General features: G+C 45.6%; 1 protein-coding gene across 1 annotated transcript; it reads left to right on the forward strand.

Annotated features, from left to right (window-relative positions):
* Nucleotides 1-4,610: 4,610 nt before the first annotated feature.
* On the forward strand, nt 4,611-59,386 carry PGM2L1 (phosphoglucomutase 2 like 1). The gene is made up of 14 exons (XM_014607447.3): nt 4,611-4,793; nt 25,256-25,423; nt 34,020-34,126; nt 36,226-36,310; nt 37,224-37,307; nt 40,134-40,327; nt 41,813-42,002; nt 42,173-42,270; nt 43,057-43,237; nt 45,255-45,348; nt 48,141-48,270; nt 49,481-49,670; nt 50,480-50,613; nt 53,981-59,386. The coding sequence occupies exons 1-14, from the start codon at nt 4,680-4,682 to the stop codon at nt 54,081-54,083; spliced, it is 1,872 nt and encodes a 623-aa protein (XP_014462933.1). The 5' UTR covers nt 4,611-4,679; the 3' UTR covers nt 54,084-59,386.
* Nucleotides 59,387-71,782: the final 12,396 nt, after the last annotated feature.

Below are 71,782 nucleotides of genomic sequence, written 5' to 3' on the forward strand. Positions count from 1 at the left end.
TTTTCAGATCATTATAACAGGCAGCTGTGTTACCAAGGGAACTATGAGGGAAAAATCAAGGAAGAAAGGTGGTGGAGATTACCATGAATAAAAACCAAGGGTTTTTCTGCAGATTAGGTTTGGTGGTAGCAGGCTCCTTAACTTTAGCTTTAGTGTATTTAATACACTTCAGTTGAGTCCCCTCTTAGACATCTCCTCTCAACGACAGTCCCAAGTATTTTAAGCTCTCCAAAGAGGACAGTTCTTTCTGGCTGTTGATTGCTCTCATCACCTTTCTCTGAATGTCCATGGTGTAACCAAAATGTCTGGTGCCGGCATGACAAGGTTGCTGGCCTGGCTCACTGCCTGGCTCTGACCTCCTCACCCTTGTTTCCATACTCTCTGGGTCCTTTGCCCTCAACAGTTATCTCTCCTGCCACGACTTGATGTTATAATTTCATAGGGAGGCTGCTCCCAGCAGGCAGATGCAGGTTTTGGGGAAGGTCCTTGCCTGGACCCAGGCCCTTCCCAGCTTGGCTCACTTTTAATCTGTTTGGGTCCTGCTGCCTGGGATCTAGTGCACCAGGACCCTCTGTTCTCAGGCTCCAGCTCTAGCCCCTCATGGGCTCTGGACCACTTGGCCCTTAAGTACCACCACTGCGGGGCCAGGAGTTACACTCTCCAGTCTTTGCTATCAGATATGCAGTCCTCTGACATGCCACAATTTTCCCTCTGAACATATCTGGACTCAACACCCTGGGGTCCTGGGCCCCAGGAGTGCTCTGAGCTGGGTGTCCCTGCTGCACCCCAGTGGCCTCCAGTGTCCCTTGCAGACACCCCAGTCTGCACATACATCAAAAGCATGAGCATCTGCTCCCTGAAACATAAAGCTCACATAATACAAGCTCCCTCACTGGGGTTATTCTTAACCCACGGTAGCGCCAATGTGAACAGTTCGAGGGACTTCTCTTGTGTTGCCTTATCTTTAGGCCCTACTCTTATCTTTAGGCCCTACCCTTATCTTTAGGCCCTACCTTTATCTTTAGGCCCATAACAGGCTACCTGTTATGTCAATTTTGATGAAACAATAGAACAGAAAGTGTCAAGGGTGTTAACAAGCCCCCGTTGTTGCACATTATTAAATAGTTACATAAGCTTCATGATTTCAAGGATGAAGATCTTGGCTTGCTTAGTTCCATGACACATAATTGCCATTAAAAATCATATTAGCCCTGCATTAAAGATAAAGAAACAGAAAAATGAAGATGGGTTGAAGAAAGGAAGGTAGCTGCAAGATCTGAAATATAAAGTGAAGCTTTTACTTTAAGAAGAGCCATCACAGAAGGGGTGAGCAAGCACACAGATTCTTCTTCTTGATTCTTCTTGCTGATTCTTCTTGAAAGCTGCTAGAGACATGCTCAGTGCATGCTTTTGTTAGCCACGCTGAGACCTGGGAAACTTGTACCACTGCTGGACTATTTAACACCTTGTTTTTAGCTGCTTTATTTTTTTTTAATTAATTTGTATCCACAGACAAATTAACCAAAACTAATTCCAAATCTAAGAGTCCAAAGCCATAAGTGGCCCTACTACTGGCAAACATCCTTCATCCGCACCTGAGGCTTCAGATGCTTTCAAAACCTTCGGCAGGAATCCTACTTTGTATGCCCCTGAATTTTGCTGGCCCTTAGCCATAAGGCCCTAAGAGCAAGCAAGGGAGGGGATTCCCATTTCCATAAACTGGGCTTAAAGCCTCTGCACCTCGGCGGGTACTGAACCATGCCGGAAAAGCAGTTCTCCCAGGTAGCCCTTCAGGATACTGCCTTCTTGGACACAGGTACACGGTATTTTCCCTGCCAGGTTAAGAAGCCATTACACTTGTCCTGAGTCTTATAGTCACAAGCTCACAGCTGGACTGGCAAAGATGTATGGATCCCTCTCTTTTGGGTGGCCTATAATACCCATACTAGACATGGGTCTTCAGAAACAGGGGGATAAGGATCCAACAGTATCAAGCTGGATCCTGGGATCCAAGGAGATGAGGCATGTGGCAGCCACAGCTATAAAGCTTGCTCATGCCTTTCTAGCTGTTCTCCTGGCATCAGTGTCTAATTACTTTGTTCATCATTTGGGACTAATTGGCAGTGCACCAAGTTTGCTCCATCTATTTCTGGTCTCTTCTTGTTTACCAGACATATTCTTACCACAGCCCTTGGGTGGTATCAGCAGACCTTTTTGTTTTGACTGAGTTCAGCCTTTTATTTTTGCCTTCTGCTGGCTTCTACAATTTTGTCACAGGCTAAATTGAACTTTTATGACACTGAACTGATTAAAGCGTAGGCCTTTGCTCAACAGCCACTAAATAATAGGTATGAAATAACACCCTTTGGCTTGAATGAGAATTATTTATTGGCCACCTCCAGAAAACAGGGCTTTGGAAAATGCACCAGAAATCCTTGAAAAGGAATAGAGATCCACATTTTTCATGTGAAGGAAAGCTCCCTCCTACAACTTAATCTTTTAAATGATCTCTTTTGTTATCCTGCTCCACATTGTTTAAACCCTTATTTACTTCAGTCTGTCTCCTCTTGTATCAGTTGTCTCTGACATCTCCTCCGTGCAGCTGTTCTTATCTCTTCCTCCACCCAGCATCCCTTTGTTGCCTCTCCTTTTTCCCTCTCTGCTCCCCTCATCCTCACTCCCCACCATTTACAGATGAATTTTTCATGCCTACAAACGTGATCTCTCCACTGTTTCCCATCTCTCTGGAGTGCAATGGGTCCCTAGGGGTCCCCAGGCTTGCATTACCAGTATGGGCTTTTCTAGCCCCGCACAGGTCATAAGCAGCAACCCTGCTTGCCTCCCCCTTCAGCATCAATTGTCTGGAGAGATTCTGAAATGATCGCATCTCTCTGCATTGCCTCCTATCACTATGGCAACCTAAGTGAGGATGTGCTGCAGGGATGCGATCGCTGCAGTGACTTTGCCAGGCTTGGGCAGGACATGTGAGCTCCACCAGGCCAGCAAATTCAACCAGGGGAGGGAAATGTTGGCTCCGGTTACAATTTTGTGCCTAACTGAGGCACGATTGGAAACCCGGCTGAACAGAAGGTGGGACCGGCTGCTTGTCCCCACTCCAGCAGATGCATTATTATGTGCTTTGGATCCGAGAGAGGTTGTAGGGCAGCGATTCCCAGCCACCGAGATGCACCGAGATCCTTTTAAGGGTGCCACAAGGTGCCACGCGCTGTTACCTGCACCAACATTTTACAAGATAAACCCAGAGATTTCGAACAGGACAGCTTTTACAATCTTTGTTTTCTCCAATGCCCGATGAACAGTGTTTGCGCCCAAAAGCTTGCAATGAAAGAATTGTTTTTTTGCAAAAATCTTGTTGCTCTAATAAAAGAGATCATCTCTACTACGAGTCCTGATTGCGATTTCAAATAGGTATCCATAACGCCGAAATAAATGGTGGCTGGTCGCTGATGTCAACTGCTGGTCGATGATGTCAACTGTGGGGTTGCTGATGTCAACTGCTGGTCGATGACGTCAACTGCGGGGTCGCTGATGCCAACTGCCGGTTGCTGATGTCAACTGCCAGTCAATGATGTCAACTGCGGGGTCAGTGATGTCAACTGCGGGGTCGCTGATGCCAATTGCCGGTTGCTGATGTCAACTGCTAGTCAATGATGTCAACTGTGGGGTCAGTGATGTCAACTGCGGGGTTGCTGATGCCAACTGCCGGTTGCTGATATCAACTGCTGGTCAATGATGTCAACTGCGGGGTCAGTGATGTCAACTGCAGGGTCAGTGATGTCAACTGCGGGGTTGCTGATGCCAACTGCCGGTTGCTGATGTCAACTGCGGGGTCAGTGATGTCAACTGCGGGGTCAGTGATGTCAACTGCCGGTTGCTGATATCAACTGCCGGTCAGTGATGTCAACTGCGGGGTCAGTGATGCCAACTGCCGGTTGCTGATGTCAACTGCCGGTCAATGATGTCAACTGCGGGGTTAATGACGTCAATTGCGAGGTTGCTGATATCAACTGCTGGTTGCTGATGTCAACTGCCGGTCAGTGATGTCAACTGTGGGGTTGGTGATGTCAATTGCGGGGTTGCTGATGTCAACTGCCGGTCAGAGATGTCAACTGTGGGGTTGGTGATGTCAATTGCGGGGTTGCTGATGTCAACTGCCAGTCGCTGATGTTAACTGCGTGGTCACTGATGCTAACTGCAGGGTCAATGATGTCAACTGCTGGTCGATGATGTCAACTGTGGGGTCGCCATTGGCACGACTAGGAGCATGCAAGAGGCCTTGCATAGGAGAAGAGCGTGAGGCGCCGGACGCACGGCTCTCCCTGAGGAGAAGGACCCCTGCCCCCTCCACAGCCCTGAGGAGAACCCCCCCCACCCCCAGCCCCATCTCCACGCAAGGGCTCCTGGGAGTTGGAGTCGCCCCCGCTACCCTAGCGCACCAGCCGAGTGGGACTCCATTTCCCGTCGGCCTCCGCGAGACGCCGGAAGGGGAGGGCGGGGCCAGGAGCCCGAGCGCCGCGCCATTGGCTGCGGAGGGGAGCGGGCGGAGCCTGATAGGGCGGCGGGCGCGGCGGGGGCGGGGCGGCGGCGACGGCGGCGGCGGGGCCCGTTACTCGCCCCCATGGCGGCGGGGCCGTTGGTGTGAGGGGAGCGCGGCCGCCATGGGCGAGTGCGGGGCCGGCGGCGACGTCAACTCCAACGTGCTGCTCGCGGCCCGCAGCACCGGCGACTCGCAGCTGGACCGCGCCGTGCGCCAGTGGCTCAGCTGGGACAAGGTGCGCGCCCCGCCCCGCCCCCCCCCCCTGCGTCCCGGGGTCTGTACGGGTACATCTGGGGGGAGGGGGCTGCAGGGAATCGATATTGGGGGAGGGGGCTGTATGGAGAGATGGGGGGGGTCTGTATGGGTAGATCTTGGGGGGGGGAGGGGGATGTATGGATAGATGTTGGGGGAGGGGTCTCTATGCATAGGTCTGGGGGGAGGGGTCTGTATGGGTAGATCTGGGGGGAGGGGGATGTACAGATGGATCTGGGGGGGAGGGGTCTCTACACAGTTGTGGGGGGGTCTGTATGTATAGATGTGGGGGGGAGGGGTCTGTACGGGTCGATCTGGGGGAGGGGTTTGTACGGATAGATCTGGTGGGGAGGGTCTGTATAGCTAGATCCGGGGTGGGGGTTGCGGTGCGTCTATATGGACAGATACAGCTGTCTGTGTCTGGAGAGATCGGTAGAGTGACGTCTGCATCTAAAGAGATCTATCGATATAGTTAGGTATCGATAGCTATGTCCATAGAGAGAGAGAGAGAGAGATCCAGTAGGCAGCCGTTGATCTTTTTGGATCGTGGCGTATGCGTGAGAGGTCACCCAGGCGGTCGACGCCTTTGCCTAGGCAGGAAGATGGAGGAGGGGAGGCTGCTCACACCCTCCGTCCCCTCTTCACGCGGGATCCCAGGACAGGACTGAGTCCATATGGCTGTCGTGATGTGCAGGTCCAGGCGTCACACCCAGGTCTCCCACATGGCAGGCGGGAGTCCAGCCCAATACCACAACAGTGAGAGTGAGAGGTCTGTCTATATAGATATCCATAGCTATTTATCTCTCTCTTTATCTGTAGAGAGACCTCTTTATATAGATACCGACGTGTATACCTAGAGATTCATCTCTCTATACATATATCAGTATCTACATACACATATAGACATCCATCTATGTAGCTATTCAACTACGTCTATGTATATAGAGAGATCTCTCTATATAGATATCTATATCAAGTGAGAGATATGTCTATCAATCTACAGATGGCAGATCTGTATGTACCGTGGTTAGTTTATAAGGTGCAGTCCTATCTGACCTTCTCCTGCTTTGTGTTGTTTTTTTTGCCAGTGAGCCCCGGAGCAGGTGCCCTGATGGCTCCTTTTTTCCCCTCCTTCCATCTGATACTCCCCTTTGCAGGGGCCATTTTGCAGATGAGAGACCGAGTGAGGGTCCCTGCAGAAGAAAAATAGAGGAAGGGGTGGTAACTGGTTTTCGAAAACCAGCTGGCTACCATCTGGTTAAAACAAGACAGGACGGCAGTGTTATTTGTAGGCATCTGAGTCTGGGAGGAAAGGAGTGAAGCATGTGCAAGTCTTGGTAAACAGTATGTTGTAATCTTGATTGTGCTATTATGTGCCAATTATACAGCAGTATGATGGGGGAAGTGAGGAATGCACTGACCAGCAGACGAACTGCTGAATGTATTGCCTTTTTTTTGTGGAGGAGAGAACAAATAATTATCAGAGAGAATCGTTCTGGCCCGAATTGCCAAAGAACCACTGTAAGAAATGCTCCTTCATATCACGATTTGCGTGTTCCAAGAGTAGGCATCCGATCTTAAAGGCAAACATTTTGAAAAGGGGAAATGCATTTGAAAGCAGGTCTTCTCTATCGCTACGTGCATGTTGGAAAGATTAGCCATCTGTAGGAATAGTGTTTTCACTTGCATCTTGATGTCCTAAAAATAATAAAAGCTGCATAATACTTCAAAGCAGAAACTTGCCACTAGCTGGGGCTATTAAGAAATTTCTCTGCAGGATACATCATTATATGCATCATGGCATTTGGATAGGGTAATTGAAGGCATCCCGCGTTCGCTTTAGTCACAGATAGGAGGCCAGATGGACCGTTAATTTGTTCTGATGTATCCGTTCCTTTGTGAGGGCTTGATCCTTCACAGACTTGTCTCCCACTGAGGACCAAATTGCTTACGCACATTTTTTGCAGAATTGGGCCTCTCTTGGATTTCAGAATCCTAAATGAGCAATTCAGACGTCACCAGGGTTTGTCAAGAGAACATTTTGTGTAGTATTAAATGCAGCCACCTGAAACATGGCATCTGCTTCATAGCGTTCACATGCCTATTTACCTGTCTATTTAAGATAGGAAGTAAAGAATCCCTTCTGTTGAAATAATTTGGGTTTAAAGGTGAAATGCAATTAACCACGGTTCCAAAAGATGTTTTACTTTGAATCGTACGAAGCCCATATAATTTTTCCTCATCTAGACTTTTTTATATTTAAGACTAATGACTAAACACATGGACTTCAGAGAGTTTCATCTTCTAGCAAGCAGCTTTTTAAACATAACTGTACCATAACTAGATAGGAGAAGGGCTACATAATTCAATAACTTTTTATAAAACATTAAGAGTAAGAGTGAATCTTAGCCCACAGTCATGAATCTAGCATTGGAGATTGTCTAGCTACTTTTTTCATTAAAAGGACTTTCCTGGCTAAATGTATACTTATAAATTCCTGACCTGTGTTAGTAATAATACCTTACTTTATTAACATATATTTTAATACTTTTACACTGACAGTTATTAAAGCTAACCTTTTTTAATTTCTCATTTGAGGAGACTGGGATAGTCAGTACCATTCTGTTCCCACCTGCCACAGTTAGTTTCACTTTGCTAATTCTGAAATACCCAGGCGACTGCACTTTGGGATGTAAATGCATGGCAATTTTAAAATCCAAACATTAGGTCCGTCTTGTTAAGCTCAACCATTTCTAGTAAAGCCAGTGGGAGTTAATAGTGCATGTGAAGTGATGTAATTATGGTGATCCAAGAAATGTCTGAGATTCAAGGGGTTCTTTGTGGTATCTTTTATTAGACCAACTGTTATATTTGGGAGAGAAACTGGACAAACTTTTGAGCACATAATGCCCTTCCTCAGGCCTGTCCAAAGGCTTGTTCAACCTCTCTCCCAACTATACAGTTGGGCCAATAAAAGATGTCACAAAAACTGCTTGCCTCTTGCACAATGGGTATTTATGGCATTCTTGCAGAAATGAAATTAAAATTATTGAAATGGGTGAGAGTGGTGGCTGGAAGGGAAGCAATGAAATAATTTCTGGCAATACTAGCATTCCTTTGACATCTCACTGAATGCTTTTAACAAAATATGAAGGGAGTTTCTCCATGATTACCGATCTAGCTATTCTCAAAACATGCTACGTAAAAGAACACGGCCACAAACTGAAGGTGAATAGATTTAGATTGGACATAAGGAAGAAATTCTTTACAGTGAGGTTGCCAAAATATGGACTGGGCTCCCAAGGGAGGTGGTGCTCTCCCCTACCTTGGAGGTGTTCAAGAAGAGATTGGACAGGCATCTGGCTGGGGTTACCTAACCCCAGCGCTCTTTCCTGCCTGGAGCAGGAGGTCAGACCCAGTAATCTGCCAGGTCCCTTCCGATCCTAGAAATGTATGAAATCTATGAGAAACATTGAAGATTAGACTTTATAAATGATAAATAAATAATAGATTTTACTTGAAAATATTTTTTGATAAGATTTGCAATAGAATTCAAACTAAAGATGTTCCAGTAACGTTTAGAGAACCGAATTTAACTTACTACATTAAAAAACAAACGATCAAAAAACCCCCCTGGATCTTCATGTTTGTGGGATTTTTTTTTTTTTGCTTGTGATTTAAACTCCTGCAATTGTGATGGTTTTCCACTGGCTCTGGCATTTGATCAAAGAAAAACCTGTACTGTGTCCGCATGCCAGGGAAGCTTTTGTTCTCTAATGCTGTTGGAAAGGATTATTTGCCATCTCTGTTTTTTGAAAAAACAGTTTCTCAGGGTGCTGCGTAACACACAGCTGCAGTCTTTTTGGATGGTTATCCAAACAATATTAATACTAGGGCTTCTAAATTTGCTGGTGACTGCATCTAATTCTTTTTGTACATCAACAGATACTCTGGTTATGTCCTTCAGGAACGATAAGCTATAATTTGTGCTGCTGCTTCCCCTACCCCACTTTTGGGGGTACTGTGCTTTCCCGAAAGCAGCATCAAATGCAGACTTATGCACAAAAGAAATTTTGACTAACACAAGTTGTTACTCCATACTTTGCTTTTATCTTCCCTTTTTCTTTCTCTCCTTTTCTTCTCTTCTTTTATAATTTTTCCTTTTATTGCCATATGTCGAATTTTACTTTTTCCGGAAAAAAATGTTTTTAAATGTATACACTAGGGCAGAATCCCTTTCCATTATATTAATTCTTATCTCTAGACAGAGTAGTGGACTAAAACTTCTAGTCTTTTGTGCTGTGACCATGTCTCCCTCTCCGTGGTCCCATCTTTGTCCTTTCATCTTTGTCTTTCACTTTACTGTTCTTCCCCTTCCCTGCCAAGAGTGAGTTTAGGCACATATAGCGAACTGTCACTGGCAGGTGCGTTTTGAGCAAGACGTCTCCTTCATGGGGCTTATTGTAGGATTGGGGTCTCAGTTGTGAATCAGTAGGCTATTTATTTTCATTCTGTGGTTTTCTAGTGCAAAATGCTGCATTTGTTTCTTAGGCCCCCTCTATACGTGCAGGTAAAGAAAGGCATGATTGCATCTAATGTGTGATCCATACCATTGTGCCTCCTGCCTTGCCACATGTGCATGGCAGGAGGCATGACTGTGGGGTCATGCTTTAGATCCAATCGCACCTTATTGCTCGTATAATGCTTCCCCTGCATCGGCAAGAAGCAGGCTCCCAGCCGCAGAGGCCGTGGGCCGCTGGGACCAAGAGTCCCGCAGCTGACTGGGTTCTCAGTGCTGGCTGCACCACATGCACAGTTGGGACCGAGTGCCCCATTAGGTACAGGACTCTTGGTCCTGGCTGCCCATGAGGTGCATCCAGGACCAAGAGCCCCATCAGCAGTGGGTATTCTTGGTCCTGGCTGTGCTCCTATGCAGCCAGGACCAAGAGCCCCGTCAGCTATGGGACTCTTGGCCCCTGCAACCATGGGGTGCTTCTAGCTGCGGGCGTGCATGGAGCATCCCCATACCATTGTGGCTGGGAGACTACATTGGCTGCAATCTCGCAGCCCAGGGCATGCATTGTGCTCCCCAGCACTTGGGAGATCATAGTAGCTGCCATCTCTCCACAGACTGCCCACACATGCAAATTAAAGCTGTGTAGAAACCAGCTATAAAGTTATTACATATTTTCAAGCAATTACTTTATAGCTAGTTGGACCTTTTTAAGGTGGGATAGCTAATTGGCACATGTAGGCAGTCTAAATTTATTGCGTCATGAACCAGGCAATTGCACTATAAATATAACGTGTAGAGAGGGCCTCAGAGATGCATAAGGCCCCTTTTGGATCATTTATGTGGTTCTTGTCACCAAAGGACCTGGTCATATATTATGTAGAGCTGGAGGCTTTCAAGGATGATTCAGCAAGATCACAGCTTCGCATCTGTTGGAATTTTCCAGGTTCAGTAGTACAGCTCACTAAGGATTTGCAGCAACTTCATAAAAACACGTTGGCCTAAAGGGAGGCATCATATAACTCTGGTTGGAAAGTTGTAGTAGTTAGGGTGAGCACAGAACCTCCCTGAGCTGTTAAATTTTCAACCAGCATCTAAAAATAAATGCTTTTGCTCTCCTTGGCAAGCTGCAGGTTGGTTGCTAATGAGTCCCTGCAGTGTGGTGGGAACATCTGATTCTTTCATCAGGCTCTCTGGACCTTTATCTCTTGATTGCATGCAATAGAAAGTCATAAGGGTTGATAAGTAGGGGATCTTCAAAGCAGGAATACAGATATCATCCTGCACCTGAGAGAATTAAGTGCTCTGCAGTATCAAGATTGCAAAGCAAGTCCCTGAACAACACACAGGAAATTCACTGGGGTCCTGATTCTGCAGTAATTCTGGATGTGCAGACTTCTGCAAAGACTCCCAGTCACTTCAGGGGGCTGCATGCTGGTGCAGGAGTGTGCCTACATAATGCTCACTGCTGTGATCCATGGTGTTCTTGCTTATTCAACAGATACAAAACAGGTGAGCACTTGTCGTGCATTGCATATTATTTCCATATTCTTTCCTGCTATAAAATTCTGTTGGCAGATGCAATTAAAATGGGTGCAATGACATGCTGATTGTCTAAAGACTGATAGTAGGGCTTGCTATACAGACTTGTTCCTAGAAAGCATTTCAAGCGGGCTTCTCAAAAGACAAAATACCACCGATTATAATTATGTCTAGAAGCCAGAGACAAAACGTGTAAGTGCCTTCAAAATATATCGTCATAGTTTAAAAGAAGTTTATAAATAAAGGCAAAGCGCAAAAGGAAATCAAATGAAAAGAGCAAAACTGGAAGACTGGAAATAGCTGACCCAGGTAGATTTTAGGGCAGCAAAAATACCTTTGCAAATAAGGCAACAGGGAATATGCAGACCAGAGGTAATGCAATATTTTGGAAACTAATCTGTGTTAGCAGTCAGTCCTGAAAATTAACAAAATTATGTTTATATTGGTAGATGCTATGTTTCGAGTCAGAACCATGCAAAGGTTTGAAGAGTACATTGCCATACTGTATTGTATGCTGCAGTCTATAAGTCTAGGGACAAATGTCTCCTTGTCTAAGACAAGCATGCGTAATATTTGCTTTATTTCTGAGAAAAAAAGTGACTAATTTTAATTGATACATAATAACTGAGTCCATAATTACCCCTTGATGAAAACTTGCTAATATACTTGGTTCTAGGGGATTGTGGCTGCATCCACACAAGATGCTGACTACACAGTCTTTTAGTACTTGCATACCCAAGTACAGGCAGTCCTCAGACTTAGGATAATTGGTTCCTGAAAACCGCGTCTTAAGTTGAAACGTTGTAACTCGGAACCAGTTTTCTCTTAAGAAGCAATGTTATAAATGGGGGGCTGGTTCCTGAACCAAGGCCCGATACCCTATTTTCACCAAAAATACTCCACAATTTTGTACTTGATCAATTATAGACGAGTAATATAGCTACATTAAAATATTTATATTGTAAATAGCAATCATATTGATTTGGAAGGACTTCTTTGAGGTGACTTTGCTGGACTTTTTGAAGGGCTCTTGGCTGGAGTCTTCTCAGGAGTCTTGGCTGCAAGTTTTTCTGGAGCCTTGTCTGCTTTCTTAAAGAAAGTGTCCAAGCAAGTTTGGACAGATGTTCTCCAGGGAGATGGGCAGTGCAGTGAACTTGTTCACTGACATGGCATTGCATCAGATCAAGCGTTGTAAGTTGAAACTGGTGTTGTAAAGTTGAAACAGGGTGTCAATTTATAAATGGTGTAAGTGAGAAACATTGTAATTCGAAACGTTGTAAGTTGAGGACTGCCTGTACTAAATGACTGCGCAGTAATCGGCCCCGCACGGCTCCTTGGTGACATTGCGCAGTAGCTTGTTACTACTTGCAGTAAGCGTCTTGTGTAGACATGGCCACTGTGATCGAAGGTGAAGTGCTATCTTTGTTCTCAGAATTAAATTCAAAAGGCTGAATAGTAGCAGAAATTGAAATCTTGTATAGAATTCTATACTTGTCCAGTTGTATTGTGTTGCATGAAATGGTTTTTGAAAGTCGACCAAAATCAAAGATTAAAGACTAAAAACAGTCCAAACATTGGCCTACTGATTGCACCCAAAGACTGTATCAATATCCAGTGTGGTAACCCAGGGGAGTAGGGGGCCGCATGAAGAAAAATTGGTATGGTGGAAATGTTCAGCAGCGAGGTTGAAATGTCTGAGAGGATAGACTGTTCTGCCTGTTGTTCTTTTTTTGGGAGTCCTGAATTTGTCACTGAAGCCATGAATAAACTTTATGGCCACAGCCGCTATTGTAACTGCCTATTGTGTCCCACAGATTGGTCATGACCCTGTTGAGCCTTCATCAGCTTGATCTTCCTTCCCTGGTTTCATTAGCCAAGACTATACTTTTTGCAAAACTACAGTTACACGTACGACCAGAGAGGCAGCTAAAGGCAGTATCATAATTGGCCTGATGCTGGTACAGGTCCGTCAGGTCTTCAGGTGGCTGCCACGATGATTTGCTATGCCAGTCTGTCTCCAGCAATGAGGTGCTGAGTGCCAGCGCCAAAGACGGGCTGTATTTGCACTCTCTCTCAACTCTTCTCCGTTTCAACTCCATAACAAAGACAGCAACAACTGTTTCAGGGAATCTTGTCTAGCTTCTAAGGATATTTTTCTTTCTTTTTTGTATCTTTTAATAAAACCTTTTTAATGGTGATTGTTTGCCATGAAACTAAGCAGACCAAGGTGTCTGTAAGCAAAACTGTGGACCATGTTGACTTGTTTGACAGTTTTACACTGACAGGGACTTTCTCACCATTGCCTCTCTCTCCCTTAATTGTCTAAGACAGTGGTGATCTAACTTTTGCCCCCACAGTCCAGATGAGGGGTGATGGGATAGCACAGGGCCTGATCCTGGCATGAGGGCCAATACATCATTCAGGCTATCTCCACTTGGCCTGCATACGTGGATCAGACTGCGTGGCCTTGGCTTGCCCCTGCATCACAGATTGGGCACAGTGGCCTCATGCTGCCTCTGCCCAGCTCCTGGGATCGGGCCCCAGGGCCTCCAGTGTTGGGATTGGGCCGTGGGGCTCCATGTACTGTCCTAGACTGGGATTGCACCCTGTGCCACCAGCACTGGGCCCCATGCTGCTCTGCATGCCAGATCCATGTACAGAGTTGCACTTTCTGGCCCATGGGCCTCCACACAAGCCCAGAAATTTGGCAGCAGGGGAGCAGAGCCACTACTCCCCCACTGCCCAACTTTAGGACCTGGGAGGAACCCTGTGGGTTGGGTGAGACAGTGCTGATGGCTGGTTCTGGCCTGTGGGTTGGGGATTGAGCACCCCGGTTTAAAACAACCATTTCCATTTTTTTAAAACTTTAAATATTTTTCCTCTTAGTCTAAATTTGAGTTGCCTCTTTAAAGATTGCTGTTCTTTTTTCAGGGGAAGGAAAAAAGAAGCAAAACCTATGTCAGTTGGGTAATTATGAAATGTTGCATTTATGAGACTAGATGACTAAACTCTGTAGCTAGGGACAGAAGTTACACACAAACCAGTTTAAGTGATCAGAAACTAGTTAAAACCTGTAATAGATGTACAGTGCACATAAACCAGTTTCAAAATGGCTGAAACTGGTTTAAGATAAACCTGGTTGAATGTAGTATCAGATTTAACTGATTTAGGTCAGACCGGTTTATGTAACTTCTGTCTCAGACCCCTTCCTGGTTCAAGTTAAATCACAGTCCCCCAGCATCCTGTGCTGGGCTGTGCTGTCTGCTCACTGCCCCTCCCAGGCAAACTCCTGCTTGGGCCTGGGGCCAGGGAAGGGGGGCTGAACCACCCCAAGTGTGGAGCTGCCATGCCCTGCTTGCTTACTGGTGGCAGTGACTGGACTATAAATCCCAGAGGCATCTAGAAGCAGGAAGAGAAAGTGATTAGCAACCCTGTAGAGTCCTGCTAGTGTGATTCTGGACTGCAAATCCCAGAGATCTTGGGGGGCAGCAGAAAGAGGAAGTGAACACACAGCCCATGCTGGCTACATGCCAGAGACCCGTGCTTTACCGGCCCCCAGCTTCTGGCTTGAGCCACTGCAGGTATGTGGCTGCGTTTCTTGAATCAAAAGTGAATGTGTGTTCATTTGCGTATTGATTCAACCTCTGCATCTTAGACTAACCTGCAAAGACTGAATCATTTCAACCTCAGGCTTTTTGACTGTCTGTACTTACTAGGCATATACGTGTCCCAAGCTATCATGTACCTACAATGGGGCTTTGTGACCACTTACAGTGGGCAAGTTAAAGAGCACAGGGTGAGAGACATAGGAGAGCAAACAAAATGAAACTGGAGAAAGTCCTAGGAACATTTACTCACTGGATATCACAAATCTCTGTAGCAAACAAAGGTCTTTAGTATAGTTCTTAAATTGTATGTTTATAAATACAAGGGTAAATCTTTTCTGTTTAACATTACCTAGCTACTTACTGTATTGGTGGAAATGCTGGCATATTGATAACTGAAAAATAAACAGATGCTTCTATTTTTATTGGGGCAATGGAATATGAAACTCAAGAACTTTGTATAAGTGTCCTTACCAGCATAATGCTTTATGTATTAGATGACTTAACTGTGCAGCATGAATGCCAGGTTCCCTGCTGTTCCAGAGGGTTTTTTTAAACATATACTGCAGAATGGAATTATTTTGTGTCTTGGGGGATGATCCTTGTTCCATTTGGAAATGGTAAAAAAAACATCCATAGGTCTGCCCCAAGTGTGGATCTGGCTCCTGCACCTGTAGTTGTGAAATTTCCTGCAAAGTCACTCTTTGCTATAGAGTTATGCTCCCAGAATGAACTTTGAATAATAAATAATCTTCCAGCTCATGTAGTTGGGATAAAACCAAATATGGTCAGTGATCTGAAGTGTCTGCAGAAAGCTAGGAACAATATTTGGGAGAGGTATGAACTACCTTGTTAGAATTAGTTTGGACACCTGATCGTGGCAGTTAACGTGCAATTTAATATGATCAGTAGTGAAATAGCAGAAACACCCAGCTAATGTGGCAGGCCACAATTCCCCAGCTGCCTCTTCTTTCTCAGGTGCCAAAAGCTCTCCCCCACCCACAACTGCCTGCCAAAAACTTACAGCTTTCCGTCATTTTTTTGCAGTCCATTTCTATCTTTAGAATGGTATTGTGCAGCATGTTGAAAGTGAAATTTAGTTTTGTGGTACTCCATCTTTAACAGAGCTGTGGGACTGAGATTAAACTGAATGCTGCCGTTTTGGCATTGAATTGAAGATGTCGTGCACTTTGCTGCTGGGGATTGTCACAAGTTCCTGGAATCTGGTAGAACAGGTGACTCTGAGGGTTTCGTCGGTGGGCACACAACCCTGATGTGTATGTTAGGCAAAGGATGCAGTTTATGCCTCTGCTCGTTCTGGTGTAACTCAACCAAATCATTTTGTATTGCAAAAAGAAATGTGCTCATCTGCTTCCCTTGAGTCCGAGTCTTATTGCACCATGATGTATTGGAGTGCCCAGTCTATAGACCAAACACTGTGCTCAGTTTTTTGCAGAGTTATAACAGCCAGTGTATTCCTCCCCTGGGATAAACTCTGGATGTGCAAGGTGGTCAAAAGCATTCACAAGAACACACAAACAGTGCGTGGTTCCCATCTCTAAGGTCTTTCAAATATAGACACAGCTCTGAACCATCCTCACTCAGCCACTTGCATCATTTGGTACATTTTCCTATAAAATGCTAACTTTTGCATGCTCCCAAGTTTAGAATAAAGCTCAAAACAAAGTGCCTATTTAAGGAGATAATCCCACAGCCTAACTCACGCAGTCAAGCAGCATATCTATCAATTATGTAAAGCATTGTTTCCTTCACTGAGTTGATGGTAAAGGATTTTCTGAACATGCTTATTGGAGTCTACTTGAAATTGGATCTTGAGCATTGCTTGGTCAGCAGGGTGAAACAGAAGGTCAGTTATCAATGTGCATACCTCAGAGTGTCTTCTGATTTAAGCTCGAAACCCGTGAAGCGTCTTGATGTTAATAGACCTGCATAACCTTTGAAAGGGATCTACTTCTGTGAAATCTAAGAACGGTTTCCCTTGTTTTAGTTTCCGACTTCCATTCCCTGCAAATGTATTTACAAGACCAGCACACAGGCTCCATGGGAAGTTTAAAAGAAATCACCTTTTTCTGTGGAGACTTTGATGCGAAGTGCAGTATTAATTTACAGACAAATCGATGTGTTGCATTTTGCCATAGAAATGTTGATTCAAGGCTGCATATTTCTGGTGGCGCTTACTTGTGGTTTATGAAGCTCCCCTAACAATTTTGTCTTACTTTTATTTCCCCCAAAAGGATTTTTCCTTTCCCATCTTGTTTTCCATTCAGCTTCCAAAGAATATCCCCAAAATATTTTTGTTCCCTATCTCTTAGGTTGTTTGAAACCTTTGGTCTGATTGAAAAATCTGCAAAGAAAAGTTGCCTATACCTGGGATATCTTAAGTTCACAAGGATGGTGCACAGATCCCATTGCAAGAATGCTTCATCTTTCGCAGAGATTTTTTTTTTTCTCTTCTAGTTAGATCAGGCATGCACAAAATGTGGCCTTGGGGCCAGATGTGGCCCGCTAGGCCATTCTATCAGGCCCGTGGGGCCCCTAAAAAATTTAGAAAATTAATATTAATCAGTCCTCGATGGTTTGCCGAAACTCAGTAAGCGGCCTTCTGCCCAAAATAATTGCCCGCCCCTGAGTTAGATAGTGGTGAGCAGGCTGCCCTCTCTTATTGTGCATGGTAGGGTATTGCCTTTGAACAAAAAAAGCCTTTTTTACCCCATCTGGCTTCTGACTGTGACTGAATAGCATGGGCTGGTACCTATAAAAGTGTATGCTTTTTGAACGAGTTAGCCTCTAAGGTGCTACCCCGGCCTGCCTTCTGCTTGAAACTGTAATAAAGGGTTTCAGGAAAGGTAGAAATATAGTAGAAAATCAGAAATAATTCAAACTAGTTCTACATTTCCAAGACAATGAGAATTCCTTTATTTTGTATTCTAGGCCTTTGTGTTGTGAGTAATGGGGCACTGTGTCACAGCAATGGTGATGACTCTTAGGAGGAGGCACTTCATTGTACATCTGTGTTTTACTGTAATTACTCTGACCTTCAGTTTTTAAACTAATCGAGTTTGGTATTAACGTCATTTCTCTGTCTGCATCTCCCTTATTTCCCATAGCCTGGAGAGCATGATTCTGTGCGCTTGCTCCAGCTCTTAGGTTAGCTGTATGAAAGGTCTTATCTAATTTTAAAATAATGCATTTAAAAATAAATCTTCTTGTAGAAGGATTGTAATTAGTGAAGGGTTGGAGCTCATCTGAGTCTCTTTCAGCTGTGTGTGTAGTCTGAGTTCATGCTTACTTGGATTCTCGTCACATAAATGGAGTGATGCATAGTTTTACTAATCTTCCTTTGCTCTCTCTCTGTCTTGCTGTCACTATATAAATTTGGTGTAATGGTATGACGACCTTTTAGCTGTGGGCTTTTAATGCTGAATGTGGAATCCATATCAATATCTGTTGATAGCTGGGATTTTTTCCTCCTCTTCCTCTCTTTTAATTCATAACTTCAAAAAATATACTTTACTTTTTTTTGGAAATGCTGATTTATTGAGTAAGGCCCTAATAGGCTAGATTCTAACTGGGACATTTTTGGCTAGCTGTCTGTCTTGGTTATGCATGAATTATATAGATCTCAGTAAACACTTGGCCCATGTTCTGTTTATTGGTAAAATATGCATTAATGTTGTGACTTAGTTATACAACTTCATTACTCTTGCAGGATGTCCTGCTCTAAACTCACAGTAGTTGTAACTATTGCTAGTGTCAGCAGTGTCATGGAGAACAGGTTACCTGTGGCCACATGCTCAGATAAACTGCTATATTTGTGAGCTATTTTAAAAAAGGCAATATTAAATTGCATGTTACATTTTTTTTTTTTTTTCTTTTTACCATTCAGAGGTTATGTCCCAGTGATTGAACCATTTCATTAGGTCACCCTTCAGGATCTGCATTGCTTTATGTTCCTTTCTAATAAAGGAAGATTTGGTTTTGACTGGAGAAAAGCAACGTTATGCCATTTTTATCTTTCTGGAGAAACATCCTTTCTGCAGAGTATGTTGGTTTTCAGTGCTGGACGCAAAGCTGTGTCGGGCCGGGCTGGCCTGGGAGCTGGCTGACCTCTTTATGGTAAATGTCAGTGGTGTTCACCCTCATCTTTCACATTCCAGTTGCCTTTTTTTAACCTCCATTTAGGACCCTGCTTTAAGCTCCATGCTCTAGGCAATGGGATTTTATATTCAGCGTATGCATATTGTTGAGTTCTTTGGCTGTAATCAAAATTATTTTTTTGTAACTATGCACTAATTGCATTACAGTTGGATTTGCCTTGTAGATGAGCCAGTCTTAAGTTTTGGCTTCTGCTTAACCCAGCAAGCTGGCAAAAGGTTATCGTTCTACAACACCCAGTTTAGGGTGTTCTCTGCTCCGCGGCTTCACAGGGTATAAAGACTTCATATGCTTTCAGTATAAAAGCATGGACCTTTTTTTGCCTCGAGCTGATTTTTTGCTGATTCACAGAAACTTAGTGAATATGTCTTGAATGAACTTCAAGGCACTTTGTAACATGGAAGTATCCTTCAAGGACTGTATGGATCAAGCATGTGATATTGAAAGTTTGGACAACTTTTATTAAGGGCTGTTCCTTCTTTCCCCCCCCCCCCCCCCCAAGGTAAACTTGGGTCACTCTGTTGTGTGCACAGTTAAAGTAATTGTATGTAATCGAAAAACCCTATAAGTGAAATGACAAGGTTAGAGTAGTTTGTTCACTATTAGAATCAGAAGCACTTTGTACTATAAATGTGGATGTACATAAACAGAGATTAGAGCAGTAGAGTGATGAGAGACTAGTGGTAATTAGTAATGATGATACATGATTGTGTTCTTGCCAACCCTCAAAAGACAGACATGATTTGAGGCAGCTTTTGAAGTCTGAAGAGACAAGCTTTTTTCTCTCCTTTCATTGCAAACAGAAAATGAATAAGAAGACAGTCAAGCCCCTTCTTCATTAAGTTCCAAATTAGTACAACTGACTATAAAGTGAGGAAATAAGCATTGAACTTTAGGTAAAATTGACTTGTATTTGCCCACTGCAAGGCTGTATTAATATAGTACCTTTGATATGGCCTTACAGTGCCACAGAAGTAAGTAAAACAGCTGGAGTTTTAAGGGGCTGACCTCTGATTTTTGCCTGGGTCAGTGCTGAAACACTTAGTATAGGGGTGGGCAACATCCGGCCCACAGGCCAGATCAGGCCTGCAGCAGACTCTTTCCCAGCAGCCCCAGGCTCCCAGCCAGACTCCAGGGAGACCCCAGGAGTGCGGGGCTGGGCTGAGCCAGGCCAGTGCTTTCAGCTTTCTGTCTGTCCTTACTCTCATGTCACGCTATTAAACCAAGGGGACAATGAATTAGCGTTATAATAAGACCTGCTCATCCAACCCTTCCTTCAGGCTATTTCCCCAAAAGCTTTGTTTTGGCTCTCTCTGTGCCCTGCTGATGTAGGAGTGGAAACTACCAGCTGATGCGGTAAAGGAGGGTGATCATGGATTTTGCTCTTGCTGCAGCTGTATAACCATTTGGTGAGGCTGGAATATGATCCACACACATTGATATTTTTTGCTGGCAAGAAGCCGGCAGTGTGTGAGAGGAGCCTGTTCTTTGCCTGGTGGATCATCAGTCTGCCTGAGCATGGTCCACTGAATCAAGTATCTGGATGGACGGGGCTTGGCTGTACCCTCTTAACTGCAGCTTTACTGCCAGAGGGCACAAGGAGTTTTGTGTCTCTTTCTCTCTGTCTCTCTAAAGGTTTCTCTTCCCATCCTACCTTTTCCTATAACTAAAATAAATAGTTCACAGTGTACCACCTGCACTGTGTTGCTTCAGCATTTTTGCTTTCTACAGCTTTTTGCCTGAAAAATGCCCTAGCCATGCAGTCCTCTCCCTTGTTAGACTCGAGGCTTACTTGGAAAAGACCAGCTTTTAGTTTTCATTTGTTTTTTTAATTACAAAAAAATAATAGAACAATTCTTCTCTCTTAAAGGGCTCAGGAAGACCACAACAGGGAAGAATAATTTTAACACTCGGAATTTGTATTTGAAAGCTCTGGATTTATCTTGTGAGTCATGAGTTGGTGTTTGCACCCATAACTGAACGGCACCCTGCAACACCCTTGAAAGGATCTCATGGTATCGTTTGTTGAGAATCACTGCCCTAGCCATTCTGCCAGGCTGTTTTTCAAGTCATTGGGTTGTAGAAAAGCAGAGCTGGAAGGGTTGTCCAGTCGCGCCCCCTGCATAAAGAAGGATCATCCATATCCAAACCGTCCTATACAGACCTGTTGTCTAACCTCTTAGCAAAACTGCAGTCAACCATGTTACAACCCCAAGACATAACACCCTAACCTATCACAGGTAAAGAGGAGGACCCTGTGTGCTAGATGGTGCACGTGGGGCTGGGCTGAAGTGGCATGGGGCCCAATGATGCACTGACCCCACAAGAGACCTAGCCTGCAGACCAGCCCCGCACCAATCATCCGGTCCACAGGGCCAACACATTGAGCACCACTGGATTAGTCAACCAAAATAGGTCCCTACCAGCCCCATTTTTTTTTTCTCATTCTACACAGCCTGGTCAAATGGCATGGATGAAACATGTTTCTACATCCCTTAATTTTTACATCTGCAGGATGAGAGCTTTCTGTCTGCATAATTTCCAAGGTATGCAGGGCAAAATAATTAATGTATGGGAAAAAATCAATTGTATACGCTGCTTTATATTCCAGAGATACATAATTCCAACCTCTTTCATATGCTCGAGGCAGTGAAGTGTCTCTAGCTGAAAGTTGTCTCTGCTTGCATACATAATGGATGTTCATAGACACGAGCTTTTCCAATAATGCTAGTTATCACAGCTGTACAAACAAACATGCACCATTTGTTCTTGAAAAGTTATTCAATGTGCAAGGTAAATATGAGTGGCCTGATTTCTGGATTCATTTTAGCTGACTGGGAGGTGCAGATGCATGAAATGCCTTTCAAATTTAGATCAAGAACTATTTGTTTAGCAAGCCTTGGTCTAAATGTGGGCCTATTTATTACATATAAGCACATAAATAAATGCACTTTTCAAGAGAGTTGGAGAAGCACAACAACTTGGTTTAGCTGAAAAATTAGCTACTAAATTGTCCTAAATTTTCTTGGACTTGCCACTACCATCTCCAATGTTTGGCATTAAAGAGTTGATGAATAAAATAAATCTTTCACGATTGCTTCTTTCCCTTTGAGAGATCAGCTCAGTCACCTTTCTCAACAAGATGGAATATCTTGGCATTTGCAGACTTCCTCCAGATCAGAAAGATATGAACATATGTCTTGGCTGCATCTAGCTTCATGCTTAGTCTCAAATGCACAGCTTCTGGAGTTGTGGATCTGGATCAGGGTGTACTTGCAGTTTCTTACAGACACGGGCAAATTACAGGCTTGAAAGCAAGCAAAGCCTGGACAACTTCAGATTAATTATCTTTATAAGACAAACTGCCAAACAGTCACATTTATCTCCGTCATGCTACCAAGGGCATACAGCAGGCACTTGCAGAATTGTAAACATTCAAAGTTAATCAATCAGGTGGACTGATGGCATTGATTAAAAGGGGAAAAAATATTGGGGAAAAAAACAGCTTTAGAAAATAAAGCCAGGGTTAGAATACAAAGAGCACTGAAGGCAGGTAAAAAATGTAGAACAAAGAGCACTGTAGGCAGGTAAAAAATGTAGAACGGCAGTTCCTGCTGTGGGAGGGCAGACTGATTGGAAATGAGCCAAGTACAGTAGGTTGTTGTGGAAGATAAAAATAACTGATGGACTTCAGAGCTTGTCTATTTTGAAGGCTTTACAAATACAGAACGAGCATGAGGAAATGTAGTACTACACATCTGTTTTAGCTTAGATGACAAGGTGAAATTCATCCCTGTGGCTAATTACACGGAGAGGTCAGTGTTGGTTCAGGGATGAATTTGGCTTAAGATGCTCATGTTCTTCCCACTGAATGCCATCAACTACTTACAGTGGTCCTGGATTCTGTCTGCCAGTACTAGTACTACCTTTCTTGCCGGTAGTACAAGCAGAGCAAACAATATGATAGTCACAAAATTGCAGGTAAGTTGCCCTATTCATAAATTATCTCTATTCAGTAAAAAATTAGATAAAGAAGTCTAGGGAAGTGAGTGCAGAGGGCACAGGGCAAGTTGCAAGTACAAGTGATGTGAAGAGACTGAAAGAAGGTGTTTGGGGCAGACAGTCATTTGGGACTGAGCAGAGATGGTCCAGTCAAAGCTGGGCAGTTCTCTTTGTCCTAACAGATCCCTGTTTTGGCTGGTCTGATCATTTGGCTACTCTTTGTCTATAGACAGGCATACATTTCAACCTTTTTTAAAAGGGAGGAGGAATGCAGCTGAATATTTCATCAGCTCTTGCAGTCAGCAATACATCAGACTGCAATACATCAGGTGTTGCACTGTTAGCAATACAAATGCTCATATAAGCAATGCAAGTGGGCTAAATCACTGCAATTTTAACCCTAAATGAAACGGGGATAAAGTTGCAACAGTTCTTCCACACTTGTGTTACTACAGAAGCGTGCTTAAAACTTGCATTGTACCAGCTTATATTGGTATCATTCACTAGGATTTCCAGGCTACTCCATTATTTTTAAAAATTATTATTGTTCTTTGCTTTGTTTTGACACTAACACGTTTTCTTGGGTTGGGATCTTATATTATCTTGTCCCCAGACCACTGCATCTACTTTTAATGTGCATTTTACTGATTTTAGTCTAACGTTATTCCAAACAGAAAAATATAGAACTGATAAACATACAGAATACAAGTGTTCTGGCTAGTGAAGTCACTCACTAAGTGCCTATTTCATGATGGGCCAATGTGTTCGCTCTATTGGCTAATTAAGTGCAGTCTGCTGACAAGGGATTGTGTCTAGTTTAAAAGACTAAGGTCTTAATTAAAGCACCTGGGACCTATCTAAATAGCTTTAAATCTGTTTCTTATCTTAATAGTTACCTCCAGTAGCCTATTCTGGGGGGAAAGGCACTACCCTCTATGCTTATTACTGTGAACGTTTGGTAGTTTTTAAACATTTGAAGATATGGCATACAAGGAACGAGACTCAGCGCAACAACTCCATAAGGCTTTTTGCTGTTAGTGCAGTGTTATGCTCGGGATTTTAAATGCACAAGTCAGAAATATTCATGTATGCTTCCATTGTTTGAAGGCGGTGAATTTTTTTGGAGAATAGAGGGAATTGTCACTGTAATCAATAAACACGTGGGTAACTATTTCAGAAATAACATTTTGAGAAAAGGTGGTACCATTGCATTTTTCCCCCATATCTAAAAATTGTGTGCTGTATAATGAAAATGACCATAGATCCCATAGTCTTTTGCTTTCCTTTCCTTTATATTAGCCATAGTGTTGGGCAGACATAGCTTTTTGTCAGGCACTTATATAAATGACAGGTGATCTCGAGACCATATTTATCATTCCCATGAAACTTCTGAACTGGGCTATAGCGGTTGCATTGTCTTAAGAGGCTCCTACTGGAGTGGGACCCATTTTTCCCTGGTAGGACACAGCTTTTGCAGCATGCAACATTCAGCAATGCAGCGGTTTCTTGGGATCATCTGGACATTATGAAAGATATTTCCTAAATCAGCATGTTCATTTCCCCCCCCCATTCCTGGTAATTTTGAAGCCTTTGGGGGGTAAATTTGTAGAAGAACCCGAACTGCTCCATGAGCGGAGTCATCCCAGCAAGGAGGGAGCTTAGGGAAGTTTGTGACCCTTTATCCAATATGTGACTGACGCTGTGGAAGGTGTTAAGGACACATGACCACAAGCTGGCTCGTTATGCTGTTCCCTGGTTAACATCAGAAATGTTTTCTGCAGGAACCAAAGGCCCTGGAGGGTAGTAAAAAGAAATCCCCAACATTTTAGCAATGCAGGCAACGCGTTCTCTTTCTTTGTGGAGGTTTCATGTACGTGGACCCTCTTTCGCCACAGGAGGAAGCTCAGAGACTGCTCTAGCCTGTTTGGAGAGGCCTAGAAGGCAAAGGATATGAAATATCAAAATGACAGTCCTAGCCTTTGGTGTGGTGGTAGGGATAATAGCTTTTGCTGCTTAACCCTTCAGCTTGTGTGATTTAAAGCATGACTAAACCAAGTTTTAAAAACAAAACGAAAATGCCCGAAATGAGAGTAAGGAATAATTTTGCATTAGTTCTAGGCAATTAATAGCATAGCGGGTATATTTTCCAACCACATCTTTAGGTGACCAACTCCCATCGACTACCAGACTCTGAACATTTTTCTTGTTTGGTCTCTACATTTCCAATTTGCATAACCACAATTTATGAGAAGTTATACTGTATAGTGGTGGTAGGCGAGACAAATTCCTTGAGATACCATCTACTCTAAGGGAACCTGGTGATAGGCCATGCTGTTGGAAAGGAATATTTTTCTGAAATATATTCTGCCTTTGTAATCGAGTCGTGTATAAGTAAGGGTATTTGAGTAGAGGAAGTGTGCTAGAAATGGCAAAGCTACCGCAAGAAAATATTATAAAACAGCATTAGTTATGTATGCAGACTTCCTGCTATTACCTGTACAGATGTTAAATAAAATTCTTGCCCTAACTTCATGGAGGCAGTAATGCATGGCTCTGCTTTTCCTCTGGTGGTAACAAAACTGAGACTTTTCACTTTCTCTTTTACAGAACCCAAAAACAAAAGAGCAGATAGAAATCCTGTTACAGAATGGGAAGGATAAAGAGCTGCGGGATCGTCTCTGTTGCAGGCTGACATTTGGGACTGCTGGCCTTCGCTCTGCTATGGGAGCAGGCTTTTGCTACATTAATGACCTTACAGTGATCCAGTCAACACAGGTAACTGCTGGGTAGCAGCAACCAGGCAGACTTCATTGTTTCATAATCATCATTCTCATCCTTTAAAATGATGCCTTTGGCTCTGAAATTCAAACATATTTACAAGTTACATAAGAATGGTTTCACTTGTCTCTTTAAAATAACTTCCTGAACGCCCTGTGGTGACCATTCAACAGCAACATGCTGCAACAGTACAAAATGTTTTGGGGCAGGAAGTGAAATGTATTTATTCAGTTAAACCTGCACAGAGGAATGTAATGACCTGAACTGGATTTCGGCCCACAGTTGAAGCCAGAGAGCTGATGCCTTTAGACTGTTAATTTCAGGGCATTCGTGTCATTGTAAAAATCTTTCCTTGTTTTATCAGAGCAACCAAATGATCAAGGAGCTAAAAGGAGCGACTTATGGGGAGCAGTTACAAGACGTAAATATGGCTTTGCCCTAAAGACTGTTGAGGGATCTGAACACTAGCAAGAAAGACTGTCCAAGTTGATATAATTTGGTGTATAAAGAGAGATTAGGAAAAAGCTAGGGTGAATTTCTGAACCAAGAGATGTCTTAGCTTTTGGATTAGGCTTCCTTGAAATGGTTGAGCCTGAAATGAAGTATATGAAGAAAGTACTTTCAGGGAGATGGACTGGATAACAACATACATCTCATTCATCTCTGGCATTGGTAATGAAAGTAAGATTCATTTTCAGTGTACTGTGTTTTACTGAATGTTACTGCTTTGATTCAGAGATGTTGATATGCTGTTTGGGCGTGTACAGAGATAACTTCACCTACCATAAATCCAACAGCTTGCCTCAAAGTAGTTTTCTGTGTGGGGCCAGCTGTTATCTCCAAAAATGTTCTTAGAGCTTTTTTTTAAAATCAAGCCCCGGAGCCTTTTGCACGGTATTTCTTGGAAAGTTAGAAGTTTTAGTGTTGAAACCTGAGAAACATTTTTTCACTTCATTGATCATAAACATCTCACCAGTGTCCATTTGGACATGAACCTTATTTGTCAGACTTTGGCTTGAAAATTTTACCCGCAGAGGTCTTTCATATTGCCTCTTTGAGGGAGCACAGTGTCGACTAACAAATCTGATATGGTACCACACAAATATCTGGGCCAGTCAGTTTGTTGTGGACAAATATATAACCTTCTGCCTGCCTGCTTTCCGCTCTCTGTTGGGGTTTGGAAGTGGGCAGAGGATTGAAAATAACAACGTTCATGCTCTCCTACCCCTTCAGAAAGCGGTGAGGGAGGCGGGAAGTTTAGTGCTTTCTTCTCGTTACAAGCAGAAATCTGGAAATACGGAGTTGTAGCATATGAGCACATACACAGATAGTCCAAAAAAGTAGTTGTTAATTACTGTTAGTAATAAGTAACTAGTACTAGTACATTACTAGTAGTTACTAATAGTAAGTTACTACTAGTAAGCTGACTATTTTGCAGTAGCAGAAGGCTACTTTTATTAGGCAGACCTTTGCTTCTATGCAGCACTTTATTTAGTACATTTATATACTGTCTTGTCAGTGAATGTTCAGTTTTTCGGCTCGTTAAATGACTCTGCAGAACAGGTTTCGGTGGATTTGTTATTAACCAAAATTACTCCATGCACTTTCTTGAAGGGCGTGGAGGGATTGGATGAGGGACGACTGTGGGTCATTTAAAAACAAAATCAAGGTTTGTAGTTTTACTTTGAGTGCCTTTTTTTTCTTTGACAAAAGTATCTGTTGGACTGTTAATTCTCAAAAGCAAGTTGATAAAATACTTACTCTTACTGAAATTATAGAATGGATCAGTTCCAAACATGAGCGCAACGTGTGCTTTAGTGTGGTGAACTCGGGTCTGGTTATGTAAAGTGGGAATCTGGTTCTTGACATTGACCTTGTCATTCAAGAGCCTTCTGCAAGTCACTTCTCCCTTTTACTTGCTTTTTTTAAGTCTCTAAAATGTAGGTGATAAAACAATGGTATTATTTGGCTTAATCAGCTTGTATGACGCTGATAGAGTGCATAATGGGCATGTCCTACGTATGCAATTAATGCACAGCAATAAACTCCAGTATGTATTATGCCAGAGTTTATTGATCCCAGGTGCCACATGCGAACGTGTGCTTAGGACAGGCAGCATGTTGAGCTGGGTCGGTGCAGTCCTGGCTGGCACAGGGCCCCAGGGTGTCAGCCTCCCAGCCCTGGACTGCTCTGAGCCGACTCGGTGTGCTGCAGAGGAGCTGGCTGGGGCACAGGGGTGCTTCAGTGCAGGCTCAGCCTGCTGCATAGCCCCGCACTGAAGCACCCTCGTGCCCTAGCCAGACCCATCAGCATCTACATGTGTGGTGCTGCGGTAGAATAGTGCTTGCATTTATAAGTACTAACCTACTACGGAGTTAATTAGTTTACCTTGCCCTAATAGCATTGCACTTGTAGATGCTGAGACATTTACTGCAGAGCAAATTAAGCAAGTCTGCAGTAAATGTCTTCTGTAGACGTGCCCGCAGTGCTTTATTTTCACGCCTACATGGAAGTCGTTGCAATTTGGTGGCTCAAGACTAACACAGCAAGAATTCTAGCACTTGGGGTAACTCTCCATTGCTGAGTAACAGAAGATAAACATTCATTATATCATTTTATCCAACTCTGTATTGAATGCTTGTGGGAGACCTGGGCAGAATCTCCTAAAATCACTGTAGTGAAAACAAACTTGAGCCAGCGTTTTTAGCTTTTTCTTGAAAAGTCATGTAATATTTAATTTGTCTTATTAATGTGCTGCTAAACAAGATTTAAAGAGTATTCGGTTGAAAGCCCTTCTGAAGATTGATGCACTATAGCAGGGGGGTACGTGTACCCCCGGGGGTACTTGAGAAGGCCCTAGGGGGTCCATGTGGGCAGGCAGAGATGGAGCACTGCCACGCACCATCCCATGCAGGCACCGCCCTCCCAGGTGGACACGAGGGGCAGGGGAAGCTCACATATGGTGACTGCCACCACTCCGCATGCGGCTTCCCCCCCATCCCCCTCACTCCATGTCTGGCTCTGCCCCCCTCCACTCCACATCCAGCTGCTGGGGGTGCTCTGTGTTCGGCCTCCAGGGCTACACTGACCCAAAAAGGTCGAAAACCCCTGCACTATAGAGTGAAATGTTGCACCTTCCCTTCCCTAGTACAGTGACACTAACAGGAATGCAGTGCTTTGAGCTGGTGCTGTAGAGATCTCGGCTAGCATCAATCATCTTTGCTAAATTGCTGTCAGTAGAGCGATGACACTATACCAGCTGGGGCTCTGTACCTAGGATTTTATTTAGCTTCTTTCTGTTGCACGTGTATCTGCAGAATAAAGAGATAACTTCTCCCTCCTGTCCCCCCTTCCCCCCAGAAAAGGAAATGGAGGCAAATGGAGATTAAAGGACAGGGGAAGCATAGTAAATATGTCAAGAGAGTATCACCTACTTGTCTGCGAGAGTGTTTCTATATAGAGCAAATTCCACTTGGGCTTTAATGTCTGATTTTATTCATAGAATCATAGACCATGAGGGTTGAAGGGACCTCAGGAGGACACATCTAGTCTAACCCCCTGCTCCAAGCAGGACCATCCCCAACTACATCATCCCAGACAAGGCTTTGTCTAGCTTGGTCTTCAAAACTTTCAAGGATGGAGGTGCCACCACCTCTCTGGGTAGCCTGCTCCAGTGCTTCACCACCCTCCTCTTGAGAGAGTTGTTCCTAACATCCGACCTAAACATCCCTTGCTGCAACTGGAGCCCATTGCTCCTTGTTCTGTCAAGGACAGAATTGGTATGATGCCATCCACCTAAAAGGAGTTTCAGGTCTCAGTGAGAGGTGTTTGCATAAAAGAAGCATGGCTAGAGGGTAAAGCACTCTTCCTTGTGTTTCCTGAAGTCTGTATCTCTGTCCCACTGTGATAGGACTTGATATTTGTCACTGATGATGTGCTGGAAAAGTACATTCTGACCGAAGGAGCAGAACAGGGTCAGAGTATATTACTTGAGCTATAAAATCGAGGAAAAATTGTCGTATATGCTTGAAAAGCTTGGCGTTGTAGCTTGCTTGCAAGGGAAGGGTGCTACTGCATAGCCTTTTTCTTGTTTGCTTGGTGGGTCAGAAGGCAGGACCTTTTATAGGCCTGTCATTTTAATAACTAGCATGCTCTTTTTTCTTACTTTTATTCCAATATGACTCTTGATTACCGTTTCGACCCGCAGCGCTAGAAACCACTCCTTTATACCATGTGAAAGCTGCATGCAGTCCCAGCTTTCCAGTGTCATAGGGCATTAGTGTTTAACTCCAGTTGTCTGTGACAATCCTGGGTAAGCTTTTTGAGAGAATTATCCTGGCGCATGTCCATGAAGGGCAGCAGGGGAGGTTAGGCTTAGGGGCAATCAACACAGGTTCATTCGAGGCAGGTCCTGTCAGACCAACCTGGTGGCCTTCTATGACCAGGTCACCAAATCCTTAGACGCAGGGTTAGCAGTGGACATAGTCTATTTCTGGACTTCAGGAAAGTCTTTGACAGCGTCTCTCACCCCATTCTTATTAAAAAACTGGGGGACTGTGGTGTCGACACCTACACAGTCAGATGGGTCACTTACTGGCTGGAGGGCTGCACCTAGCGAGTGGTGGTGGACAGGCCATTTTCAACCTGGAGGGCTGTGGGCAGTGGGGTCCCCCAGGGCTTGGTCCTCGGACCCGCACTGTTCAACATCTTCATCAGCAACTTGGACAGGGGGTAAAAAGCACCCTGTTCAAATTTACTGATGACACTAAGATGTGGGGGGATGTGGGCATGCTGGAAGGGAGGAACAGGCTGCAATTGGACCTAGACAGGTTACAGGGGTGGGCGGATGAGAACAGGATGGGTTTCAACACTGACAAGTGCAAGGTGCTGCACCTGGGGAGGAAGAACCAGCAGCAGACTTACAGGCTGGGGAACCCCCTTCTCGCCAGTGCAGAGGCAGAAAAGGATCTTGGAGACACTATTGATGTCAAAATGAACATGGGCCGACAGTGTGGGGACGCGGCCAGGAAGGCCAACCGTACCTTGTCATGCATCCACAGATGCATCTCGAGCAGGTCCAAGGAGGTGATCTTCCCCCTCTACGCGGCACTGGTCAGGCCGCAGTTGGAGTACTGCGTCCAGTTCTGGGCACCGCACTTCAGGAGGGATGCGGACAGCATCGATAGGATCCAGAGGAGGCCACCCACATGGTCAGGGGGCAGCACGGCAGGCCGTACGAGGAGAGGCTACGGGACCTGAACCTGTTCAACTTCCACAAGAGGAGGCTGAGGGAGGATCTGGTGGCTGTCTACAAACTTACCAGGGGGGACCAGCAGGCATTGGGGGAGTCCCTGTTCCCCCGAGCACTACTGGGGGTAACAAGGAACAATGGCCATAAGTTGACGGAGAGTAGATTCAGGCTAGACATCAGGAGGCGCGACTTCACTGTCAGGGCGGCTAGGATCTGGAACCAACTTCCAAGAGAAGTGGTGCTGGCTCCTACCCTGCGGGTCTTTAAGAGAAGGTTACATGAACACCTTCCCAGGGTCGTTTGACCCCAGTGCTCTTTCCTGCCATGGCAGGGGGTCAGACTTGATGATCTGTCAAGGTCCCTTCTGACCCTACCAACTATGAAACTACTAGGACAAATTGGCTCCTGTGATCTTGTTGAAATGAAGTGTGAAAGAAGCCAACCCATTTCAGAAGATTCAAACAGAATAACCTGAAACAGTGAGGTTGAGAATACTGTGTTCAATGAGCCTAAGTGCTTTCCAGGATCTGAAAACATTTTTTTTTACACATTGCTCACTGTGTTTTAATCGCTCTTGACTGTGTCTACACAAGACACTGACCACGCAGTTGTTACTGTGTACGCAGGTACCAAATGACTGCTCAGTCACCAGTGTTGCGCAGTAGCATCCCCAAATGGCTTCTTGATGATGCTGACTGCACATCGGATCACACTGTACGTCGTACAACGGTACTGTGCAGTAATAACAAGCTACTGTGCAGTCAGCATCTCGTGTAGACGCGGCCTTGTGAAGCTCTTTGCACAGCGTCAGCCCACGCAGCGCCTGAACAATGGTAATTAGTCTGGTCTAGCCCTCCATCATCAGCGCTGGTGTTGTTATACAAGTGATAGGAACAGTAGAAAGATTCAAGGACAAAGACTAGTGCCTTTAAGGTCTAAGTAAACGTCTTGTTAAGGCAAGGGAAGTTAAATAATAGCTGCTTGACTCTTTGACCCGTACAAGCTGTTATTGTGGAGCTGTTCACGCTCAGAAGGCCTGAAACTTGCATGCTGCCTTTGTGTTTTGAGTCCGCCGAAAGCGTGAGTGAGCTCGGATTGGCTGTCGGGAAGGGAGAAGTTTAATTTTTCTTGGCAGGAAGTGAGAAGCGTTGTTTTGGTCACCAGGGGATTGACCTGCGTTTGCCCAGTATCATGGGTTTTGTAGGAACGAAGTCATTGATATTTCTTCTGGAAAGAATCCATGTTGTGGCTGTTTATCAGAGGTGTAGCCTGCTGCGAAAAAGCAGCCTCTGGGAACCAGATTAAGACTTCTTTCTGCAGCAAAAAACCTTTCTGCCTTAGTCTCTGTGTTGAAGACTTCAGTCTTCCTGCTTCAGGATTTTAATCACATTAGAAATAAGGCTTGGTGGGAGCATTTTAATGAGTAACCTTGTCTTGCTAAATTGCGTTTATCCACTGTGGGAATAAAGCAGTTTCTTTAAATGGTGTTTGAGGTCGTTCAAATCTGTTTCCTTTAAATACACCTTAAGTATAGTGGGTTTCAGTACACGTCGTTCTTGCGGTTATCTGGAGGTCACGCAAGAGCAGGAGATGTGCTAGACACCCCAAATTACTGTTGACCGTCTCAGAGATTGGGGCGGGGGGAGCCCAGAACTTCTTCCTGAAATGAAGTATTTTCAGTTAGCTGAGTCAGTATGAATATGTGGTTAGCATGTTGCTGAAATGCAGAGCGACAAAGCACTGTGGCCGATAGGAACCATAGCAAAGCATATTGTGTGTGTGGCTAAACATTTGAAGAACTTGATATTTAGCAAACTGCTTGCAGGGACAGTTACCATCTGCATGGCTCTTAGGCCCCTAATGTGGATTGAAGCCTTTACACACTGCCATAATACAGTTGAAGGGATTTTTTTCTCTCTCTCTCTCTCTCTCTCTCTCTCTCTCTCTCTCTCTTTTTTTTTTTTTTTTTTCTGTTGCACTCTCTCCTGTTCTCTTCCCGTCCATGAAATCCTTTCTCTGCTCATGGAGGGTCAAAAAGAACTGATGGAGGGAGTGAGCAACCAGGTGATGCCTAGGGGAATGGAAAAGTAAGCAAGGCACAGGAAATAAATACAATCATTTGTTTGCAAATGTCTAGTTGGTCTAATACAACATAACTTCTCGTTCACGAGTTTTGATTGCAGGGCATAAGAAGGTCTTCTGCCTTCTTGAAGGACGGAAGCATCAGAAATGGTGCATGCTGTAGCCCGGCAGACCTGCTGGAAATGTACATTAGTTTCCTGACTTTCCTGTCCCAATATAGAATGCTGCAGCAACATGAAAAAACGCGGTAGCATTAAAATAACACAGAGTACGAGCTTTTCTGTTCATTGTGATAAACTGGTACAGATAGGAACTCACGGTAGTAATGAAGATGGTGATAAAAATGAAATATGCTGAGTTTGAAGACTTCAGTATAGAAGTAATGGCCAAACTTGAAGGTAATAAGATGTATTATGGGAGAACCTAGATGGAGGTATCTAAGCAGGGAAGTCACATCCAGCAGAAATGTCAATTTTACAGCCTTTAAATACCCAATGAAGCAAAGGTTTCTGTCCAAGAAGGGAGCAGGCTGGAGATGGAGTGATCAGTGGCCTTGAAAGTCCATGTTACTTCTGAATAGCGAACTTTCCTTAAATGTATGATGGAGACTTAGCACCTGTCTCTTCTCCAGAGGAAGAGTCATTACTCTGTTACATGTATTGTAGCTGGAAGCAGTGTTGAAAGGACGATTTATTTCAGGTCGGAAGTGAGAAGTAGTATGTCTCCTGTTCAGCAGATTGTGCTATGAAAGCCTGAGTTGAGTGAGCTCTTTATTTAACAAATGGAGTTTGTTTTTTATGATTTGCGTTATGGCATATTTGAAGGGTGGGTTGAAAACAATGTTCTCATCCTCCAGATCGCACTCAAAAGATTTACCAGCAGTAACTTTGCATTCATGCTTTTTAGCCACCGAAGTCATAGTATTATTTCTTCCTGCCGACTAGATTCTTGTGAGTATTTGCAACTGAGAACACTCTAGGAATAGAAAGAAATGCAAAACTCTAAAACTCTTGGTTCAGAGATGATTCCTATTATTATTTTATTAAGAAGGATCATTATATTTGATTAATTATATTAATTAATATGTATTGGGAATAAAAATGCGCTTATACTGTGAATAACCCCGAAACATTGTTTGAACAGATATTTATGCGTGGTTTATCCAACTCTAGCAAAGTTGGAGCATCTTATTTCTACTGTTGTGGCATTTGTGTGCACTTTAAAGTGCCTAACTGCATGGTTTCTCTTCTTTTTCTGCAGGGGATATACAAATATCTCGAGAGGTGTTTTTCAGACTTCAAGCAGAGAGGCTTTGTTGTTGGATACGATACACGAGGTCAGGTGACCAGCAACTGCAGCAGTAAGAAGTATGAGTATTGATTACATTTAAAAGACTAGCAATTCAGTTGTGGTTGAGACGTTTCTTTTAATTTTTTTCCAGACAAATGAGGATATAGCTATAGATCAGGAATTGAGCATACTGCTTATTTTGATTTCAGTATTGCCGATGATTGCCCATCACAAACCAGCGGCCCCTTATGCAAGTTGCTACTTTGTGCGAGAGGATTGGAGTGTGAACGCAAATTCAGACTGCCATGCCCATCGCTTGAGTAATGAAAGTCGGTTGCGAATGTGGCTGGATAGAATATTAGTACAGGCAGTCCTCGACTTGCAATGCTTCGAGTTACAACGTTTCACACTTACAACGTTTATAAATTGACACCTGTTTCAACTTTGAGGTCAGTTTTGACTTACAACGCTTGATCCGGTGTGACACTATGCTAGCGAACAAGTTTGTTATGTTACCCATCTCCCTGGAGAACATCTGTCCAAACTTCCTTGGACGCTTTCTTTAAGAAAGCAGACAAGGCTCCAGAAAAACCTGCAGCCAAGACTCCTGAGAGTAACTCCAGCCAAGAACCCTTCAAAAAGTCCAACCAAGAGCCCTTCAAAAAGTCCAGCAAAGTCACCTCAAAGAAGTCCTTCCAAATCAATATGATTGCTGTTTACAATATAAATACATCAGTGTAGCTATGCTACTCATCTATAATTGATCCAATACAAAATTGTGGAGTATTTTTGGTGAAAATAGGGTGTCAGGCCTCAGTTCAGGAACCAGTCTCCCATTTATAACATTGTTTCTCATGAGAAAATTGGTTCTGAGTTGCAACGTTTTGACTTAAGACGCGGTTTTCAGGAACCAATTGTGTTGTAAGTCCAAGGACTGCCTGTATAAAAATTATGACGTGATTTTGACCATACTACCATTCTTACTTAAATTGCCACTCAAGGAAGCAAATCCTCTGTTAGCACACAACAGCTAAATATTTTAGTACCTCTCGCACTGTACGTTATCCACCCGATACATGAACAGAGTAAACTTATATTGCAGAATCTTGAAGCCATATACCCTGTTTGTTTGCTGAATAGTCCAATTCTGTGAATTTCCCAGTAAGTTTTAATTACCAAGCTGCATATATTTCTTTGGCTATAAATATTTGGTCTGAAGCTGTAGCTTCCATTTCAGTTTAATTTAAGGGGTTTTTGGATTAAAGGTCTCCTCTAACCCAAAGCGAAAGATTATTTTGACTGTTCTCTGTACTGATTGTAAAGCAAATGACATGATGTGAGTATCCAGCCCTTGCAGCTGTTTTGAGACAGATTGCAAGAAGACTGCACGCTGTCTTGTTAAAGTATTATTGATCTGCTTTATGAGAATCTTCTAAAACTGCTGAACAAGACTATGTAAACCGCCAGGTTTGCTCTGTTCAATGCCTACATGTGTTTTTTATCGTCTTAAAATCTTTTCTTGTAGGAGTTTAGCATTTTTAAAAGGGAAAATGTATCCAGAAGCTCAACTCTGTGTTTTTCCAATTAGCAGTAGTTCGTAGTTAATCAGGTGATTTGACCTTTTGTCTTTGTACTATTAAACTAAAATCAGTCAGTCTTCATGGAGGCACTTCAGTATAACAGAATAGGGAAATTGCTCCCTCGGAGCCTAAGTTGTAATTATAGGCATGCATAATAAGTGAAAGTGGTAAGCAATGGAAGGTAATGGAATAAAAGTGAAATGGAGATGATATTACTATCGAATGGGGGCTTAGGTTTGTTAGGTGGGTTTCTTCAAAGTGTTGCTATTTGCTTTATGTTCCACAGATTGAATCAAAGCTAAACATGTGGATAGTTCTGTTTTAATGAATGTTGTGTTTATACATTGTAACAGGCACTAATGAATAAAGAAGAATTAGAGACTTGCATCCCTGGAAAACAGTTCTGTCCATAGCAAGATGATCTAAATTAAACCTACATTTATATTGTAGCAATTTCCTTAATCATAAGTCTCCTGTTTTGGAGAGAAGCAGGAAAAGAATGTCTTTGAAGTTCAGCTTTTGAAGAGTATTGTGGGGAATAAGGTTAACTGATTTTTTTTTTTTTTTTTTTTTGTGTGTGTGTTCCTTTTTAATAGACTTGCAAAACTCACCGCAGCAGTCCTGCTTGCTAAAGATGTTCCAGTGTACTTGTTTTCAACTTATGTCCCTACACCTTTTGTGGTAAGTTTTGTTCAATCATACAGCTGGTGTTTTTCAGACATTTAGACCTTCCACATTAAATAAAAGTATTTATTCTTATCAGAAAGCTGGAATTTAAATGGCACAATAGAGGACATTTGGAAAGCTCGGTTCCTTAGGAAGACTTTAAAAATCATAGGGCTCAATCCTTCTCTCTATCTAGTATTTAAAAACCAAAGTACATTTCTTAATTTTTTCTCTGGAGTATCTACATAAATTATATTGCTGAGAGCAAAATTTGGTCTGTAGTAAGTACTAAGCGACCTGTATTCCATCTGTGGTTTTTGCCTTGCAAATAATTACAAATATAGGTAGTCCTGGTCAGTTCAGAAGGAATATGCACGTGGAAACATTTGAAGGATTAGGCTTCTCTGCATTCTGGATGGTGATTTTTTTTAAAATTTTTTTTTTTTCTCCAGCTATATAACTTTAAATCGATTTCTAATTGTAGTTGTTAGTAGGTGTTTCTTCGCAGTCTTTCATGGATACAGTATGGATATAGATTCCTTGATAGCTGCTCCATTATTTTTAAGTCCTCTAATATATGCACAATTTAAGTGGAGGGTTTTCTTTTTCGTAAGCCATTGAAGAGCTGTATGCCTGGGAATACTTTTTAAAAAATCTCTTTTAGCTATTCTGGAAATACGGTAACATGCCCATAATCCAGTGGAGTAGTAATATTCAGAACATTTTTGCTTCAAAGTCATTGCCATAACAGAACACAAAAAGGGTTCTGTGTGTTCTCATGTGGCATCTTTGAATTCAGTTGGTGAAATTTAAGAACGCACATTAATTCCCTCTCTAACTAGATGAGATATTACTATTTTGACACCTTAATTGTACTTATGTCGGCACCATAGTAGTTGAGTAAATTTATATTGCTGTTTTCTTTCAGCCCTATGCTGTTCAGCAGCTCAAAGCTGTTGCTGGCGTAATGATTACAGCATCCCATAACCGTAAAGAAGATAATGGATATAAGGTAAGCTTTGGGCACTTATTTGGTAACTTTTGTCAGATAAGCTAGATCCTTGGTAAATATATTTATCACCCAGATGCTCAGCATTTGGCCCTTTATAAAAGCTAATTTTTACAGACGTACTCCAGAAGCAGCCATTTGTATATCTAGAAGGGAGGAGAAAGTAACATTTAAATAAAACTTTCTGTCCTGCTGGCTTCTGGATTGTACCTACAATTTAGTCTTTTTAAGAATAAAAACAAAGAAGTTATGAAGTCCACTGGGTGTCTGGAGTACAGTCCATTTACTGATACCATTCATTAAGAGACTAGTCAATAGCTGAAGTAATTCTGAGACCCCAATTTAAAGAACATTTGTTTCCCAAGCTGGTAGCCTAAGGCTGAATTTAGGGAGATTTTTCTACTTTTTATAGAGAGCTTTTGGTTTCCGAATCTATATTTATGAGTGCATAAAAAGGGTACTTGTTTAAAACCAAGCCTGCAATTGGAGTTGCACTGAACCAAACTATGCTCTGCATAAAACCAGAGGGCTTCATTTGTCATTTTTTGCTAACTTGAAGCCCTGTAACCTGCCACAATATCAAATGTGGATATTAAGCTGGCTCGTTGGTCTAGGGGTATGACCCTTGCTTAGGGTGCAAGAGGGCCCGAGTTCAAATACAGAGTAGGGGGTTGGACTTGAAGATTGACTTAGGTTCCTTCTGACCCTGCTTCTATGAATCTACGTTCTATTAATTTCCTCTTTTGTAATTCTTTATAGGCACTTGTCCAGTGTGAGAGTTGGAACCAAACTAAACATTTAAAAATAAGCTTTCTAAAAAGAACATCTCTGATGTTTGAGAGGTGGTACTCTTTCACTGTAGAACTGTTTAAAAGTAGTGTGAACTTTGCATATGAAATTGATGTTTTCTAGGGCTATCAAGTAATCTCTGTTAATATATGCGATTAATATGTTAAGTGGTTCTTGCATTTAATTTTTTAACTCATTAATTGCACACGTGGTTTTGGAGTCTGCACTGGGGCTCTGCTCTGTCGCCGTCATTGCTGCCTCCAGGTCTCGCAGCGGGGCAGCAGTGACAGTGCAGAGGACTGCAGGGCAGCCTGTGCATGGACTCCAAGCTGCTGTAGCAGGAAGTGGGGGGGGGGGGGGGGGACACAGACAGACACATGAGCAGCCACAGTACGCACACGGCCAGGAACGCATTCAGGTGGCACGTAGAGCAGTGCCCTGCCAGTAAGTCTGTGGAGGGGAAGGGGAGAGGGGAGGGGTGGGGGGGCGCAGATTGAGGCCCCCATGGTGAGTGAGGGAGTGGGGCTGGGGCAGGGGCTGGGGTGAATGGGGCACCGCGGTGGGTCATGGGACTGAGCCACAGGCAGCTTGTCTGGGGGGGGCGTAGCTCTCTGCCACTATGTGCACCCCTGGGGGAGGCATGGGGGGATATGCGCCCTGCTGCCTTTTCCCCCCGTGCTGCACCCTCCCTATACCTCTGGATGAATTGCCTGTGGCTCTGCACAACCCTCCTCGGCTCCGGGGTCCCATTCACCCCTGCCCTTGCCTCACTCTCTCCCTCACTGTGTGGACCTCCTTTCCGCTCCACCCCTGCCCCTTCCCTCCCCCATCCCTGCTTCATCCCCTCCTGCTGCTGCCCCTCACTCCTGATCCACAGTCCCCCATATCCTATCAGGGCATGTTAGGGGTCCTCCCTTCCCAGGCTCCAGACCCCTCTACAGGGACACCCTCCCCCTGGGCTCCAAACCCCATGCGCAAACCCACAGCCCCTCATACATTCACAGATCCTCTCCCCACACCCACTCCCCAACCATACAAAGTATCTGCATTATTTTGCATAATTTTGTTTTTCTGCACATAATTTTGAGTTTTTAAGCTGTGTGATCAAAATCAGGATCAATTACAGCTAATTTTTTAATTGCACAACTAATGGCCAGCAAATTTTTAAATCTTTTTCACAGCCCTAATTGTCCCCAGTGCTGCATTTGAATTACCGGAGATGAAACTTTTTTTGCCTCTTTTTTGGAAGATGCAACTGTTTCAGGACACATGCTTTGTGTCTTTCTACTTTAGGGTATAGACAGTTGTGGGAGTGTCAAATATCAATCTATGCTGTTGCATATATACATAAATTGCATTGCTGCTGTAGCAATACAAGTGTAGCAAAACTGTGCAATGTTAACTTTTCCGATTTTAAAGGCGGGTTAAAGTTTACAGCAGTTTAGCCAACTTGTACTACAGGAACATGCAGACAGAGTTTGTGTTGTAACAGCTGATGTTTGCACCTGAGCAGCAACTCTTAGTACTCTTTTAAAGCAGTTAAAAGGTACATTTGTCCATGGTCTTAGAGTATGTTCAGGATTTGACTTTAGATGAAAATGATTCTCCCATTAGAAATAATTGCAAACGGTGAGTTATAGCTTGACCTGTTGCTTGTGTAGTTTGCTCTCATTCACTTCAGAAATCAAAAAGTATTTTTTTAAAGGAAACCACATTTTTATATTGGCTGGCCAGTTTGTGGGTGGATTTTAAATTCAGTATTTTCCAATATGAGTGCCATAAAATTTCAGTTAGAGATGGTAGAGCTCAGCAACTCTGAAATTGGAGTGCCACCTCACTGTGAAAATACATGCCTAAAGTTATTTAACTGAACAATTTATCCCAAATCATCCCAAAAGGATTCTTGAACTGAAACAGTCTGGTAGTGGGCTTTGCTGTGAGTTCTCTTTAATCCTGTAGTCATATGGATTTATAAGTTCATTAATTTAAGATGCTGTTCTAAGTGTCAGGAATGTTTGTGTTGTTTTTCCTTTCTACCAGGTGTATTGGGAAAATGGAGCCCAGATCACAGCGCCTCATGATAAGGAAATTCTGAAATGTATAGAAGAATGTGTTGAGCCATGGAACGGTTCTTGGAATGAGAATCTAGTAGACACTAGCCCTCTGAGACAAGATCCTCTGGAGAAGATTTGTGACAATTACATGGAGGATCTGAAGAAGATCTGTTTTCACAGGTAGGACATGAGGAGAGAGAGCTGTTAACCCTGTGGTACAATGTGGGGTTTAACAAGTCAAAGCAGAACAGGATCTGGCCAGTGGTGAGATGTATGCCAAACTGAAAAATAAAGACAAGGACAGTCAACCTTGTTTGAGAATACAGAACGGAGTAAACTAAGGATGCTTAACCCCTGGCACATAAGCCATATCTGGCCTCTGTTGCCATGTAATCTGGTCCATGGGGACCAGCCCCTGTGTACTAGATCAGGTATGCAGGGCAGCATAGGGCTCAATCTTGATGCTTCGGGCCTGGCAGAGGTCATGTGGGTCCCTAAAGCCTGATCCCTTTGCTGGCAAGGTTCGGCCCAGCCCACGAATCGGCCCTACACCTCTCATCTGACCTGTAGGGCCAAAAGGTTGAACATCACTGAATTAGACTACTAGGGGTCACAGATTCACAGAAGTTTAGGGCTGGAAGGGACCTCACGAGATCATCGGGTCCAGTCCCCTGCTCTGGGCAGGAAAGACTGCTGGGGTCAAATAACCCCAGCAAGGTGTGCATTCAGTCTCCTCTTGCAAATCTCCAGGGTAGGTGCCTGCACCAGCCCCTTTCTCTTACCTTTACTGCTAACGATTATATAAGATTTTATGCCTGATTTGTGGCTTTATCTTTACCTTGTATCAGATGATTTAAGTCTTACCTCTGCTTTCACCATTCATAGCAGCCATAACTGACTTTTGCTAGGAGCATAGCTTCCTGTCTGTGGTTTATATGCATTGCTAGTGGCAAGAAGGCTTTTGGCACATTTCCTTCTGTTTTTCTTCCTTTTCCGCTGTCCTGCCTGCCAGCCATCTCTTCTGTCTCACCTTTCTCTTGCACTGTTAGAAATGCATCCCACTAGATGGTTGAATCCAAACCTTATCGTGCCACGCACCTCAGATACAGTCTCCTGTAATTGCACACTGTACTGTCAGGTTTGCTCACTGTCATGCACCCATGGTACTAACCCACGTGGGAGATGAACCTTAATAATCAAGTGAATACATTACAATTAAGACTTTCACGCATGCGGAGCTTCAGAAAAGATGCAGAACCAGGGGTGGGTGGAGGAGCAGTTAAGATGGGAGTTTGTGTGGAGCACAGCGAAGAAACTTGGAGGAGCTGAGTGAAGGAACGTAGGTGGGGTTGAGGTGAGCTAAAGCCTTCCAAGGTGGAGAGGAGGGGAAAGCTTGGTTTGCAAAAAGATGTGTCCCATTCTTGGGCACTTTCAGCTAGCTGAGCAGTAAAGCCAAGACAGTGGTTTTCAGAGGAAGGAAATCTTTTAGCCAGCAATTTTTAATGAATACCCAAAGCCATTTTTGTTTCAGACCTAACTTAGATATCGACAGAAAATGAAGCTATTAGTTGGATATTAGCTGCATTGTCATGACTTTTGTGATATTTCAGCACTTCTGTGACGTGATCTCTTCAGTAATAATTGAATGTTAGCTTTCCTTTTCAGGGAGCTGAATGCAAAGACCAGCTTGAAGTTTGTGCACACATCTTTTCATGGAGTTGGGCATGACTACGTACAATTGGCTTTTAAAGCATTTGGTTTTAAGCCTCCCATTCCAGTACCTGAACAGAAGGATCCAGATCCAGACTTTTCTACTGTCAAATGTCCAAATCCTGAAGAAGGAGAATCTGTGCTGGTATCTGTCATGAATTCTGTCATTTTCCGCCCTTCCCTGGGCTTTCACTTTTCTTGTTGCGATAGAGTAATAGTTATGCCTGGGTAACTGAATTTATCTGAGCTCATAGATCGGAGGGACTGAAATATAATTTGGCCATCGGTATGTAATACCTAACTGGTCTTTTTCAGGAGTTGTCTCTGAAGCTTGCAGAGAGTGAGAATGCCAGGGTGGTAGTGGCCACGGATCCCGATGCAGACAGATTGGCAGTGGCAGAGCTACAAGAGAAGTAAGTAAAACGACCTTTCCTTCGGAAGAAAGGTGGAGGAGGAGAGGTTTTCTGCTCCATTTTTAAGGGATAATTCGTTTTGCTGCTTTAGTCCTTTATGCCTAACATCATGACATTTGCTGTTTGGAAACTTTTACCCGGAAAAGTCTTCATCCACAGCCATAGTTGTAACTGATCTTGCTTAAAATGCATCATTTAGTTTAATACTTTCAGGAAAGATTTGGTCAAATACCCCCATTTTAGTGACATTTTACTGCAATGCTCATCCATTTTGAGAAGCTATTGTAAATCCTAGCACCTTCTTTAATGACCTTATTTACTCCCTTTTTTAAATTCTTGCCAACCCTTCTGAGCCATTGCAGCTATGGGAGAGTGAGCTAGAAGCCCCTACGAATTCAGCAGAATTGTTAATCGGGTAGCAATCGCTAGGCCAAATCCTGACTGGATACTATTGCAGTTCCATTGAAGATAGATGTGAGATGATAGATAACTGATGCTGGTGCGGGCTGCAGATTATTAGTGGGAAATGAACCAGAAAGAACACAGATTGTTTGAAGGGGTTGGCAACACAGTAACAACCATCTCCTTGAAAATGGACCACATTTGTCCAGGAAATCTGTCAGGCAAGGTAATGATGGAGCCCTCTAATGTTATGTTTCATAGAGCTGCTTTTTCCAGGTCGAACACCATGTTAGATTGCCCATTTTTCTTGTGATTGCAGAATACTCGCAGTCTATGATTCTCATCTGAAAGGACTGTTTGATTCTGTTTCCCCGCTGTTTGCAGTGGTCGCTGGAAGGTGTTCACTGGCAATGAGCTGGCAGCTCTGTTTGGATGGTGGATGTTCTTCTGTTGGAGAGAGAACAGTTCCAAGGACGCTGATGTGAAGAACGTTTACATGTTAGCAACCACCGTGTCCTCAAAAATTCTCAAGGCGATTGCACTTAAGGAAGGTTTTCACTTTGAAGTAAGTGATTTTTGGGTGGCTTGTGGTCTTCTGCTCTACACTGACTTATAGCTATTGATATAAAACTGAAATCTGCAGCCGGCCTATCTCTGCTTCCAAAAAGTTGACAGGCAACTCGGTTTTCATTGCTGTTTTTTGATTATTTTATCTGATATATTGGCTTAAGACTGCTGCTTTGTACCTATTAGAGTTTGTTGGCCTGTCTAACAGACTAGCATCTGCATTGCCTACCCATCCATGTAGGTGAGAATACTGTAATAATGTCAGGCTGTGGAGAGATGAGGGAGGTGTCTCAAAGCACCAGGCTAACTTTTTGGCCCATTATCATAAGAGTAATCTAGCATTTCAGGTTTTTACTTTGTGCAAGGGAATGAGAGAACGTCTGGCATTTCCGGAGTGGTTGCTACAAAAGCTTGATTTTTTAGTCAGATTTGTGACAAGAAAACTTGTAAGTATTCAAATCAATTTTAAAATCACTCCTTATACTGTGACTTTTTCTAACTAGATTTTTGTTTTGAAGTTTCATAACTTAATTGGGAAAAGCCAGATTGTAACCATTTTATACTTTTTCATGAAGAGCGTAATAAAAACAGAAGCGGGGCTCTTTCAGAGGAGACACTTATCCTGTGTAACTCACATTTCCAGAATTACAGGACTATCAGCATGTGATACAAGGACAGACAAAACATGTACTCCTTACTGCTCAGCTTGTGGAAAAGATGCTTAGGAGGGGACATGATAGCTGTCTTCAGATATCTGAAGGTTGCCTTAAGGAAGAGGGGAAAACACCTTTTTTTCTTGCTGTAGAGAATAGGACACGGACCAGTGGCTTGAAGCTTCTGCAAAGTAGGCTTAGCTTGGATATCAGGAACAACTTCTTTACTGTTAGGGCAGTGGACACTCTGATTCTCTGATTGGATTCAGGTTTTGTTTAATGTGGCTGCTCCAGTTGCATCCATATGTAAAGTCTTATAAAAGTTTTCTACCAATTTTGTCAAACAATGAGGAATTAGAAAAAATGGGGAGGGAGGAAAGCTAAATAAAATGGAAGCCTATTGTAGTGCTAATCAAATTGAGTTTTGTTAATCTCTAGTGAAAATATTGGGGTATTTCCCTAAATACTGACTACCCACCCCAATAGAAAATGGCTATTTACATTTTTAAAATAAATTAATTTCTTTAATTTTCTCCTTTTAATAAATATTTAAAGTCTTGGAACTTGGGATATTTTAATCTGATATGAAGCCTTTATTTTCATTTTGAATCTGTCCTCATAGCATTCCCTTTTTGTAGGAAGAGAGTCACTTTTTTTGCCGGCTAGGATTGCTGTTATGTCTATCAGTTTGTTCATCTGTTAATATAGCACTGCTTTCCAGTGTCTTACACGGAGATACCAGCTTTCTGCTGTGCATGTTTCCCAGATCCTGTTTCCTCTGGCTCTTTGAGTGTCAAACCCTTTTTACTCCTAGGTTTACTATTCATATTCCTTTGTGGGTATTTTTATTTGTTTGTTTTGCAAACCAGTTTCACAAAATCCTACCTTGGATTCATAATCTCTAAATTGAATGTTGACCTCAAGTAGACATTGCCGTGGCTTCATTACTCATTTGATTTGTACTTTCCTGTGTTTAAATCTGGTAAATTGACACAAACAGCTTGGAATAGGGTTGTTTTTTTATTGATTTCACTGTAAAGTCTTAAACTAGCATTATTTTTAACTTTCTTTGATTTAGTAGTAGTCTTTGGTGCTATTGATCTTGAAACCCGTAATGCATTGTTTTATCTTCGGAGGTTTTCTAACTTTCCTGCCCTGGTACTTATGGCTTCTGTTCAAGAAAGCTTTCTGGAATGCAAGTCCAAACTCTTGGTAGAGGCGATATCTTTTATTAAATTAACTCGATATACGCAAAGAAAAGTGCTACATTTGCTGCTTACACGGTTTCCCTTTGTCTATGACTACTGTGCTGATAAAAGGAAGAAGTGGTTTCATGTGAGGTGGCCTCCCTTTATGTTTCAGGAAACACTACCTGGTTTTAAATGGATTGGAAGCAGAGTGAAAGATCTCCTAGACAATGGAAAAGAAGTTCTTTTTTCATTTGAAGAGTCTATTGGTAGGTACAACAGTGCATGCTGTGTTATCACATTAAACAACAGTGTTCTTAGATGTCTTGGCTCGAAGCGGTATCCAACAAGATCTTCCCCCCCCTCATTCTTTCTGCTATTCTGTTTGCTAGCGTGGAAGTTTTGCCTTCAAAACGGTGCAACCAGGTACTAGTGTAATAAATGCGGAGGGGCACACTTCAGATCTGGTTGAGTCACAGACTCTGTCACTGCTAAACTTTTGACCAGGTAACTAGAAACCCTGTCAAAAGTGAGTTGTCTTGGAGGCCCAAAATTGAACTAAAACTATCTTGGAGGCCATGGCTGAGGTTACTGGACCCCAGCGCTCTTTCCTGCCCAGAGCAGGGGGTCGGACTCGATGACCTAATAGGTCCCTTCCGACCCTAGAAATCTGTGAAATCTGTCTATAATGTCTACTCCTCAACTCACTTGATAACAATTGTAATGGATCTTGGAATAACGAACGTCCTATTTTCTTCTTACAGAACTATTCACTGACTTTGTGTTCAATTTAATTGAGCATTAACAGTTACAAGATGTTTTTAGATTTACTGTTATATTACATGGTCCACTTTAAAGCCTTTTTTTCCCTTGAATTTGTAGGCATCTGATAGTTGATTTGTCATCACAGAGCAAACTGTACCAGTAGAACATAAGCCAGCTCTCCTTTCTAATTAGACCCGCACTGACACTTTCTTGTGTTAGGTTCCTTTCCCCAGTCCAGAGCTCTCTTGGTCAGGCACCTAGGAACCTCCGTACTGGATCTGGCTAGCGGGCAGTCAAATCAGTCGCATATCTTCTGTCTGGCAGCAGCCAGTACTAAACGTTTTAGAGCAATATGATGTGAGGAACCTGAGCACATACAATTGTGCAGTAACTGCTTTATGGGGAGAAAAGGAGGTGCGTGTGTGCGTGTGCATGTGCTCTGACCAGCCCATCATTTAATGTTTGGCAGCTTTTAAAGCAAAGAGAATCGTAACTAGGATTTTCAAAAAATTCTAGGGGAATATTTCTCCCGTAAAATGTTTCTAGCATACCTAAGGTTTCTTTTGCAACTCTCCAGTCTGCTAGTCGGCAACCGTTCTAAAGTGCTATCTAAAACATTTTTCATTCCATTAGATGACTTCCAGCACTCATGCTTTTCACTATAGCACCTTTTGATTTCAGGAGCTCCAAGCGATTTACAACTAAGTAAGCCTCCTGAGAATCCTGTGAGGTTTATTAGGGCTTATATAGCCAGCACTCCAGCCCCACAAATGTTTCCGTATGTCGGATGTTTAGTGGCACATGACAGTATATGATTTGAGCAGAGGCAGTATAGAGCAACATATCTGATTAAATTTTAAAGTGGAGTTAAGAGGAGCATAAAACAGTTATCCAAGATGAAATTTGGACCAGAAACAGGCCTGCTTTTAACATCCTACACTTAGATACTAACTGCAAAGAGATTTATAGTGACCTCAAGAGGGTTACACTCTTATGTTTTAGAAGAGATCTGAAAACAACTTAATTGGCAGTGCTAATTTGGGACATAGATCCTTGACTGACTAAACAGCAGTAGTCCGTCCTGAATTGGTTACCGACAGCTCTCTGCAGCACACAGAGTGTACTCGCACAGGTCGTCTCTGCTTAGCATGGAGGTGGGCAATTATTAGGGCCCGCGGGCCCCATGGAGAGTTTTGGTGAGCTGTCGCAGGCTGGGTCAGCACAGCCTCCTCCCTACCTCCCCTGTACAATAGTTCACCAAAACTCCTGAAGTGCCTGTGCTTGGCTGGGTGAATGTGATGGCAGACAGGGAGGGGTGGGCGAGGCCAGGATCGTGGGGTGGGATCACAGGGCAGTGACAGCATGGGACCTGGGGCAGAGCCACGATCTGCTGCCAGCATGGCCCTGTGATGGGTGCAGGTTCCATGGGCAGGGGCACGTAGGGAGCAGATTGTGGCTCTGCCCTGGGCCCCAGCCCTGTGCTGTGACTGCCTCAAGATCCTGGCCTCAGATGCAGCTCCCTGCCTGCCCATGCCCTGTTCTGTCCACCTGGCCATGCACCCTGCCCGCATGGGTCCCACTTGGTCTCCATGGAGACCCTGGGATTGCTGGGCAGTGACAGAGCGGGACTGGGGCCTGGGGCAGAGCTGCGATCTGCTCCCTACATGCCCCTGCCCGTGGAACCCATGCCCATCGCAGGGCTGTGTGGGCAGTGAATGGCAGCTGTGCCCTGGGCCCCAGCCTCACACTATCACTGCCTTGCAATCTCAACCTTGCCTGCCTGTCCCACTCCCAAACACAGCTTCCTGCCCTCCCGCAGCCCCATCCCCTCTGCCCGGCCGTGTGCCCTACCCATGCAGGTCCCACCCCTGGTGGTGAGTGCCAGACAGACTCACTGAGGTGCCCAGACAGCAGGACCAGGTCTGGTGGCAGTGGCAGCCAGAAGGAGCCACCGTTGTGGCTGCTGGGAATCAAGTCTGTCCTCTGTGCCATCCCAACGCCACTGTGTGCCTGGGGGTGGCAGAACTGGCCACACACATCATGGCCCAGGCTGCGCCTCAGCTGAGTGGGACTGAGGGACCCGCCGCAGGCCAGACGATCCTTTGGTGGGTTGGATTCAGACTGTGATCCGTATTTTGCTCATGTGACATCAGAAGGGATTTTCATGTAGTAGAAGGTATAGGTTTCTGTTAGCCTGGAATTAAGTATTTAGAGTTAAAGCTTTACCCAAGTAAAACTAATGGAAACAGCATAGCTTTTCTCTATACAGTTCCAAAATAAGTCTTTTGATTCCTAGGTTTCCTGTGTGGCACTTCAGTGTTGGATAAAGATGGCGTGAGTGCAGCTGTGGTGACAGCTGAAATGGCATCCTACCTGGAAACCAAGAACCTAACATTGGCACAGAAATTAATTGAGATCTATGAACTGTAAGTTCTCTTGTTATTTAATACGTTCTACTTTCCTTTTATAATTTGTCAGACCTTTGCATGACCAGTGACTATCCCAGTCAGAACAATGTCAGCCACCTGGCAATAGGGTATTGTCCGCTATACAAAGCCAAGTACATGCGACCAGATATGGTATTCCACATTACAGCAGTTAATTAAAGATGGAGATCTTGTCACTTGTGCTTCGTAGGTCAAAGGAGGCTGGTGGATTTTCTTCTTGAGAAGAGACATTGCAGCAGTGTTTGGTCAACACCAATTTCACTCATACCTTACTGTTTGTTGCATGTACCCAGATGTCTGTTCAGCATTGGGGTCCCATTACGCTGGGTCTCCTACAGACACCGGAGGAGTTTGTTCTAAAAAGGGAAATGTAGAAGTCCCTTGAACTTGCAAAGACACTTGCTGTTTCTGAATTAGACTTTGATTTTGCATATCTCCTTTCACTGTCCTCTCCAGCCATTGTTCTGACTACTGCTGAACTGAGATTGTTCTTTGAGAGACAGATTATGGTAGAATGGACTCAGCACAGTACACACTGAGATTGGAAAATTAGCATTGGCAAGGGCAGCTCAGTTGTTGGAAAGACTTTTTACCCCTCATTTGCTTAGGCCTGACTAGAAATCAGAAAGGTAGAAAGGGGTGGGGTGGCAACCCTTTGGGCTGCTCTTTAGGTCTAGAAAGGGACACGGGTGGAAGTGTGTTGAGAGTGGAGGCCCAAGGAAGGCTAGAGATGGCCTGGGTGTTGGAGCTCTGAGGATAGTAACACAAGGATCAGGTCTTTCACTCAAGTTTGATTTTCCAGACTCCAAAAGGGATCCTGTATTGTTGGCAATATGAAATTCCTATTCTGTCTCTGCTGCATTCAGTCCATTTTTGTAAAGATGGAGGGCTGCTATATTTTGTGCTTCATTGTTGGTGCCCACTTCTGGTTGAAGAGTGACATTCACTTGTATTGGACTGAGCTAATCATGCTCTGTTTTATATTGTCCAAGCCCTTTAAAAACAGAAAGTTTGGAAATATTTTGAAATGCAAGTGTGGATTCTGAATTGCACAGTGAAATCTGCTGGAAGATCTACATTCACTGCCCACATTCTCATAGCTATGAAAGATCACATTGTGTTTCAGTGAGTCTTCCCTTCATAAGTCTGGCATGCAAAGCATTATAGCTGAGAGAGTCTTTCCTTGCAGGTATGGATATCACATTTCAAAGACCTCCTATTTCTTGTGCTATGACCCTCCTACTATCAAGAGGATATTTGAAAAGCTTCGGAATTTTGATGCTCCAAAATCCTATCCAAAGGCTTGTGGTCCTTTTAATATATTGCACATAAGGGATGTGACCACTGGCTATGATAGCAGCCAGCTTAATAACAAATCGGTGAGTTTACATGGTACTTGCATGTGGGGGGGGGGATTAGCCTAATGGCTCAAAATCGTGGTCATTAGCCTGTGAATTAATTGGGTAAAAAAAGTATTTTTCACAATGCAGAAAGATACATAATGCTTCAGGCATAAACTTCATTGTTCACATGCAAAATGAGTTGAGTTATAGATACTGGGGAACCTCCTTAAAACAACTGGACTATCTTCCACTGATTTTTATTTATTTTTTTTATATGTAATAAAACAGAGCATCAGTAGGTAAAACCTTTAACATTCAGGTTCTTCATATTATCTTGAAGCTACTGCAGCTTTTCTTTTAACTTTGAATTAAAATAAGTTTCCTAATCATCAAAAAGCCCCCCTTGCTTTCCCTAATCAGCTTTTTGAATAGGACTTCATGGCAAGCTTTGATATCACCTTTGCATACTAGTTATAGGCATTGCTTTATGAAGCTTCAGGTTGTGAACATAAGTGGAAAAAAGCCATGAGTTAGTTTAGCTTTAGTTCAGGAACACGATAGTACTTGTGGTTAGTGGACTGATGGTAAAGCTAAAGGATATTAGCCTTATTGGTAAATTTGCTCTGGGTTTTTTTAAATTAGTAAGCATCTTATCTACACCCTTTTAACATGGAATATACCATGTTATATGTGATTAATACATTCACCCTATAACAGCTTTTATAGGCCACTTGTATGCGGGGTTGCAGATAACATGTATTGCATACAACTGAATGTTGTTAGGTGGCAAGCGTGTGTTTGAATGTTTGGATTAAACTGTTCTTGCTGTTGTTGCTACCACCTAGGTTCTGCCCACGAGTAAGAACAGTCAGATGATCACCTTCACGTTTCAGAACGGCTGCGTTGCCACTCTCCGCACAAGTGGAACTGAACCAAAGATAAAGTATTATGCGGAGATGTGTGCACCACCCGGACAAAGGTGAGGTTTTCCCTCCCTGTGTTGTATTAGATGTGCTGAGTTGGACATCTTTGGACTTTATTCCTCTCTGCTTGAATGCACCATATTTCCAAATGTAGGGTAGTGGGTGTACATCCCTACTTCTCAAAGCATGTCCTACATGCCCTGCATGTTACTCAGGCCCTCTCTACACATTACATTTATACTGTGATTAATGTGCTCGTTGTGACATAAATGGGCAAAGTGCTACACGTGCACCCATAAAATGGGGAGCGATTCTTAAAAACTTTCCATATACGATGCGGAAAGTTTTTAATTGCTGGTTTGTGTGGCACCTTAAATTGAATCTATGGCTGGGGTTGACAGTCAGCTGATGGTTGGCACTGCGACTGCACTGGGGCTTGCTGGAGACCTGGGCCAGAGCCAGCAATCAGCTAATTGTTGGCCAGAACCCAGCTGGCCAGTGTAAGGGGAGGCTGGGGTTATGATCCCTGGCTCCTCCTGCAGCATCAAATAGTGATGGCGTGATTGAGATCTGATTGTCCAGTCCCAAAATCGCACCTCCCACCATGCACGGGTGGCATGGCAGGATACATGATTGTTGGGATTTGGGATCAGATCTCACTGCGCCATTAAGTGGACATCTGTCAGGGGCCCTCATTCTTCAAAGGGAAGGGGGAAGAGTTCTCCCCATGGGAAATGGGGTTCTGGATGGGGATTGAGTACTCTGAACTGCCAGTGGCATGCACACATCTGACCACAAAGTGCAATTGCCTCAGCAGTAGAGCAACTGGAGAGATGAGATTCAGGCAACTGTTATTGCAATAACTTTTTATCCATTTTTTTTTGGAGTGAAGGGCTTTTCTTTTCAGTCAAACTGTGTATCTACTGACAAGAACATCAACCAGCAGCTGGGGCGCATCCCCCCCATGCAGGGGCATGCATTTGCTGCAGCAAAAATAGCAGCGGCACAAATTTGTACTACTGCTTTTTGCTGCTGCAGACATCCCTGCATGTGGGGTTTGATGCAGGGGAATGTGCCACACTTCAGGGGAACAGCCATTTTCCCCACTCCTCTCGGCTCCTAGTACGCTGGAGCAGCTGGCGGACAGAAAGAGGTGGGGAGATGCTCTGAGTGGCAGCCAGTGTCTTCCTGGAGGACCAAACCTCCATGTCTGCCAGCACACACTCCTGTGGCTTGTGCAGCTTGGTTGGTTTTTTTTGGGGGGGGGGGGGGGCGGGGTTGTGGCTTTTTTTTTTTTTTGCTACCGGGATTTTCTCATAGAAAATGTTGCCCCCTTGCTGCAAATTTGCAGTGCGGGGCACATTTTAATGTGCTGGGTGTGCGGTTTGTGGCACTGCAAAGAGGTTTGCAGTGCCACAAACCGTATGTGCCTGCACGTCTGGATCCAGCCTAGGACACAATCCACCGTTTCAGGAGTTCCTACCCTTTACATTGGCAGATAATGAAATCAAAGCTTTGAATTGCCCTGCGTGGCACTCTTCCCATTTCAGCAGGCATCCTGGTTTGTCTCTTCCCCCTTTCTCAAAAAGCTAATTTAGTCAGTGGCTTTGTTCGTGGAACCTCATGTGATTGGGGGGAGGGAAGGGGGTCATCACAAACCCTTATAGAGTCTACATTTCTGGCAAAAATAATAAATTCAGCGTGATCTCATTACTCACTGTTAACACCTGTTTTTTCCAAGTTGAACAGGCCTTCACAAGCCACTTTGGTTTGGTTTTTTTTCACTTTTTCCCCCCAGGGTGTTAAGCGCCCATATGCCCACATGTGCCCCACAGGGGCAAGAGGAACTATGGCTGCGTTGTATGTGCAAAATATGACTACTTAAGGCACCTAAATTCAGATTTGAGCATCTGCTGTGAGGTCTCCAAATCTGGAGATATGTTTTAATTTCCAGTTAACAGATTTTCATTAACATATAGAGGGGTACTGCAATGAACTGTCTTTTAATAGATTTCTGTTGTAACAAGGTTAAGTAACAAGTCAGCGTTTTAAGCAGCAGTGTTTATTGTCGCAATCAGAAGCAGAATAGCAACTGGAATGCATTACTTGTTTCTATGTTTAAATATTGTATTCAAGGGGGTGACGTAAAGAACAAGCAGTGCCTCTCTAGCTCTAGTACAAGGTGACCAGAGCAGTTTGAAATGAGTACCACCCATTGCCACATAAAAACAGACAGGGTGCATTGACATGTGTGCTTTACTGCAGAACAGACTAATTTGCTCTACAGTAAGGCCTCACTGTCCACGTGTGCCCATATTAGGGTGCAGTCAATTAATTAACTGCTGTAGGATAGTACTGCCTGGGACAAGTACTATCCTACAGCAGAGTAGTTGCATATGTGAAACACTCGTGGATGGTGACCGGAGCTGGCTGGGGCATGAGGGTGTGACAATGCTGGGACTGCTTGCTAGCTAGCCCCACGCTGTAGCACCCTTGTGCCCCAGCCAGCCTCTCTGCAGCACGTTGAGCCAGCGTGGAGCAGCCCTGGCCAGGCAGGCTGACCCTCCCAGCCCAGGGCTTCTCCTCCCAGGCTCAACCTGCTGCAGTCCCAGGCATACATGTAAACACTGCCCCCAGGAGAAATAAACTCCAGTGCCAACTACACCGGATTTTTTTGCTACGTGCTAATTGCACGTGTGGATGCACTCACTGCATCTAGCCCCAATTCCAGTAACAGTGTAAAGTTCAGTGGGAATCACAGGTGAGAGCGATGTGCATCTCAAGAAGCAGTCCGTCCTGCTGGATGTAGTCCAGATTTGGCTCCCTGGCTGCTTTCTTTAAACTAGATTTCTTCGTATCAGCTAGAAGAGACCATTCGATCATTTGGTCTGGCACGTGTATTAGAGACCACATATTTTCCCACATATACCTATTTTACTCCCAATAACTTGCTTTTGTGTTTTGAAAACATGCCTTGGGGAAGCATCCAGTCTGGATTTGAAGCTACCATGAGATGGAGAAGCCACCTCTTCCCTGGTTAGCTTATTCTAATGATTATATTCACCTTCACTGTTTAAAACAAAAGCCTAGACCTAACTTGAGTTTGTATGGCTTTGAGTCTAGCCACTGGTTCTTAGGCTTTTGTCTGCTCTGCTTAAAGCTCTTTAGCAGATGGTAATAGATCTACATGACAGTAATTATATACTGTAATCAAGTCACCCCTTAAGCTTCTTTTTGAGAAGCTAAACAGACCAAACTTCTCAAGTGTTGCAATCCAGGAAGAAGAAGTATGAAAACTGAAATAATAGCAAGAAGCTTCTGCAGAAAATGCTGGGGCTTTTAAAATGCAGTGTTAGTGTAGAGCTGCCATTCTGGCTAAGTCGGTATTAATCTAACGTGTCCTCTCGTATGTCCTCCCTCTAGTGACAAAACCTTTCTGGAAGAGCAACTACAGAAACTCATTGAAGCTTTGGTTGAGAATTTCCTTGAGCCCAGTAAGAATGGACTGATCTGGCGCTCTGTTTAGTTTGCTTCTGGTTGGTTAAAGAAGTGACTCCTTGCACTGCATCCCGTGGAACAAAGAAACCAAGAACAGAAGACCTTCATTTAGCATTCATTTAATATATGTGCGTGTTACTTAACTGGCTAAATTCTTAAGACCTATAAAGAAGTAGCATCTTTTTGTCAGTTTTCTTACAAAAAGGCAAGCCTGCCAGACTGATTTGAAAGGAGCTGATGTTGTTTTCCTGTTCTTTTGACCAAAAACACATTTGCATTAGTGGAAAGCAAACTTTAAAACGAAGGACTTCAGAAGGGTTACGACAGCTAAACTCTATGGTTGCTTGAGCTGTTGGGTTTCATGTTCACCTAACTTCAAATTCCTTAGCAATTTTTGGTTTGAAAGACTACATCAGAAAGCTCTGTTAGTCGGAAGGGAATAAGCGATCGCATCAGACTGACAAAAGAAGCCTGCTTCTTCATAGCTGTTGTTTGAGTGTAGGTATCATCTACTATTACAGGTCTTAATTTACCAAGTATGATAAAATAGAGTTCCTAAGTAGGATTTCTAGTTTAGGCAAGTGGTTACAGTATAATTTGTAGCTATTTAAATATCCTTCTGTTATCAAAGGTGCTCTTGGTGCATTGTATCTCTTCCTGTGTGTATCTTAAGGAAATGTTTACTTGACAGTGAAACAACAGTGGCAATCCATGCAATGCTATTTGCAGCTTGGTTTTGATTGGTCTAACAGTGCCTTTCCTACGGCTTCCACGTGAGAGAGAAATTGGAATATATTTCGGGATTCAATTAGTCATTCTAGCCCCCAAAGGTCTATTGAGCATGATGTTAATCCATTTAGGTTTCATCCACTTCATAAACATCTTCAGGTTTTCTGAATCTCAGTCCTCCTTATCTGAGATGAGAAGCATGTGGGGTTTTTTGGGGTTTTTTAAAAGGCAGACTTAAAAAGAAGTCTTGGGAATACAGAGACTTAAACCCTGGGGGAATTTCCATGTAACTGCTTTAAATTGTGCTGTCCCTGTACTGTTCTTATTTGTGAGAAAGGGAACTAAGGGAAATGAGACTGGGGCTGTGAATAATGACCCCCTTACTCATTCTCCTCTTCGTGGTTTACAGTTTTACTTGCTGGCCAACCCCTTGTGGTGTCTGCATCCCTATCCTCCCTATACAACCACTTTATTGTAAGGTTTTTAGCTACTACTTATAATTAACAACTGGTCCCTTCTGCTCTGCCTGGAACCTGATACTGCTAATCTCAGTTGAGACCAGTTAAAAACGCTAAAGTAGCCTTTAAGAAAAACATGCCTTTCATGTTCTGAATGTAGGATGGCTTTGGAAAGCTCCTTTAACACCTGAAAAAGGGTTTACCGCTTAGCCTGTTCCTTTGGTGCCACATCATGATGGTCACTAAATCGACCGCTAAATCACTGATTATAAACCTTTCACAATAAGGATAGTCATGCTCTGGACTCCTAGCTAATATGGCCCTAAAATAAGTAACTAGATCAGATAGACACGGGAAACACCCGTGTACTTCGTCTGCCTAAATATGGCTATAAGACTCCGGGTTTTTTTGGTGAAGCTACTTTTAAATGGGTATATAGCCATGTTTATGTAGCCCAAGAGGCACTTCAGTTTAAACCAATGTTTTGCCACTGTTGTTAAATCTTTGATTGTGTCCTCCACCTTTATTATACCCTTATAGCTGGACTTCAGAGGGCTGTGCAGAATGGCACCACATGTTTCTTAGCTAGGCGGATGTAAAGAGTACCGTGTATCTGTGCGGGTATTGGATATTTCATGCTGACCGAAGCTTTGCACTATGACCGTAAATAAGTATTTTAGTTGTATATGAATGTACGCATACTGCAGGAAGTTTTGTCTGTGTTGCACAAGTTCTTATTTACAAGCAATATTTATTTATTTTTATTTCAAGAGAAAAGTGATTTCCAAGCTGTCTGCACCGTTGAGTGAAATGTCTGTAATGCCAAAAAGGGTAATTTGTTGTTGTTTTTTTGTATATTTGATTGCTGTAGTGGGGGCAAATGGGTGAAAGCAATTGATCTTGAGCGCTCATGATATATTGCACGACATGGCGGGAGGTACCCGTGAGATGGGAGAAAATCCTCTGTAGCTTGCTGCTTGGTGTTGAATTTCCCTAGAAGAAAAGATTCGGGCCCTGCTGAAGTGAGTGGAATTCTTGCCATTCATTTCGCAGGCAGTAGGTTCAAACCGCTCTGGGGTTTTAATCTATTTAGTAATTCGGAAGAGAACAACTCATTTTGGTGTGGCGTGAACAAAGCTAAACATTGCAGAAGAAGCAAATAGTGTTGTGTTATGTGGCTGGCCAGCTCTGCATACAGCGTAGCCGATGCTTGATGAAAACTGAGTGCCTCTGGCAAAGAGCTGAGCACTTCTCCCAGTTTAAATCAGGCCCCAGGGCTGCACTTTCAGTTAGCTGGATGTCCTAAACACAACAGAAAGCTGTTTTGTGATAGACATTCAAATCTACTTCCCTAGGAGCCGATTAGCCAAGTGTGGTCTGGATCTCATCTGCTTAATAGAGGATGGAAACATCTTAGTGCATATAGTCTTAAATGCTTAAAAGATTAAAAATTGGGGCAGTAGGGGCATGGAGGGGGCTGAGCCTTAACAAATCTGAGAAGTTGAGTATCTGGTTCTCTTAATTCACAGGCTCACCCCCCTCCCTTCGTCCTTGAGCAGTACGGCGTGGAAGTAGTATTGCTTTGGGAGTGTCGGCGACTGACTCCAGGATGAATGTGTTCTAAGGGTATAATAATTATTGCTGTTCAAATTGCTGCTACCAGTATTTTCCACTGATGTCTCTGTAATGCTTGACGTATCCATACTATTCCATTGGAGGAAGACTTTTCCTTTGTCTTGCCTTTGCATCACCACCTCCCTACTTTTGTTACTGTGAAATGATGTCATTCTGTTACCTCGCTGCCGAGTAACTTTTGCTGTGCCACTGTGCTTCCAAGTGCTTTGGACTTGTGGACTATTCTTACTAGCTTTTGTTTTCGCTGTGTGAGAAGGGGCGCGATCCTTGAGCTGATCAACCCCTTCTGGTTTCGTCGTGATGTTTGACTCCGCTTTTTCCTGTTTTTATAATGGGTTTGTGTAGAGGAAATCCTCATGTTGCAGCTGTATGACAGCCAGTGATTTGTGTTTGGCATTTGATAAGTTGGGGGGGGGAGGGGTTTGTTTTGCACTGCTACATACGGAGGGGTTGATCCTGTCTCATTCTAGTTCTCTGGCAAAATCCCCCTGGCTCCCGTGGGACTAGGAGATGGCCCCAGTAGCGCAGGAATTGCCAGCCAATTTCAAATATTTATAATACACCTTTTGTACTTACGTCTAGGCCCCTATCTCATTCAGGACAGGATGTTCTGTTCACTCAGTAGAAACAAAATCAAGACCTGTTGATCACTTCAGGCGGGGTTCACACTGCTGCTCTCCGTAACTGGGCAGTACTTCTAGCTGCGGCAGGAGCAGATAGAGAAAGCTCCTGAATGCAGGTCCTCCTGCCTGGAAACAACACAGTGATGCAACACGGACGGCCTGCCAGGCAGTTGTAGAGCAGAATTTACTCCCCTGCTCTATGTGCACCGGGTGTGTTGTTTTGCCATCAAATTGGGAGTGAATAAATAGAATACAGTTAATTTTAAGCTCTCCTCAACCTCCTTGAACCCACCAGAATTCACTCTTAGACCCAGTAATGTGTGAATGGGAATCACCTACTGGGGTCTGGCTGACAAGATCAGGCCAATGCTGAATGTCCCGTTAAATGTAAGGCTGTTTGTGGCACCTCAGGCCTTTGTGCATGAGCATGTAGGAGCTTAATAAATGGAAACCAGCCCAGGGCAGGAGCCAGAATAGAGTAGTTCTACGCTCGATCGATCTTCCAAGCCATTAACAGCAACTCGGTTGCTTTGCACTGAGTTTAGCAAGCTGCCCAGTTTTCCTTTGTGGGCTCAGAAGAGAGCCTTTTCTCCCTTAGCACAGAGGATGCAGGATACAGCTAACTTTGTTTCAGCCTGGGACAGCAGTAATGTGTGAGGGTCCCTGTACCCGCAAAGGGCTGATCGAGACTGTTTTTTTTTCAACTGTCCCTGCATCTCTGCGGGCAGGATGCCATTATAACACTGCTAGCCCTGGTTCTGCAGTACTTGAGTAGGACCAGTCCCTTTTCATACCGCTCCACACGTGCCAGACTGCTACCCTCCGGTGGTGTTCATCAGAGCATTCAGATTGGCACCCCTGATCCCAAAGGGGTGTTTCAGAAAAACACCCTCACTGTGTGCAGATGTGGCCTCGAAGCTCCAGCACCGACAGCAAAAGCTTTGGCGTAGTCACTGCTGCTTTCAGGCACAGCCAAGCTGCTGCTGTTACAGTAGCAAAGTAACTCCCGAGCGCCTAAAGCTGTGAGCCCCAGTCCTAAAACTGGCCGGGCAGAGGCCCATTACAGCACAGGGTGCCTGCGTGCCCTCACCAGGGAAAACCTGCTCGCTGAGACGCCATGTAGGAAATGCCTGTGGCTGTGGTGGTAGGATCATTTGCCAAGATGCTTCTCTCTCGATACAGAGGCGATCGGTCGATGTAATACATGGGGGGCCCAAGACACAGCCAGCGTAGTTTCATTGCAGGGTGGTGTGTGGCGCTTGTGTAGCAGAGCTGCGCTCCCCACGCCACTGTGCAGCACAGCAGTCGTAACCCCAGCTGCATGGCGAGGGTCACAGGTTGAGATCAGCAGTCCCCCCCAGCAAGGGGGATTCCTCCTGCCCCCTTTCCAAGCCTAGCTCCTGGTTCTTGCCACTTGGGGAATCCTTTTGCCATTAAAAGGGAAATTATTAGTCCTAAAATTTAAGTTCCTCCCTTTATCAGTGCTCCTGGTGCCTGTAGGTCCGAATGACTTCAAGAAGCACCTGCTACAAGCAGGCGGGCTTTTCCTGCTCCAATGAAGGGAAGGAGACATGGTGAAGCCTGGATACTGAAAGCCTAATCCTGATTCCAGGTCCATATTCAGCTATTTCCCTTGCATGCTCAGTAGCTGATTCTTCTAATAGTACCCATAATATCTGAAGTAGCATTGTGCTCCTGATGTAGACCCTTAGAGTTTCAGATCTGTACCTGTCTTTGTTACCTATCCTATATCTTTTTTTTCCGTTTAAGATATTAGGGTGTATTATAAATACAGACTGAGAATTTGCACTTTTCTGTATGTATTATTACGTGGACTTAGCTGAATGAAGTGTTGTAATAAAACGTTCTCTTCGTAGTAGCTAGTCTCCACGTGTGTGGCGTGTGGTTTTTCTTCCCCTCCCTCGAGCTGACTGGAGTAGTTTTGATGCTACTTGTGGTCGTGCTGTTTAGAAATTTTTGATCAGTAGACGAAGGAAGCAAGCATGGACTAAACTATTTCACCATCCGAGTTGCAATATGCTAGCTATATAGAAGAACGCTTACAACAAGTGTCGCATTGCTTCAATATACACATAATCAAATTCTCCAATCTCTCAGGATGGGTATAACGTACAGCCTGATGTTACAGCGAGAAGACGGGCCAAGCATGTATCACGGACTTTTTAAGTAGGCTGAAATTGAGCATAAAAATTGAGCCGACATTTTCTGGTAAGATCTAAGACTGCAAACATGTCTTTGCATTGATTTCTAAGTGTGCAGCCCTCCGTCTGAACAGGCCTCAGGCACCCTGTTGCAATGGTGCGGGGGCTGTGAGAGAGCTTAGCTTCGTGATATGACAAATGTCAGGCACAGTCAGAAATCAATGATTTTTCAGATGAATGGGCAACATGAGGGCTGAGGCTCAGGCCCAGTGCTGCTCGGTTCCCAAAAAGCAGATGTAGAGAGCGCTCCAGGCCCTGAGCTGCTAACATGGGGGGGGTTAGGGTAGAACAGCCAGGAATTCAGGACAAATTGAAACCTATTATTTACATCAATACAGTGCCCACAACCTGCAGCCTTCATGTGTATTGCTCCCTCCTGTGGAGATGGGTCTGAAACAATCCAACCTGAACTGCGAGGAGGCTCAGGATCTGCACTTGGACACGCACAACACAGTAAAGCAAGGTTAGCCTGCAAACATGCTTGTATCCGGTATCTAAACCCCCCATGGGATAAGAGCACCCCCATTCACCGGGAGTCCTTCCTCCCAACAAAGACCCTGGGAGCTCCTTTCTCCTAGGGCAGTGGATTGAGGGACCAGAACAGCTCAGGGACACAGCAAGAGGGGATGTCATCCACCACATGGCTAGGTTGGGTGTCCAGGCAGAGCCCCAGCTCCGTGGCAAGATGGGCACAAATCAGAAAGATGCAACTGGTCAGAAGCTTGCACAAGCTCCACTGACCCTTTCCCTCCTTGCAGCCACAAAGCGTCCAGCCTGGTCATTTGTCGCATACTGGAAAAAGGGTTGGCAATGCTTTCAGGGGCAGGATGTGATTGTGTGTCCCCCTTTGGTGAAGGGACAGAAGGAGGGACTGGAGAATGCAGCTTGGGTTTGGTGTGCCCTGTCTTTCTCCCATGCATGTCTCCTCACCTGCAGGTGGTTGAATATTGTCAGCCTTGCTTCTCTCTCATGTGCCTAGAAACTGGTGATGAGCATGCTCTGAATACTATGCACAAATGCATGGAGATCTGAGTTCCTCGGGCAGGAACCTCATAAGATCCTGAATAGGGGCAGATGTGCTCGTGTCCAGAAAGCTCCCAGGTGCTCATGCCCAGCACACAAGCCCCTGCACGGGCTGGAAGGTGCAGATTGCTGAGCCACTGACATCTCTCCCTGCAGCCATCGGCTTGGAAAGCAGCCCTGAGGAATTCAGGTTAAGGAGGAAGCTTTTTGGAGGGCAGGCTGGGAGGTGGGGCAGGGGTTGTGGACCCTGCCAGCATCCAGACCTTTCTCCTGCCATCCCATCTGTTGTAAGGGCCTAGTGAGAACATCAAGGTATGGTTCTCAGGGAACAGCAAACATAGTAATACCTATTTCTCCTTGCACTCGAGGACAACTTGCAGTGCGTGAAACTGTCCCAAGTTTCCTACGAGGGCACAGAAAGCAGTCCCTTGTGATACTGCAGAGAGGAACGCGGTGGTCATCTCCCACCAGCAGGTACAGTTAATCCAGGCGGTTGTCCCAGCTGATCCTTGCCCCGGCCTTACACCTGTCTAAAATCGTGGTGTCCCCCTGACATCACCTCCCCTCTGACACTGCCTACTACGTCCTGTCTGTCAGTGGCTATGCAGGTGCTGCCCTCTAACATGACTCCTGCCCGAGCCTCCTGAACACCCATGGGATCTCCCCTTCCACACCAGCGCACACACCAGTTTGAGCTGCAGATCTGGCTTTCCTAGGAAATATGACAGCCTGCCAAAGTGCCCCTACCTGCTCTGTGCCCCTTCCCTGCCCTTGGGGTCCTGCCTTCCCAATGACAGGTCTTAATCTGCTCCTTTCTTTTGTCCTGTGGTGCTGGTGCCCCTCAGGCCCAAGGAGCGTACAGGAAGGGGGCAGAAATTGTTTAGCCCTGAGTCCCTGCAAGCCAGTCCTGTGAAATGGTGGTGCACAAACCACGGCCCCTCCACGGCTGTACCAGGATTTGTCACCTCTTCACAGGCTCACCAGCATCCAGCCCTTTTTCCTGGGAGGGGGGACACTCCTGACCATTTGTTTAGAAGTCACCTGAGACCCAGCCAGGGGGTACACATTCCCCCAGACACTGTGTCCAGCCAGATCCCCAGAGCTGTGGGGACTTGCTGGGTTGGGCTCTGGTCCCCTCATCTGGCTTCTCTGCATTGCCACTACGAGGCCGAATTCATTGAGATCCGCAAGTGGTTGGAAGTGCAGCTAACAAAGTCTCTGCAGTTGTCATCGCTGGGGACCTGTTGTGCTGTCCCTTGCAAAGAAACCCCACCAGCCAGTATTCTCATTCGCCCAGGGCAGTGCTTGCAAACTGCTAAAGTGTCGGACTCTGGGATACCGTGTGAATCCCTACATGGGGCAGAAGAGGGGGGGAAAAAGGTTAAAACACAGGCCTATTTGTTACACAGAGGAAACCTTGGGCTTAGGCCCTCCCAGAAACTATAAGTTTCCCTCTGTTGTTAGAAGGAGGCCACTGACCACAGAACAACTTGGTTCCTGGGGACCAAAAATAGAAGGAAGAACCAGGGACAGGAGTGGAAATCAGCTGTGAGGTTAGATGTGTGGCAGCAGGATGCATCACCCATCCTTCAAAGACGGCAGTTTTGTCATGCCTTGCACCCTGAGCTCCAGCTCTGGAGCAGCAGCAACCCCCGGAGCTCATTTAGGGCAGCGCAGGCTAAGACGCAAACAGAAGGAAGTCATATAGCCAAGGGGCCAGAAATTTGGAGAAGGAGCCAAAGAGGAAGCTTTGCTCACCTTTCTTCCTGCATTTGAAAGGTGAGAATGATCTTTTCCCTTCCAGTAGGCTTTGTCTCCCGCTAATCAGCTTTTCTTCTGCTAATTGCTTGTCTTCTACCCCTAGGGATTTCTCTCTCCTCCCTCTTCCTACTGGTTTTTACTATGCTATGTTGTGCTGGCTTTTACTGCTCAGACCTGATGATGAAAGCTTCCCATTCAAAAGCTTGTTTAACTCCATCTCCACTGTGCAGCTGGTTCCATCAAGGAGATCACCCTAAGAGATCCTTGCCTCTCTCAGTTCCTGGACCATCATAGCTGCTCCATCACTCTCTCACTACCAAAGGAAGGAGAAAAGGTGTGATCCATAAGCCGCTGTGAAAGCCAGGTGAATAGCCTTAAGGTGAGAGACTCCGAGCATATCCACATATGTATTTACACATGCTTAAACTTAACACACCTTTGCTTAAGGTGCATTAAAGCGATTTAGGCATGTGTCTACACACGAACATACTAATGCGCATTAAGGTGCATTAAAAATAGCTGTGAATAGCTAAGTTGCATTAGTTCATTAACATTGTGTGTATCCGTTGACACACACCACGTTAATGCGCATTAACATGTTCACACATGTGCTAATGCGACTTAGCTATTCACATCTAAATTTACTACCTGCTGGTATCAAATGTAGGCTCACCTAGCCTTAAATTGCCATTTTTAAGGTGCATTAAGGGCGTACACGTGTAGAAACGTGCCCTTAATGCGCCTTTAAAATGGCAATTTAGGCTAATCCTGCTTAAAAGAGACACATAGGTGCACCCTCCATGCTGGATGATTCGCCAGTACTGCAAATACGGCCAGCAGGGCCTGCCACGTTCAGGCCCAGCTAGATTTGGGGGTGTCTTTGGGGAAGATGGTCAGGCAACGGTGCTTCCCCTGTGTTTCAGTGTCAAGGAGCATGAGGACACATTGCCCATGGAGATGGCCCCTAGGAGCACATCTGCATGAAGAGAGTTGCCAGGAGCAAGCTAGAACCATGGGCTTGAAAAGGACTTTGAGAGTTGCTCAGTCCATCTCCCTTAGTCCAGATGCAGATGTTGCTGCATCTCACCCATCCCAGGCAGATGTTTCTGCAGAGGTTTATCTTCAATAAAGGAGCTTCCACAGTTGGCAGTACATGAAGATTTCTGGAAAAAGCCAGAATGGCAGAGCTCTGTAATCCTTGCAGTTAAGCTGTGGGATAGTTTGTTGAGCGTATCGGCAATCCAAGCAAAGCTGAGACCAGCTGCAGATAAGAGACAAGCCCAAAGTCACAAAGTTGATTCTCCACTTCCTCCAAACAGCCTTTCCTCCTTAGTATACCCCTCTAGTCCTGCCAAGTCCTTCACCCCCATTTGCACTCCTTTCTTTTCCCAGCCCTGTGTACGGATGATCTGCAGCCTGAGTCCAGCAGTTAAGGCAGGTTGAAGATGGTTCCTACTCAATTTTTTATTGTCGTAGGTACAAAAAAAGCTGAAGAGTACTCCACCAGCTCGGAGGCACTTCCCAGTGCCCCAGCAGGCCGGACAACAGAGCACACTGCGAAGAGCTGTGGGCTGGCAAAGTCTGGAGGCAGCAGTTGTTACAGCAGACGGCCATCCATGCACAGCCTCCCAGGACAGGGACACTGATGCCCCGTCTGACCATGCAAGCATCGGCACTGCCTCTGCCAGGAAGAGAAAGGAGGGCAGATGTGGGGGGAAGAAAGACGGGTCGTGTTTTTTCTGGGGCAAGTTGAGGCCTTGAGACCTAGAGACTGGATCAGAGGATGAGTGCCTGGTGCTGTGCTATCCTGGGGAAGCAGGTAGGCAGATGCTCCCCTGCTTCATGCTGTGGTTGGAGCTAAGCAGGGTCTCAGATGAAGTCTGGGATACATCACAACATAGCCAAACAACCAGCTCCCACCTTTACTCAGCTCTGGGAAGCTGCTTGAAACCTGCTTCCAAAATATCTTTATGAGCTACAAGAAGATGACCTGTTGCTTGCGATGAGGCCTGCAGATGATACCTGGGGACAGTCCATAACCATGACGTGTCCCGGGAGGTGTTAGGAAGTGTAAGTGGTGTGTTCCCATGTACCTTGCCTAGACTCAGCAGCTTTGTGACCAGTATGGCCTCCCACGCAGCTAGGCTGAAGGACAATCTGCTGGCTGTTCAGGTTGGGCTGAGCATCCTGTAGCACATGCAACAAGGCACCCTCAACTAAGCTTTGGGAAAATTGAAGACTCGTCTACACCAGGGTCACGAAGCGGCTTTATCATATACGCATCACAGCCTTGCAAAAATATAGAAACCTAGAGAAGTAGGGCTGGAGGGGACCTGAAGAGCTAGGGCTGAGGCAGGATGAGCCCTATCCAAACCATCTCTGGCACACCCATCATATAAACTCTCTGTAAAACTATTGTCAACCCTCACACAACACAAGGCATCACACCTGAACTTGCCACAGGTAAAGCAGAGGGGTCACGGCAGCCAGCATCCTGCTTCGATAAAATATTAATACACACTCAGGAGTTTCCAGGTCAGAGGCCACATGTCTCTGGGACACGTCTCACTGCACAGTCCATGCTGCTCAAGGCCGTAGATACTGAGTGGGAGACCTTCCTGCAGATGTTAGAGAGAGCTGCTCAGCCTAGCTGCAAAGGAAGCTGATTTCTTCGTGTCTTTTCCCCAGATGGCACGGAGAGCAATCACTCACCTGCCCCTTTGCTGTAGCTTTTTGCCTACTGGAATCAGAATCACAGACAACGAGGGCTGGAAGGGAGCTCAGGAGGTCACGTCTAGTCCAACCCTGCTCCAAGCAGGACCAGCCCCAACTAGATCATCCCAGCCAAAGCTTGGTCTACCTAGGTCTTAAAATCTTCCAAGGATGCAGACTTCACCACCTCTCTAGGTAACTTGTTCCAGTGCTTCACCACCCTCCTAGTGAGGAAGTTTTTCCTAATATCCAACCACAACTTGCCTTGCTGCAGCTTGAGCCCATTGCTCCTTGTTCTGCCTCCACTGAGAACAGCCCAGCTCCATCCTCTTTGCGGCCCCCCCTCAGGGAGGTGAAGGCTGATATTCAGTCCCCCTCGGTCTTCTCTTCTGCAGACTCAATCAGTCCAGTTCCCTCAGCCTGACCTCACCAGTCATGTCCCCCAGCTCCCAACCATTTTTGTTGCCCTCCCCTGGACTCTCTCCAATGTGTCCACATCCTTTCTGTAGTGGGGGCCACAACTGGACTCAGGACTCCAGATGTGGCCTCCCCAGTGCTGAATAGAGGCGAGGAATCACTTCCCTCCATCTGCCGGCACCGCTCCTCCCAATGCAGCCCAGGATGCCAGTAGCCTTCTTGGCACCAAGGGCACACTGCTGGCTCCTGTTCAGTTTTTTGCCCCCTGTTATCTCCAGGTCCTTTTCTGCAGAGCTGCTGCCCAGCCCGTCACCCCCAGCCTGTCCCAGGGCATGGGACTGCTCTGTCCTAAGTGCAACTTTGCACTTGCCCTGATTGAACCTCATGAGAAGACTATGAGAAACCAGGGGCAGGCAGCTGCAGCCTCCCCTCATGCATGTCTTTCCAGAGGCCTTGCCTCTACTTCTCCAACAGACCGTGGAAGAGCAAACCTGCACCCTCCTGCGGTGTGAGCTGCTCCTCACCTGGCTGGGTGCTGTGGCCACAAGTGCTGACTGGAGCTGGCCTATGGGGCACTATTGAAATGGAGGCCAGGAGAGAGTAAACTCCATCTGTCAACCCCAGGGATGGGTGGGGAGCAGGGCAGTCATGCTCTTGCTAAATCCAGCAGAGCATGAAGGGCTAGGGGTGTGAGATTTGGGCTCAGCACTCTCTGGCTGCCCTCCCTGCTCTGAGCTCTGAGCCTGTCCTCAATTGAGACGGTCCTGCTGCCCTCAGGACCCCGTGAAGTGGTGTCATGGGTCCTGTGTCCACACAGCAAACGGAGGCAGCTCAGCGTGCAGAGCCCACGCTTCCTGCAGCAAGAGGGGCTGAGTCCTGCCCTTGCAGTGCCCGGGGGTCCTGACTTATTCCCAGGGCTCTGCTGCCTGCCCACACCCAGCCAGACACAGCTGGATGCTTCTGGATCCCGGCTGCTGTGATGAACACAGCCATGGACTCGGATCCCTGTTCCACATGGCCCGCGTGGCAAGGGCTCCCGTTGCTCCCCTGGGGCGACTGCTCCATCTACTGCGATCCCAGGCGAGGGTTCGGCTAAGGGCAGTGTGGCGCAGAGGCAGCCAGGGGGCTAGTTGCAGTGACTTTTTGCAAAGGAAGGACATGCCGGAAGGGGAACGGGCATTGCATACCACCCCTCCATGTGCCTGGATCCCAGCTCTGGAAGCACTTTGCGGGAATATCATCTATTGAGGAAAAGGAGCTGAAGGGGTTAGGAGGGGTCACACAGCAGGACCAGCTGTGCACCCCTGGCTAAGGCAGGAGGAGCAGGGGCTGATTTGCAATAACCCTTGTGGGCACACTTACCCGCGATTACCCAGGCTGGGCACTGGGAGGCTCCAAACCCCATAGAAATGCTCTAGCTGGGTTTAAACCTCTGATGGGGGAAAGAGAGAGCCCATCCCAGACCTGATATTGCAACCTGGTTCTTTATTGCTCCTGCCCTCTCAGTTTTCTGGATCATCACCTCCACCCTGATTTGTGGATCGGTGTCACGCAGCGCCAGGCCGCTGGAAACCCGGAGAAGGGGGCACGGCTGTGTGTTCTTGGGTAGCCCTGGGACCATCTCCCCGTCAGGTTTCGCAGGTCACCGGTGGCAGGGCTGAAGAGGCAGTCCAGCCTCTCGGCAGCAAGGTTTGGGCTGCACTTAGGGGCAAGGAGACCACAACACTCAGGTGCTGCATTCAGTGTTTCGGGAGTGTAACACGGGGCCTGATTTTGACCCCCGTCCCACCCTCCTATTAGCTCCTGATCCCGTGCATGGGGGCAGGCAGCTCTGTGGCAAAACAGGACCTGCTTCTACCAGGTTTTTTGGGACACGCATTTAAAATGCTAGATCCCACTTGGGTGTTGGAGGAGGACTCTAGCAGCATATAACACATGGGGGGACTTAGGCGGGTATATAACACACAGAGGCCATCCCTGCAGCTGGGGTATGCAGGTTGCCTGTACCCAGAAGTGCCCCACTGGGCCTGGGTTTGGAGATGTAGCAGGGCCTGAGCACCGTGGTGGTCCTGGCCCCTTCGTTTCCTGTTGCTCTTTGTTCCCCGTGCTCATGTCAGGGACTGATCAGGCCGGCTGGCCCGGGTCTAGCACCACAGCAGCCACATGGACAACAAGCCTGAGCTGTTGAGCTCTGCCCGTTTCTTAGCAGTGTGCATCTTGGTTTGGGAGTGCTACTCATCCCTCAGCACCACCTGGGGCCCTGGGTTTGCTGCGGCAAGCCTCATGGTTTCTGACCCCTGCTTTCACCTGTTTCTGGACTTCAGCTTTGGATTTCCCCGTGGATCTATTCCTGGCTCCTGCCCCGCTCTTGGACTTCACCCTGTGGGTTGTCCTTGAGATTGGTGCTCCGCATCTGATCCCTGGATCCAGACCCTGGACTGTGCTGTGGACTCTGCCCTGGGTTTTCCCTCTGGTTTTGGTAACGTGGGCCTGACCCTGTGACCCGGGGCTAGGTCCTTGCTTTTCCTCGCTGGTCACACCATTAGGCCAGACCGCCTATGCTCTGGTCCTTTACAGCCTGTGATTTCCCTCTATTGCCCCTACGCCAGGAGCGGGCAGTTATTTTGGGCGAAGGGCTGCTTACCGAGTTTTGGCAAACTGTTGAGGGCTACATTTCCCTTTCCAGTGTAGGGAAGCAGGAACAGCTCCATGGTCCCCAGGCTAGAAGCCTCTGCTAGGCAGGGGTTTCTGGTTGGGGGGAGCCAGGGCTGGGCAGACCTTGCTGCTGGGTCCTGCCACTAGCTTCCTCTGGGTCCTACTGGCCCTGGCTCCTGTCATCTTTGACAGGCAGCTAGGAGCAAATAAATATTAATTTTCTAATTTTTTGGGGAGCCCCGCAAGCCGGATAGAATGGCTTGGCGGGCCAGATCTGGCCCCTGAGCCATATTTTGCTCTACGCAGTGAAAAGAATTGGTAACCATATTAACCACTAATGAATGTTAATTGGGGAATTTCCTCAGCCCTTCTGACGAGTTGCACCGTACTCCTCACTTTTCTAATTGGGCTCCCTTGGGTTTTTCTCTCAATGGCCCAGATCTGACTGAGATCTGATGTCGTAACCTGGAGCCTCCGGGTGCTGGGTTTGCTTTGCTCTGTGCCTGCTGCCCTGTTCAGAAGTGCTCCAGCGCAGCAAGCACTCCAATACAGCATGTACATGCATGCACATGTGCACCCCATCACATACATGTGCATACACACACGTGCAAGTGCGCACACGTATATTTTTCTGTGCATGCTGCCCACATGTTGATCATATCATAGGGGTGAAAGGGACCTCCAAAGGTCACATCTAGTCCAACCCCCCACCCCAGGCAGTCCTGGCCAAAACCAGCCCAGACAAACCCATTGTCCAGCTTCTTGGCAAAACCATGGTCAACCCTGACACAGCACCAGGCATCACAACTGACTCTGCCACAGGGAAAGGAGGGGGACCAATGTCCTGCTGCTGCAAAGGTTGTTAATAGACACTCGGGAGATCCCATGTAGAGGCTGTGCCCCTGCTACAGAGAAGGCAACCCCTTCCAAGCCCATGCCATTACATATAGGAGGAATGGCAGATCTGGCAGGTGTGTGCAAGCAGAGATATTGGCTTAAGGCAGGGATCCTCAACCTTTCTAGACTTGAGACCCCCGTGTTAGGCTCCAGACTCCCCTCCTTGGAAAATGTCTGCTCTTTGCTTTTACTCCTTGCTCGACTACAGAAAAATACTAGAACGGTGTTTCTGTTGCAGGGAGCTCAGCCAACCCACAGCAGGAGAGAATGATTTTAACAGGCTGGATTCCTGTTTGAAATCTCCGGGTTTGTCTTGTGGATCACGTTTGCACACCGAACAGTGCTGATGATGCGCGGCACCCCATGGCGCCCCGGCCGAGAATCGCCTAGCACTTCTGAAGCGGGTGGGTTTGAAATGGAGGGTGCCCAGCTCTGCCCCTGCTGCTGCGTGTGTGCACAAGAGCCGGCGCCCTGAGCTAGCAGTCGACGTTCCTTCTGGGTTGTCTCATTCCCCTGCTCGTCGGGTATTTCTCGTCGTGCCAGGTCATTTGTCATGTGGGTAGGGACTGCGTTTTGCTCTGCGTTTGGCCAGCGTGCAGCACACTGGGCTGGGTTGCGGGCAGGAGCTCCCGGGCATGGCTGTGACCCTAGCACCAAGCGTGCTTGGCGTAGCTCTCTTGGCGCGCCAGGCAGTGACCAGCGGGTGCTGCGACCTATGCCTCTTCTGCATCTAATTCAGTCCCAGCTGGGTCATCCTCTTCCATGGGAAATGGCCAGGCCTGGGGGTGCACAGGCAGGGTCCCAGCTCCCTGGCCCTGCTGTTTTGCCCCTTTGCTTGATGCCTCCCAGCTCGGTTACCCGGATTCAGATCCATTGGGCCGCTGGAGTGCAGGGAGGCTCAAACCTGGCCTAGGCAGTGTGAGCTCCTGGGGCCCTCCCTGCCCAGCTCCCTTCATCTCAGTTCCCTGCAGTGCCCCAGACACCCTGGACGGGTTGATTTGATGTCTGTAGCCCGCGGCCGCGGCGTGGGGCATGCTACATTTCAGGCTCACGACCGCTCGCTGATGCAGCCTCCGGCTTGCACCTTCCCATGGCCCTTTGGAGGTGACCTGCCCCCGGGAAGCCAGAACAGCTCCCCTGGTCGATCTCCATTTCTCTCTCTTTTCCCTGTGGGATTTCATCCATTCCTTTCCCCGCTTCTCCTCCTCCTCTTAATGTCTTTCCCTCTCTCTCTTTTTCCTGGTGCCTGCTCTTCCCCCACGTCGGCCCTGTGCTGGGTCAGTCTGCCGAGACCGTAGCCATTCGGAGGTAGAGCCGAGACCCAGAAGGCCCGAAGACCGCACAGGGACTCCCGCCACTGGGCACCGGCCCTGCTTTGCTCTGCCGCATCGCCCCTGTTGCTGCAACCCTCTCTCCACATCAGCACGCAGGTGAGCAGAGCTTGTGGATCGGGCTGTTAAAATGGAAACATCTCAGGGCAGGGACCTGTGGCTGTAGGTCTGCCAAGTGCTGGTCCAGCCTAAGGGGGCTGCTGTGTGATGCCAGACCGCAGGGGAATAAAGCCCGAGCCTCGTGCCGATGGGGGCAGCAAACAGCTCCGCACGCTCCCCTCCCTGCTGAGCTCTTGGCTTGTAGCTGGAGCGGCTGGGATGAGCTCAGGGCAGCTCCCACGTCAGAAATGTGCCCCCGCCTTTCTCCTCCACCTCTACCAGGCTGCAGCTGCAAGCCGCTGGGACTTTCTTATTTATGGTTCTCACTATGCAAGGAAATAGCAAATAGCCTGGTCCTGCTACATGCAATCAGGGGGCCATAAATCTCCCTCTCCGAACCGGTCTGGAGAACCCACGCGACCCCAAGGAGCCATGAGTTGCGGTGACGGCGTTCCCTCCTGTGCTAGCGAGCAAGCTAGCAAGCAAATCCATCAGTGGGCACCACAGCAGCAAGCAAAGCTCTGGCACTCAGAGCCAGGGCCTGATCCTGAGCTCCACTAGAGCCCATGGGAGTAGGGGGTGCTCAGTACCACTCTCCCTGTGCCAGCAGGGTGTAGGAAGGGCAGCGTCTCAGCTGTCACGTCCAGCCCCCTGCCATCCATCTGGGTGCATTGAAAGCCTGGTTTAGTTAAGGAAATCATCCTTCTGCATGTCTTTTTTCCAGTTGCTCTGGCATTACCGAGGGAATCTGCTTCAGCTGGCAAGCAGTTATATCAGCACAGCGCGGCTCTCATCTCTGCCTCACCTCTGCATCGCGGTCCCTACCCTCTGCCGAGGTGCCAGCGAGACTGCCCGTCGAGCCTCGAGGAGGTCAGGGGAAACGACTGCTTTGTTAACAGCCAAGTTCGACTCCAGAAGCTGCCAGGAACAGGAACATGCTGGTTTTTTCCCAGGCTCGGTGGGGTACTGAGTCACAATACATCCACCCAGGGAGACACCCAGAGAGAGACGCGTGGCCTGATCAGAGCAGTGTGATAGCAGTCCTCACATACCTCTGATAACAGCCTTCAAATACTGGAAGGGCGATTACAAAGAGGCTGGAGATGGGCTTTTCTGTGGCTGCAGAGGACAGGACAAGGAGCAATGGCCTCAAGCTGCAGCCGGG

This window comes from Alligator mississippiensis, chromosome 1 (assembly GCF_030867095.1).
Source record: "Alligator mississippiensis isolate rAllMis1 chromosome 1, rAllMis1, whole genome shotgun sequence".
NCBI lineage: Eukaryota > Metazoa > Chordata > Crocodylia > Alligatoridae > Alligator > Alligator mississippiensis.

What these genes read in the sequence shown, in the direction of transcription:
- PGM2L1 (XM_014607447.3), top strand. Translation starts at nt 4,680, where the DNA reads ATGGGCGAGTGCGGGGCCGGCGGCGACGTCAACTCCAACGTGCTGCTC. An exon ending in ATGTCCCTACACCTTTTGTG is followed by an intron (nt 36,311 to 37,223) that starts GTAAGTTTTGTT and finishes GTTTTCTTTCAG; the next exon opens with CCCTATGCTGTTCAGCAGCT. An exon ending in AGGAAGGTTTTCACTTTGAA is followed by an intron (nt 43,238 to 45,254) that starts GTAAGTGATTTT and finishes TTTATGTTTCAG; the next exon opens with GAAACACTACCTGGTTTTAA.